At 40.1% G+C, this 67,272-nt stretch overlaps 6 protein-coding genes and 1 long non-coding RNA gene across 10 annotated transcripts in view; 2 read left to right on the top strand and 5 right to left on the bottom strand.

Moving 5' to 3' along the window:
- eif4e1b (eukaryotic translation initiation factor 4E family member 1B) overlaps positions 1 to 3,456 on the bottom strand; it is a 3,925-nt gene extending 469 nt beyond the window's left edge. The window contains exons 1-6 of one of the 2 annotated variants that reach the window (XM_071363182.1): positions 3,263 to 3,456; positions 2,953 to 3,056; positions 2,454 to 2,549; positions 2,234 to 2,255; positions 1,960 to 2,073; positions 324 to 463 (exon numbers count right to left, since the gene is read on the bottom strand). In XM_071363182.1, the coding sequence (XP_071219283.1) occupies positions 324 to 463; positions 1,960 to 2,073; positions 2,234 to 2,255; positions 2,454 to 2,549; positions 2,953 to 3,056; positions 3,263 to 3,289 (503 nt within the window). In that variant the 5' untranslated portion in view covers positions 3,290 to 3,456. Of the gene's footprint in view, positions 1 to 323; positions 464 to 1,959; positions 2,074 to 2,191; positions 2,256 to 2,453; positions 2,550 to 2,952; positions 3,057 to 3,262 lie in introns of both variants that reach the window. The other variant, XM_071363181.1, reaches the window with a different exon arrangement.
- Positions 3,457 to 6,675: 3,219 nt separating this feature from the next.
- Positions 6,676 to 16,274, top strand: LOC139551822 (cationic amino acid transporter 2-like). The gene is made up of 12 exons (XM_071363180.1): positions 6,676 to 6,727; positions 7,369 to 7,739; positions 10,832 to 10,987; positions 13,277 to 13,439; positions 13,563 to 13,699; positions 13,813 to 14,035; positions 14,129 to 14,265; positions 14,407 to 14,509; positions 14,611 to 14,744; positions 14,831 to 14,997; positions 15,074 to 15,182; positions 15,372 to 16,274. Exons 2-12 carry the CDS (start codon positions 7,370 to 7,372, stop codon positions 15,479 to 15,481), a joined length of 1,809 nt encoding a protein of 602 aa, XP_071219281.1. The 5' UTR covers positions 6,676 to 6,727; position 7,369; the 3' UTR covers positions 15,482 to 16,274.
- A 3,567-nt stretch (positions 16,275 to 19,841) lies between these two features.
- On the top strand, positions 19,842 to 30,200 carry LOC139551818 (matrin-3-like). Of its 3 annotated transcripts, XM_071363176.1 has the most exons (22): positions 19,872 to 19,973; positions 20,367 to 20,433; positions 23,152 to 23,693; positions 23,822 to 23,883; positions 24,030 to 24,071; positions 24,175 to 24,275; positions 24,383 to 24,426; positions 24,589 to 24,705; positions 24,834 to 24,959; positions 25,044 to 25,208; positions 25,448 to 25,572; positions 25,680 to 26,241; positions 27,293 to 27,386; positions 27,524 to 27,543; positions 27,671 to 27,799; positions 27,922 to 28,044; positions 28,193 to 28,321; positions 28,415 to 28,545; positions 28,823 to 28,946; positions 29,198 to 29,345; positions 29,451 to 29,572; positions 29,885 to 30,200. In XM_071363176.1, the coding sequence occupies exons 2-22, from the start codon at positions 20,394 to 20,396 to the stop codon at positions 29,921 to 29,923; spliced, it is 2,985 nt and encodes a 994-aa protein (XP_071219277.1). In that variant the 5' UTR covers positions 19,872 to 19,973; positions 20,367 to 20,393; the 3' UTR covers positions 29,924 to 30,200. The 3 variants fall into 3 exon arrangements, with proteins under 3 accessions (XP_071219278.1, XP_071219277.1, XP_071219276.1); XM_071363175.1 differs by lacking the exon at positions 29,885 to 30,200 and having other exon boundaries at positions 29,451 to 29,739; XM_071363177.1 differs by lacking the exons at positions 20,367 to 20,433; positions 29,885 to 30,200 and having other exon boundaries at positions 19,842 to 19,973; positions 29,451 to 29,738.
- A 238-nt stretch (positions 30,201 to 30,438) lies between these two features.
- LOC139551819 (transgelin-3-like) lies at positions 30,439 to 33,968 on the bottom strand. Its single transcript, XM_071363178.1, has 5 exons — positions 33,795 to 33,968; positions 32,725 to 32,936; positions 31,987 to 32,161; positions 31,632 to 31,734; positions 30,439 to 31,373 (listed from the first exon to the last, which is right to left on the bottom strand). The coding sequence occupies exons 2-5, from the start codon at positions 32,902 to 32,904 to the stop codon at positions 31,232 to 31,234; spliced, it is 600 nt and encodes a 199-aa protein (XP_071219279.1). The 5' UTR covers positions 32,905 to 32,936; positions 33,795 to 33,968; the 3' UTR covers positions 30,439 to 31,231.
- Positions 33,969 to 34,562: 594 nt separating this feature from the next.
- On the bottom strand, positions 34,563 to 35,754 carry LOC139551817 (uncharacterized). Its single transcript, XR_011670328.1, has 3 exons — positions 35,621 to 35,754; positions 35,220 to 35,312; positions 34,563 to 35,062 (listed from the first exon to the last, which is right to left on the bottom strand). It is a non-coding gene; the product is annotated as an uncharacterized lncRNA (long non-coding RNA).
- A 167-nt stretch (positions 35,755 to 35,921) lies between these two features.
- Positions 35,922 to 40,799, bottom strand: abhd10a (abhydrolase domain containing 10, depalmitoylase a). Its single transcript, XM_071363174.1, has 5 exons — positions 40,560 to 40,799; positions 39,631 to 39,814; positions 39,407 to 39,518; positions 38,931 to 39,068; positions 35,922 to 38,639 (listed from the first exon to the last, which is right to left on the bottom strand). Exons 1-5 carry the CDS (start codon positions 40,633 to 40,635, stop codon positions 38,298 to 38,300), a joined length of 852 nt encoding a protein of 283 aa, XP_071219275.1. The 5' UTR covers positions 40,636 to 40,799; the 3' UTR covers positions 35,922 to 38,297.
- Positions 40,800 to 63,766: 22,967 nt separating this feature from the next.
- LOC139552637 (GS homeobox 1-like) lies at positions 63,767 to 65,289 on the bottom strand. Its single transcript, XM_071364539.1, has 2 exons — positions 64,781 to 65,289; positions 63,767 to 64,643 (listed from the first exon to the last, which is right to left on the bottom strand). Exons 1-2 carry the CDS (start codon positions 65,154 to 65,156, stop codon positions 64,291 to 64,293), a joined length of 729 nt encoding a protein of 242 aa, XP_071220640.1. The 5' UTR covers positions 65,157 to 65,289; the 3' UTR covers positions 63,767 to 64,290.
- Between the last annotated feature and the right edge of the window lie 1,983 nt (positions 65,290 to 67,272).

Here is a 67,272-nt window from a genome sequence, read left to right as displayed (position 1 = left end):
GCTATATGTAATACTAATATCCTGGGAGCAATGGATTGCACCATTAGGTTTTTCCTTGGTCTAACCATTTTTCATTAGGTTGCTATGCAAATGTCCTCATCCTGAACAATTATAGTTTACAACATGATGGCCAACAGGACACATCTGGCTTCTGTGGGATCTGGCCCAAGCCTGGCTGTAACTGGAGTGAAGCCGGCAGATAAAATCCATAACTGTTCAAGGCAAATATGACTAGTCTGTCGAGACCCCTGTGAATCAGGGCAGACATGACACTACAGAAACGAGTAATTTGGTCCGGCCACACTGCATAATGTCAGACTTACCCAATATAGGTAACTGCTTCGCCATTCTCTGTATCGGTGGTCCAGATGGCGATTTTGTCACCTTTGGCTCGAACATTGATGACAGCACCGCAAACATCCCTGCTGAAGGAGCCAAAGCCCTCTCCAATGAGGCAAAGGAGCTGTTAAAAAAAAAATAATAATAATGAAATGCATAAATTAAAGATTACTTGCATTTGAGGACTACAGTTTGTTTGTTGTTGTGGAGCGCAATCTGAGGGGACAGTATTAATTCAGTGGTCCCACATCATTGGTTTCCTCAGTGTTACAGGGCCCTGGGTATGAACCCCAACAGGCAACTGGGTCCTAGACCTCCTGACAGGCCATCCCTAGGTGGTGAAGGTAGGCAACAACACGTCCACTTCACTGAGCCGCAACACAGGGGCCCCACAAGGATGTGTGTTCAGCCCCCTCCTGTACTCCCATGACTGCGTGGCCACGCACGCTTCCAACTTAATTATCAAGTTTGCGGACGACAGTGGTAGGTAGGCCTGATTACCAACAACGACAGAGCCTACCTGTGGTGAGAGGCCTGGCAAAGTGACAGGAAAATAACCTCTCCCGCAATAAAACAAAGAAGCTGATAGTGGACTTCAGAAAACAGCAGAGGGAGCACTCCCCTATCCACATCGACGGGACCGCAGTGGAGAAGGTGAAAAGCATCAAGTTCCTCAGTGTACACATCACTGACAATCTGAAATGGTCCACACACAGACAGTGTGGTGAAGGCCTCCTCAGGAACAACCTCAGGAAGCGCAAGAAATTCAGCTCAGCCCCTAAAACCCTCAAACTTTTACAGATGCACCATTGAGAGCATCATGTAGGGCTGTATCACCACCTGGTATGGCTACTGCAACACCCGCAGGGCTCTCCAGAGGGTGGTGTGGTCTGCCCAACGCATCACCGGGGAACTGCCTGCCCTCCAAGACATCTACAGCACCGGTGTCACAATGGACTTTAGCCAACTGAGCCACAGCCTGTACACCCCATTATTATCCAGAAAGCGAGGTCAGTACAGGTACATCAAAGCTGGGACAGAGACTGAAAAACAGCTTCTATCTGAAGGCCATCAGACTTAAATAGCCATCACTCCCAGCCTCCAGCCCTGAACTTAGTCACTCACTAGCCAGCTACCACCCGGTTACTCAACCCTAAACCTTGGAGGCTGCTGCCCTATGTACAGAGACATGGAACACTGGTCACTTTAATGTTTACATACTGCTTTACCCATTTCATATGTATACACTATTATAGTCAAGGCCTATCATTTTAATCTATTGCTGTACATATACTATATATTATATCCACCTTGACCATAATGTCTTCACATCACATAGTTATACTCTGTACTCAGACATTGATCGTCCGAGTATTTCTACATTTCTTAATTCCATTATTTTACTTTTAGAATGTGTGTATTGTTAGATTATACTGCACTGTTGGAGCTAGGAACAAGCATTACTACACCCGCAATACCATATGCTAAATACAGTATGTGACCATTAATTTTATTCAGATTTGAATCAGCTTTCTGACATAAATATTAAGCAAACAGTATTTCTGGTTTTCATAGTGATACAAAACTGAAAGTGTTGGGCAGAGTGGACCGACTACTGACTGTCTCCTTCCAGAAGCGGTCGAGTTCAGTGTGCCTCTGCTGCTTCGACAGTGTAATCAGCCAGCGTCCTCCACACTTGTTACGCCTGTCTTCCCACATTGGCTCAATGCCATCCTGGGGGAAGTGACAGTATCACTTTAGTCCAATTAATATAGGAGTACATGTACGAGAAGTATTATGGATAATGTAAATCACAAACTGATGGATACTTTTCTCCAAAAGTCTACATCACCTTGAAAACTGAGTAGTCGCAACCAGATGAAAGCTTGCTCACCAGCTGAATGTTGTTGTACAACCTATTAAAAAAAAAAAAACATTTTCAGTCAAGAAAACAATAAGTGGTGGTGACCTACATCATAGGTTCTCAATATACTTTTGTAGGTTGAATTTACTGAAACTTGCCTAGAAGTTGCAATAGCCACAGTAGGTGTAAAACTGTCAAGGATATCAGCCATTTAGTCTACTGTAAATCAAGGCCAAACTGCAAAACTCACGCCCAGAAGTCTTCCACTGTGTCAAACTTTGTGATGAGCCTCAGATTGTCCTGCCACATTTTGCTCTTATCGTTCTTGTAGAACCAGAGAGCCCATCTGAAACAATGCACAAGTGATTGAATAAAAGGAGGGGTTGGTGGACCTTCATCAAATATTTACATTGTTATCTGAATTGTAATCTGATTCGCAAGTGATTTCACTTCCTGCACATTAAAAGTACATATTGCAACAGAAACCATTTACCGTTAAAGAACCAAACAGAGTAAATTAAAATTAGAGGGACCTACCCAAATTTGTCCAATATATAAATTACCTTTCGTTGCTAAACGTTTTCCGTTGAGTAAACGGTTGGTTGCAAAAACGTTTAGCAGACGAAACGTTTTGCAACAGTCAGCGTAATGAATACACCCAGGTATGAACTATAAATGTTATTTATTGACAAAATAAAAACTTCCAAGTAATTTAAATGTACCAATAATCTCTCAACCGGAAAACACACCTGTTTTGTAGGGGATGCTTCACATGTGGTCCCACAACAACACGCACCACTTTGTTATCAACCCTTTTTTTGGCTCCATCAATCTTTTTTAGGGCTCCTTTGTCCTAAAAAATGGGAGAAGACATTTATGAAAATAGGCATATAGGAAACGCGTAGGGAGACGACTTCGATTTAAAGGCAACGGTATCAAACAAGCAATCATTATTTAAACAAAACTGTTCTAAAAAAAAAAGTTTGTCAAATAGAAAATTGCGAAATCAAGTAATTTAACACTAGAATTCCAGCAAAATATAGTCTAATGAAATCTTACCAAGCGACCTGCAACGCACGCCATCATGAACGTAATTAGTTTGACGAAGCAGGTGTGGCACTTGAGGTGTCACAGATAATTGAAACGGGTTCTTCCGGTGGATTTTTAACGAAATATGGATTAAACCAGAGAGGAAGAGGCAAAGCGAGAGAGTCCTCTCCCGTCATAATCTTTCCACGCGTGAATACAGCGATAAGCAGACCGCCTTGAAGACAGCTGCCTTCCCGCCTTCGGGACGACTCCCATTGTTAGGGCGGAGATAAGACCATCTCGTCATTATATACAGTATCTCTTATTAAACTTCAGTTATGACATGTTGGCCTTTCACCCATGTACTTTAAGCATTTACCACAAGATGGTGCCGTAGGCAACATACGGTAGTTTCCATTATTCTTTAGGCACGTTATGGACATTTGTTGGGAGGAAATCAGATGATTTTTTAAATATAATTAACAAATCAATACAAAAAGTACATGGGGGGAACACAAGTATATTTAAATAATATACAAAGGACATTTGGGCTAGGGGGTACAATATCAAGTTACAGAAGGGTCTGAAGGGGCCTACACACATTTAGAATTCTAGACGCCTTTTTGTTGGTAGAATATTTAATTGTCTTAAAACATAGTTACATTTATTTTTGTAAGGTAAAAAAATGTAGTGTTTTGTTTGTAAATTTACATTTGTGAATATAAAATTTGGCCCAAAAAATTATGAAATGAATTGCATAAAACGGTTTCAACTTATTTCTATCGTAGGTAAAGAATCCAAGCAGTACATCTCTTCATAATAGTGTACCATTTTCATAAATGTGTTAAATTATAAATCTACTGATGTCATGCCAGAAATTCCTTACATGAATACAAGTTTCCATACACTAAGTTGATTGTGCCTTTAAACAGCTTGGAAAATTCCAGAAAATTATGTCATGGCTTTAGAAGCTTCTGATAGGCTAATTGACATCATTTGAGTCAATTGGAGGTGTACCTGTGGATGTATTTCAAGGCCTACCTTCAAACTCAGTGCTTCTTTGCTTGACATCATGGGAAAATCAAAAGAAATCAGCCAAGACCTCAGAAAAATAATTGTAGACCTTTGCAAGTCTGGTTCATACTTGGGAGCAATTTCCAAACGCCTGAAGGTACCATGTTCATCTGTACAAACAATAGTACGCAAGTATAAACACCATGGGACCAAGCAGCCGTCATACTGCTCAGGAAGGAGACACGTTCTGTCTCCTAGAGATGAACGTACTTTGTTGCGAAAAGTGCAAATCAATCCCAGAACAACAGCAAAGGACCTTGTGAAGATGCTGGAGGAAACAGGTATAAAAGTATCCATATCCACAGTAAAACGAGTCCTATATCGACATAACCTGATAGGCCACTCAGTAAGGAAGAAGCCACTGCTCCAAAACTGCCATAAAAAAACAGACTACGGTTTGCAACTGCACATGGGGACAAAGATTGTACTTTTTGGAGAAATGTCCTCTGGTCTGATGAAACAGAAATAGAGCCGTTTTGTCATAATGACCATTGTTTGGAGGAAAAAGGGGGAGGCTTGCAAGCCGAAGAACACCATCCAAACCATGAAGCACAGGGGTGGCAGCATCATGTTGTGGGGGTGCTTTGCTGCAGGAGGGATTGGTACACTTCACAAAATAGATGGCATCACGAGGAGGAAAATTATGTGGATATATTGAAGCAACATCTCAAGACATCAGTCAGGAAGTTAAAGCTTGGTCGCAAATGGCTCTTCCAAATGGACAATGACCCCAGGCATCCTTCCAAAGTTGTGGCAAAATGGCTTAAGGACAACAAAGTCAAGGTATTGGAGTGGCCATCACAAAGCCCTGACCTCAAACCCATATAAAATTTGTTGGGCAGAACTGAAAAAGTGTGTGTGAGCAAGGAGGCCTACAGACCTGACTCAGTTACACCAGCTCTGTCAGGCGGAATGGGCCAAAATTCACCCAACTTGTTGTGGGAAGCTTGAGGAAGGCTACCCAAAACATTGGACCCAAATTAAACCATTTTAAGGCAATGCTACCAAATACTAATTGAGTGTATGTTAACTTCTGACCCACTGGGAATGTGATGAAAGAAATAAAAGCTGGAATAAATCATTCTCTACTATTATTCTGACATTTCACATTCTTAAAATAAAGTGGTGATCCTAACTGACCTAAGACAGGGAATTTTTACTCGGTTTAAATGTCAGGAATTGTGAAACTGAGTATAAATGTATTTGGCTAAGGTGTATGTAAACTTCTGACTTCAACTGTATAATATAAGTGTGGAGAAATATTATGCTTATAAATTAAGGATCAGGAAAAGAAAACCTGCTGATGAAAAGCAGAGAGTTTCACTGGAACTTTGTCAATATTATAATTGCAAACCAACATGAAGTTAAGCCCACCAAAAGTCGAGAAGACATGATGAGGAATACAATTCCACATAGAAGTGGGTCTTCTTAGGTATTGTTTTATCCAATTGATCTTAAAAGTATTATTTAAGGTAGTAAAGTCTGGAAAATTCAGCTCACCATACTCATAAGTGTTCATCACAACAGATTTCTCCACAGAAATCAGAGGATTCCACATGTGCAGTACAGAGCTTCTGGACTGAAGGGAGTAGGCCTACACTCCGTTTTCACAGTGAATTCTAAAGCATATTCATTTTGCACTCTTAGAGCATGTTAATATAGCAAAGCATAATCATTGACATTTTAGAACTCATGAAATTTAGTAGAAGCAATAACGAAAATAAGTATGCAGTGTTTTATTTAATTATAATTTATTGTCATAAATCATACTATATGTTTGTCTATGGTTGTAAAATTTCCAAACACAGTAAATAAGCAATGAACCCAAAACATTTCCTATTAGAGAATAAGATCTATTGAAGTGGGGATTTGATACATCTTCTAGAGGACTGTGATCATCAACTAGTTATGAAATACATGAGTAAATTATGAAATACTGTATGTACCTTATTACCTTTTACGTCATAAGTCACCTAAATGTGCCCTGTTCTGGAATGTTCATATAGGTTTTGCCATGAAGGTGAGCATCAAGCTCAAGTCACTACCATGCATCCCTAAAATAATGAATTCACCACCATACTGTAACCAAAAAACAACAATTAAATAAAACAATAAACAAATAATTTATTAAAACCCCAGTCTATTGGACATATTCTCTAAAACAACCCCTTGAGCTGTTGACATGACCAATTATGGACAGGTTGCGGACCAAGTCCAAGTTCTACAACAAATCAGTCTGGTCCTCTTTTTCAGAAATGGCACAGACATCTGAAATGTAACATAATCTGTCTAAAATGCTTGTACTTCAGAGATGTGAAAGTTAACAGGAGAGAAGCTATAGGATGGGTTTGTGCCCACGAATACCGAGGACAGAATACAGGACAACCCAGAGGGTCCGCACCTTAGCACACGGCCAAGAAGGTAAGATTACCTTAACTTAATACTAATAGTGACATGCACTGTAGCCTTCTGTACTGCAGCCTTGGTCATACGGAGTGGATCTGTATGGTCTCATCTGCTGCTCTACGGGCAGTATGTCTTCCATGCATGAACTGAAAATATCTAATATCAAAACGTATTTATGAAACAGGGAGAAGAAAATCCACTGCTACAGTCTATCACAAATATATTTTCAAAAGAAAAGAGCTAATTGTTTGCTTGATGAAGTTCATATGGGTTAAACATACAGCTGGTCATAGCTTTGTTTGATTTTGACAAATTGTATTTGTCACTCTGATCTTGTTATCAAATTTGTAATGCATGTGGAAGATGATCTAATCCTATTTATGAAATACTAGATACTGAATGTACTGCTTGCAAAGGTTTACAATAGTAGTAGTTTTGTCTGTAGTGTCTTACAAGCAGTATGTACAACAGTTTACAGTAGATCTATAATTAAAATCAACACTGCTTGTCATTGGTTGATAGATAGATTCAGTCTATACATTTGAATTCTGTTTTGATGTAATATATGCCTACCATTACTCAGTGTTCTAAAACAGTTGGTTTTACAAATTATGTGATGAACGGCATTTTGATGGACAGATCTTCTGCTCTTGCAGGATGTCTGGTGCCAGGCTGTTACTGTTCGTACAGAGCCTGTCTCGTAGGAAACCCCTGGAGCCAGAGGGGGAGGTGTCCAACTTTAAACGATGTCTGACTACCCTTGACCTGGTGGCTCTGGGGGTTGGCAGCACACTGGGGGCTGGCGTGTATGTGCTGTCAGGAGAGGTGGCCAGGGCTGTAGCTGGGCCCAGTATAATTATATCTTTCCTTGTGGCAGCAATAGCTTCCATTTTTGCAGGGCTGTGCTATGCTGAATTTGGAGCGCGTGTGCCCAAGACTGGCTCTGCCTACCTGTACAGCTATGTGACAGTGGGGGAGATTTGGGCCTTCATCACTGGCTGGAACTTGCTGCTGTCATATGTCATAGGCGAGTGACATCTGATATGGAATATAGAATATTTGATGCAAAATATGTTTTATTGGAAGCTACTGTCAGAGCTCAAGCCCATAAGGATGGTATAAAGGATGACAAGAATCAATCAACACTAACAATTAGAGCTCACAAACATTTTTTTATATACTCAAAGGACCACTATTAGCTTGTTTTAACCACTCCTATATAAATGATAGATTATCAGACACGCAACAAGAAGGTGTGATATCATTATTACTGAAACAGGACCCAAGTGGTATATATAAAGATCCAGTCCATTTAAAAAATTGGAGACCTCTTACACTTCAGTGTTGTGATGCAAAAATCCTAGCAAAATGCTTGGCGCATAGAATAAAAAAAGTCTTGTCAGATATTATTCATCCTAATCAGACAGGTTTTTTACATGGACGATACATTGGAGATAATATAAGGCAAGTACTGGAAACAATAGAACACTATGAAATATCGGGGACACCAGGCCTGGTTTTCATAGCTGATTTTGAAAAGGCTTTTGATAAAGTACGACTGGAGTTTATATATAAATGCCTAGAATATTTCAATTTTGGGGAATCTCTTATAAAATGGGTAAAAATTATGTATAGTAACCCTAGGTGTAAAATAGTAAATAATGGCTACATCTCAGAAAGTTTTAAACTATCTAGAGGAGTAAAACAAGGTTGTCCACTATCGGCATATCTATTTATTATTGCCATCGAAATGTTAGCTGTTAAAATTAGATCAAACATTAATATTAAGGGATTAGAAATCCAGGGCCTAAAAACTAAGGTGTCATTGTACGCTGATGATTCATGTTTTCTTTTAAAACCACAACTAGAATCTCTCCACGGCCTCTTAGAGGATCTAGATACATTTGCTATCCTCTCTGGATTAAAACCAAATTATGATAAATGTACCATATTACGTATTGGATCACTAAAAAATACACATTTTACATTGCCATGTAGTTTACCAATTAAATGGTCTGACGGTGATGTGGACATACTCGGTATACAAATCCCAAAAGAAAGAAATGATCTCACTCCAATAAATTTTTATAGAAAGTTAGCAAAAATAGATAAGATCTTGCTACCATGGAAAGGAAAATACCTGTCTATTTGTGGGAAAATCACCCTGATTAACTCTTTAATCATATCACAGTTTACCTATTTGCTTATGGTTTTGCCTACACCTAGTGACCTGCTTTTTAAATTATATGAACAAAAAATATTCAATTTTATTTGGAACGGCAAGCCAGATAAAATTAAAAGGGCCTATTTATATAACGAATATGAATTCGGAGGGCAGAAATTATTAAATATTAAAGCATTAGACCTCTCACTAAAGGCATCAGTCATACAAAAGTTATACTTAAATCCAAACTGGTTCTCTAGTAGATTGGTACGAATGTCTCATCCTATGTTCAAGAAGGGCCTTTTTCCCTTTATTCAGATTACACCTGCTCACTTTCGGTTGCTTGAAAAGGAAATAATCTCCAAAATATCTTTATTTTTTAAACAAGCCTTAGAAAGTTGGTTGCAATTTCAGTTTAATCCACCTGAAAGGACGGAACAAATAGTACAACAAATCTTGTGGTTAAATTCAAATATAGTAATTGATAAAAAAACTGTATTTATCGAAGAAATGTTTAAAAAAGGTATAATTTTTGTGAATGATATCATAAATAGGACTGGTGGAGTAATGTCACACATGCAGCTAACACAGACATATGGAAATGTCTGCTCTACCCAAAATTACAACCAATTAATTGCAGCATTACCACAAAAATGGAAGAGGCAGGTGGAAGGGGATAAAAGTAAGGAACTTGTATGTCGGCCTTATATTAAAGAACATAAATGGTTAAAGAAAAGTGTGATAAATAAAAACATATACCAATTTCATTTAAGGACCAAAAAACTTACAGCTGTGCCATATAAATTGCAAAATAGTTGGGAAGAGATTTTCGATGTACCCATTCCATGGCACATGGTTTATGAATTGATACGCAAAACAACGCCGGATTCAAAACTTCGAATTTTTCAATTTAAATTATTGTACAAAATTCTTGCAACTAATAGAATGTTATATATATGGGGGATACAATCTTCTCAGCTCTGTAGATTCTGCTGTGAGGAGGCAGAGTCATTAGACCATTTATTTTGGTATTGTCCGCATGTAGCTCGTTTTTGGTCACAGGTCCAGGAATGGTTGAAGAATTGCAACATTTGCGTAGAACTAACGCTACAGATAGCAATACTGGGGGATTTGAAAAGCCATAGTCAATCAATCAATAATATAATAATTATTTTAGCAAAAATGTTTATTTTTAATTTACAATCCGTGGAAGCTATGAGAATAGGAAGATTCAAATCTTTTGTGAAGCATCACAGCACAGCTGAAAAATATATGGCAAATAAAAATCCGAAATGGATGATGTTGGAAGATAGATGGGAAAGGTTGAGTGGAGCTGAAGGGTGGGACTAATAACAAGATAAACAATGTAGGGCATACGGGATCTGTGAAATGTGTATAGGTGCGGAGCTATTGTGAAATAGCACAGTTACAAGTGGAAATCAAACTGGATGGACAACAGAAATAGAGGAAGGACTAAGAACAAACAAGAGAGAACTATTATAAAGTAGACTGTGTCTGTAAATGTGTATAAGATGTATAAATTGAAGGTAAAAACAGAAATGTTTATCAGTTTACTCCAATTGGGGGATCGGTGGTAGGGTTTGCAGGGAATAATAATAAAGGTATACTCTTTAAAAAAAAGTATGTATGTCTATGTAGGTATGTGTATGTATATATGTGTATATGTATGCATACGTGAATGGATATATATATTTACCCAAAAAAATATGGGGGATTGGAAATGATGCAGACAATTACATTGGAAACAACATTCTTTCCGCAATATTAAGCTGATCCACCCCCCAAAAAAATAAAAGAAAAAAAATTAAAAAAATTAAAAAAAATACAATTAGAGCTCACTGTTGCATTGACAATGTCTCATTGACATATTGTAATGATCCTTCACACATAGCCAACATCACCTCCTTTGGTTTCTTGATTTCTTCTCTGATCAGGAACATCAAGTGTAGCCAGGGCATGGAGTGGGACTTTTGATGACCTCATTGGAAATGCCATTGCCAACTCTTTAGGTCAACATGCAGCAATGGATATGCCAGGCCTCGCTACTTACCCAGACTTCTTTGCTGCTGCTCTCATCATGCTGTTGGCAGGCAAGTGCTATTAACAGAAAGGTTTCATGGTGCAAAATAACTGGTCAATGGTGACAGTAAATAACTATATATACAGTTGAAGTCGGAAGTTTACATAAACCTTAGCCAAATACATTTAAACTCAGTTTTTCACAATTCCTGACATTTAATCCTGGTAAAAATTCCCTGTCTTAGGTCAGTTGGGATCACCACTTTATTTTAAGAATTTGAAATGTCAGAATAATAGTAGAGAGAATTATTTCTTTCAGCTTTTATTTCTTTCATCACATTCCCAGTTGGTCAGAAGTTTACGTACACTCAATTAGTATTTGGTAGCATTGCCTTAAAATGGTTTAACTTGGATCAAACGTTTCCGGTAGCCAACCACAAGCTTCCCACAATAAGTTGGGTGATTTTTGGCCCATTCCTCCTGACAGAGCTGGTGTAACTGAATCAGGTTTGTAGGCCTCCTTGCTCACACACGCTTTTTCAGTTCTGCCAACAAATTTTATATGGGTTTGAGGTTAGGGCTTTGTGATGGCCACTCCAATACCTTGACTTTGTTGTCCTTAAGCCGTTTTGCCACAACTTTGAAATTATGCTTGGGGTCATTGTCCATTTGGAAGACCTATTTGCAACCAAGCTTTACATTTCTGACTGATGTCTTGAGATGTTGCTGCACTATATCCACATAATTTTCCTCCTCATGATGCCATCTATTTTGTGAAGTGCACCAGTCCCTCCTGCAGCAAAGCACCCCCACAACATGATGCAACATATGCTTCACGGGGGTGGCAGTTCTTCGGCTTGCAAGCCTCCCCCTTTTTCCTCCAAACATAACGATGGTCATTATAGCCAAACAGCTCTATTTTTGTTTCATCAGATCAGAGGACATTTCTCCAAAAAATACAATCTTTGTCTCCATGTGCAGTTGCAAACCGTAGTCTAGCTTTTTTATGGCGGTTTTGGAGCAGTGGCTTCTTCCTTGCTAAGCGGCCTATCAGGTTATGTCGATATAGGACTCGTTTTACTGTGGATATGGATACTTTTATACCTGTTTCCTCCAGCATCTTCACAAGGTACTATTGTTCTTACAGATGAACATGGTACTTTCAGACGTTTGGAAATTGCTCCCAAGTATGAACCAGACATGCGGAGGTCTACAATTTTTTTTCTGAGGTCTTGGCTGATTTCTTTTGATTGTCCCATGATGTCAAGCAAAGAGGCACTGAGATTGAAGGTAGGACTTGAAATACATCCACAGGTACACGTCCAATTTACTCAAATGATGTCAATTAGCCTATCAGAAGCTTCTAAAGCCATGATATCATTTTCTGGAATTTTCCAAGCTGTTTAAAGGCACAGTCAACTTAGTGTATGTAAACTTTTGACCCACTGGAATTGTGATACAGTGAATTATAAGTGAAATAATCTGTCTGTAAACAATTGTTGTAAAAATTACTTGTGTCATGCAAAAAGTCCTAACCGACTTGCCAAAACTATAGTTTGTTAACAAGAAATTTGTGGAGTGGTTGAAAAACGAGTTTTAATGACTCCAACCTAAGTGTATGTAAACTTCCGACTTCAACTGTATATATACACTGAGTGTACAAAACATTAAACACACTTTGCTAATATTGAGTTGCACCTCCCACCCCAACTTTTGCCCTCAGAACAGCCTCAATTCGTCGGGCATGGACTCTACAAGGTGTCGAAAGCGTTCCACAGGGATGCTGGCCCATGTTGACTCCAATGCTTCCCACAGTTGTGTCAAGTTGTCTGGGTGTCCTTTGGGTGGTGGACCCTTCTTGATACACACAGGAAACTGTTAAATGTGGGGGGGAAACAGCAGCTTTGCAGTTCTTGACACAAACCGGTGTGCCTAGCACCTACTACCATACCCCGTTAAAAAGCACATAAATATTTTATCTTTCCCATTTACCCTCTGAATGGCACATGTACACAATCCATATTTAATTCGTCTCAAGGCTTAAAAATCCTTCTTTTAACCTGTCTCCTCCCGTTCATCTACACTGATTGATGTGGATTTAACAAGTGACATCAATTTGGGCTCCCGAGTGGCGCAGCGGTGTAGGCCGTCATTGTAAATAAGAATTTGTTCTTAACTGACTTGCCTTGTTAAATAAAATAAAAAAATAAGGGATCTAAGCTTTCGCCTGGATTCACCTGGTCAGTCTACTATGTAATGGAAAGAGCAGGTGTCCTTAATGTTTTGTACACTCAGTGTATATATATAGTATACTGTATAAGGAGCTTACTCTTGGTTCTAATAATTTATCACTTCCATAGGGATCCTTGCATTTGGCGTTAAAGAGTCTGCTATTGTGAATAAGGTTTTTACAGCAGTTAATACAGTGGTCTTGGTGTTTGTTATCATCGCTGGCTTCATCAAAGGTGACATTGACAACTGGTACATTAGTGAGGACACTATCCTGAACATAACAACAAATGAGTATGAACTTTATACATTTTTTTACTTTTAATCCCAGCACTATTATGAAATACGACATAAGTGTTCTAATGAAGTACAGTAAATTGAAATTCAAATAACATGAAGTGTGTCATTCCCCTTCAGAAACTTCACATCGGCACTAAATGAAACCACAAATTACGGTGTTGGTGGCTTCTTCCCCTTTGGTGTTGAGGGAACATTGGCAGGAGCTGCAACCTGTTTTTATGCCTTTGTTGGATTTGACTGCATAGCCACAACAGGTAACTGTTGTATAATGTGCTGAAAACCTTGAGCATTTTAGAATGATCTGAAGTATAATCAATGTGCCTTAGTCTCATCTGTATGTATAACCTCTGTTTGTGTAATCTCCCAGGGGAGGAGGTGCAGAACCCTCAGAAGTCCATCCCTCTGGGCATTGTAGCATCCCTGCTGATCTGTTTCCTGGCTTACTTTGGTGTGTCGGCAGCACTGACCCTCATGATGCCCTACTGCATGCTCAGCGTCAATAGCCCATTACCTGTGGCCTTTACATACATCGGCTGGGGCTCTGCAAAGTATGCTGTGGCTGTAGGCTCCCTCTGTGCACTTTCAACAAGGTATGGTATTATGTATAATTACATAAGTTGTCCCCTGTAGTGTCATTTGTAAAGTTTAAGTGGTGGAATGTAAATGGTGTGTTGGTTTCGCAGTCTTCTAGGATCCATGTTTCCCATGCCCCGGGTCCTCTTTGCGATGGCCAGGGACGGGCTGCTCTTCAAGCCACTCAGTAACATGAGTTCTCAACAAAGTCCTGTGGTAGCCACTCTATCTTCAGGTGTTGTGGCAGGTAACGCTGCTGAACAGCACAAAATCATCAAGCCTAGGTCATCTAACTATGTATTGACATTTACAAAGTCAAATGCAGATGCTGTTCCTTGTTTGGGTTGGTATTCACAATGTACTATGTATCACGTTTTTGTTTTTGCAGCAATCATGGCTCTGTTATTTGACCTGAAGGCACTTGTGGACATGATGTCAATTGGAACACTCTTTGCCTACACTCTTGTAGCAATATGTATTCTTATATTGAGGTATGCTTGATTGATCTGAACAGAGACATTTTACACAATATGATTTAACACCAAAGCATGTATGCATTTTATCTGGTTACTGTGTATGCGTTTTTATTTAGGTACCAACCAGATCTTGGTGAGGAGTCCAGTGATAATACATCTGAATCATTTTCGATGATAGAGGCCCTAAACCCTCCTTCTCAGCCCAATGCTCAAACCTCTAAAAATGTATCCATGTTCACAGTCTTTATCAGTGAGCGATTTTCTTTATATCCTGTTTCCTTTTATATCCAGTGTCATACTGTCTTAGAGGTCTGACACATTTGTTTTGTCCCCCAGTCCTTTTAGAAATTATTCTGAGCGTTGCCCTAACCAAGGCTGTGGATTCCCTGATGAACCAGGAGTGGTGGAGCATTTTAATCATCTCTGTGATCCTTTTGATGCTGGTCCTCACTGTTTTCATCATCTGGAGACAGCCTCAGAATACAACCAAAGCTGCTTTTATGGTAACATTGTGTCAAAGCTTAACTCAGATTTAGTTTTCTCCACAATTTACACCCATTTTGTTTGTTATCTCTGCAGGTTCCTTTTATACCAGCACTTCCTATTGTGAGTACATTTGTCAATGTCTATCTGATGGTTCAGTTGGGAGGAGATACATGGATTCGCTATGCTGTTTGGATGGCAGTGGGTAAGGAACCTAGGACTATTGGGCACACACTGGTTGAATCAACGTTGTTTCCACATCGTTTCAATTAAATTAAGTTGAATCAACGTGGAATAGACGTTGAATTGACTTCTTCAACAACGCATACATTTAATAATAAATTATGTCATGCTATTGTAGCAAAAATATTAGTGACGTTGTATTTTTTCACAGGGTTATTGATCTACTTTTGTTATGGAGTTCATCACAGTGTGCAAAAGCAAAGGCTGGAAAATGCACACAATCAGGTCAACATACAATGTCTTAACACAAATATGGAGTAAAACTTTGTGACGGATGAGGATTCCTGTGGCCCTGATATCTGACCTGGAATTGAAATACAAGATTTCAAAAGAAGAGAAACATCAATACATTGTATTTGATATAATTATAATAATTGTTATTGATATTGCCATATAAAGCTGTTTTGATTTGAAAGGGGCATTCCATAAAATACCCTACTGCTAATCACTCACTTTAACTCTTGAAATATATACCCCTTGAATTTGAACAACAAGGTGAATAGTTTGCATAAAGCAACTCGGGTTATCATGTCAACAATTTAATCTTTGAAGGTGTTGCCCCGACACTTTGTTTAAATAGAAAATCATGTGGATTATGCGATATGTAAAACTACTTGTAATGATGAATTCTAAATAAACTTTTACTTAAATCATGTCACAAGAGGCCAGTAATGTAACCAACATTAACAAATGTTTACCAATATACTTCATTGTAGCCTACAGTACACTGAAAATACCAGTGGTTTTTATTCTGTCGTGCATATCACAATAAAAGTGCTTTTTATGATGTGGCGAGTGGGTGGTATTGGAGTTAGTGCTGCTGCCTTCATCATACATATACCACTGTTGGTAAGGGTTCGAATCTATCTCACCATTTTCCTGACACTCCTCTCTATCATTCCTGTCACTCCAACTATCTGTCCATCAAAATACATTACGAATTTAAAGGGGGAAAGTGCCGTAGATTTTGCGGCATGATGTATCTGTTGTGTTTTATACATTATTATATGTAATACAAATAAAATGTTTACTTTCTGTTGGTCTTCATACTGTATTGAAAGGTCAGTTGGCTCATTTATTGCTACCCTTTAAACAATGAAAGTAATTCATAAATACCACAGTATAATCACAAAGAGAGCTGTTTCTCTATTGAGAGTGATTAGATGTCCACCTTGTGTATACTAGATTGTCAGTTCACACCTAGTCAGAAATACCTGGACCTTGTCACATTGGTGTCAGAAGTTGGATGGATGGCACATGAATTGTGTTTGCTGCAGAAAAACATGAAGTGGCTTAAATGTGTGGTCTGTCTCACAAGTCAGCCTGGTCTCATAGACTTGACGTAACATAGTAAATGTAAATCCATGACACTCAAAGTAGTATGATATGTTACCTTTGGTATGGTTACATAAGACAGAAGGATAATTAAGGCAAAAAACGAAAGTAGGGTGGACGTGAACGTCTAGCAACCCAAAGGTTGTGTGTTTGAATCTCATCATGGACAATTTTAGCTAATTAGCAACTACTTACTACTTGGACAGAAATGTAAACGCAACATGTAAAGTGAGGGTCCCATGTTTCATGAGCTGCAATAAAAGATCCCAAAAACATTCCATACGCACAAAAAGCTTATTTCTCTCAAATTTTGAGCACAAATTTATTTACATCCCTGTTAGTGAGCATTTCTCCTTTGCCAAGATAATCCATCCACCTGACATGTGTGGCATATCAAGAAGCTGATTAAACAGCATGATCATTACACAGGTGCACCTTGTGCTGAGATCAATAAAAGGCCACTCTAAAATGTGCAGTTTTGTCACAATGCCACAGATGTCTCAAGTTTTGAGGGAGCGTGCAATTGGCATGCTGACTGCAGGAATGTCCACCAAAGCTGTTGCCAGAGAATTGAATGTTAATTTCTCTACCATAAGCCACCTCCAACGTTGTTTTAGAGAATTTGGCAGTACAACAAACCGGCCTCACATCCTCAGACCACATGTATGGTGTCGTGTGGGTGAGAGGTTTTCTGATATCAACGTTGTGAACAGAGTGCCCCATGGTGGCGGTGAGGTTATTGTATTGGTAGGCATAAACTAAGGAGAACAAACCAATTGAATTTTATTGATGGCAATTTGAATGCACAGAGATAGAAATACCTGGACGTTGTCTCATTGATGTCAGATTTTTTTAAATATATATCTGTGACCAATAAATGCATATCTCTATTCCTTGTCATGTGAAATCCATAGATTAGGGCCTAATTTATTTATTTCAATTGACTGATTTCCTTATATGAACTATAACTTAGTAAATTCTTTGAAATTGTTGCATGTTGCGTTTACATTTTTTTTTCTGAATATTTACCATATTACATAACCCTTTAACCTAAATCCTAACTTTAACTCTAATCTTAAACACTAACCCCTAGCCTAGTTAATGTTAGCCACCTAGCTAACATTTGCGTTAGCCACCTAGCTCACGTCATCCACAACAAATTGGAATTCATAACATACACTACCGTTCAAAAGTTTGGGGTCACTTAAAAATGTCCTTGTTTTCCATGAAAATATACATGAAATTAGTTGCAAAATGAATAGGAAATATAGTCAAGATGTTGACAAGGTTATAAATAATGATTTTTAATTGAAATCATAATTGTGTCCTTCAAACTTTGCTTTTGTCAAAGAATCCTCTATTTGCAGCAATTACAGCCTTAAAGACCTTTGGCATTCTAGTTGTCAATTTGTTGAGGTAATCTGAAGAGATTTCACCCCATACTTCCTGAAGCACCTCCCACAAGTTGGATTGGCTTGATGGTCTCTTACGTACCATACGGTCAAGCTGCTCCCACAACAGCTCAATAGGGTTGAGATCTGGTGACTGTGCTGGCCACTCCATTATAGACAGAATACCAGCTGACTGCTTCTTCCCTAAATAGTTCTTGCATAGTTTGGAGCTGTGCTTTGGGTCATTGTCCTGTTGTAGGAGGAAATTGGCTCCAATTAAGCGCTGTCCACAGGGTATGGCATGGCATTGCAAAATGGAGTGATAGCCTTCCTTCTTCAAGATCCCTTTTAGACTGTACAAATCTCCCACTTTACCACCACCAAAGCACCCCCAGACCATCACATTGCCTCCACCATGCTTGTCAGATGGCATCAAGCACTCCTCCAGCATCTTTTAATTTTTTCTGCATTTCATGAATGTTCTTCTTTGTGATCCGAACACCTCAAACTTAGAATTGTCTGTTCATAACTTTTTTCCAATCTTCCTCTGTCCAGTGTCTGTGTTATTTTGCCCATCTTAATCTTTTCTTTTTATTGGCCAGTTTGAGATATGGCTTTTTCTTTGCAACTCTGCCTAGAAGGCCAGCATCCCGGAGTCGCCTCTTCACTGTTGACGTTGAGACTGGTGTTTTGCGGGTACTTTTTAATGAACCTGACAGTTGAGGACTTGTGTGGCATCTGTTTCTCAAACTAGACACTAACGTACTTGTCCACTTGCTCAGTTGTGCACCAGGGCATCCCACTCCTCTTTCTATTCTGGTTAGAGACAGTTTGATTTGTTCTGTGAAGGGAGTAGTACACAGCGTTGTACGAGATCTTCAGTTTATTGGAAATTTCTCGCATGGAATAGCCTTCATTTCTCAGAACAAGAATAGACTGATGAGTTTCAGAAGAAAGGTCTTTGTTTCTGGCCATTTTGAACCAGTAATCGAACCCACAAATGCTGATGCTCCAGATACTCAACTAGTCTAAAGAAGGCCAGTTGTATTGCTTCTTTAATCAGAACAGTTTTCAGCTGTGCTAACATAATTGCAAAAGGGTTTTCTAATGATCAATTAGCCTTTTAAAATGATAAACTTGGATTAGCTAACACAGCGTGCCATTGGAACACAGGAGTGATGGTTGCTGATAATGGGCTTCTGTACGCCTATGTAAATATTCCATAAAAGAAATCAGCCGTTTCCAGCTACAATAGTCATTTACAACATTAACAATGTATACACTGTATTTCTGATCAATTTTATGTTATTTTAATGGACCAAAAAATAGCTTTTCTTTCAAAAACAAGGACATTTCTAAGTGACTCCAAAATGTTTAACGATAGTGTATATGTTTTACAAATTTGTAACATATAACATATATGGCAATTCATAGCACATCATACTGATTGTAATTCGTAACATATTGTAATGAAACAGGCAGGGAGCAGGTCTCGAACCCTCGAACTTCTAGCCTGAAGTCCAGTGCGTTATCGACTGTGCTGCAAAAGCATGCTCGTGCGACAGAGTCGATATCCGCGTTTATAAACCTAGGGTCGTTACACTATCATACGAAATGGATGATGGACATCCACAATTTAATGCATATTGTAGCATACGAAACGTTACATATCATGCTTATTGAAGTATTACAGACTTCCGTTTACTATGTTATGTCTACCCCTGAGTTCAGATTGCGCAAGTGTGTGGGCATCCTGAATGAAGGTAATAACAATATTTGTCTGTGTTTCTGAATAGTGAGTCTGACTTGTGACGAAATATTCCACTCTGCCTTCCAAACGACAGAGCGGAAGTTCTCCGTTGACATACATCCTAAACTGACCAATGAAAACGTTTGCTTACCGTCCTGCACACTTTGTGGTGCAGGAAAAAACGATTAGCCAGACTGTAACGTTATAGGACTTAAACTGTGCTGTAGCCACTAGCTAGAACATTTTACGAAATAGCTGAAAGGGGACTTCTTTAAAGGTATGTTTTACAGCAATCACAATTTGAATTCAATGTAGTAGTTGATCTTCATGCTCAAACATTCAGACCAAAAAATCTGATATTGCTTAATTTGCTAGAAAGCTTTGGTAAACTACTTATTGAATGCTAGCGGGCCGCATTCCCAAGTGATGCGTGCAGCTTGCTAGGCTTGGTAACACCAGCGCGAGCTAGTAACTAACAATACAGTAACATAGCGCTTGGTTGATATCTAATATTTTTATCAGGGGGGGTAAGACGATATTGAGCTTCGTTTTGCAGAGTTAAAGATGCGTAGCTAACGTTAACAACAAAGCTCTTGTGTTGAAGGCCTCTCCACCATTGAATGTATTTATCTAGCTTGCAACAATATTCTGGGAAACGTATGTTTTTCAGCAAGGGACATCAAATTGCTCATAGCAAATGAAGACTATCAAGCTAACCATGGAACTAATTGAAGATGGTAGGCATTCAGTCAGTGCTAAGGAGTCTCAATCTGGGCCTATACTTTTTACCCAACCAGCAACTAGCCGAGCTTTTTCTTAACTCTACGATGTACGTGAAATCAATGGAGATGAACGGAGACTACTTTGCGGACTGAACTTCCGACTACATAGAGTCGCTGTCAGCCGATAATTGTAACACTGTAACACTTAAACCTTTGCAGTGTGCCTAGTTACGTTTGATACCGGTGCTCCGGCGGCTAGGCATGCGTCGAAATCGCGAAGTAGTGTGCCTAGTTACGTTTGATACCGGTGCTCCGGCGGCTAGGCATGCGTCGAAATCGCGAAGTAGTGTGCCTAGTTACGTTTGATTCCGGCGGCTAGGCATGCGTCGAAATCGCGAAGTAGTGTGCCTTTAAACAAAAAACTTTCTAATTTTTTTTGGGGGTGGACTTTTTATTTTATTTTTATTAACAACAAATCAATACAGAAAGTACATAAGGGAACACAAGTATATATCGATTATATATAATGGACAATCGAGCTAGGGGGTACAATATCACATTACAATTACACAAGGACCTTAAGGGACATACATACACTTACAATTCTAACAGCTTTTTTGTTAGTAGAGTATATAACTGTCTTAAAATACAGTTCAATTTCTTTTTGTAGGGTAAGAAAATGTTTTTTTGTTAGTAAATTTACATTTGTGTATATGAAATTTGGCCAAAAGAATAATGAAATCTCTCCACAATAGTGTAAAATCTTCATAAATGTGTTCAATTATAAATCCACTGATGTCTTGCCACAGTTTTCTTACATGTATACAATGACAAAAAAGATGCAACATTGTTTCTGGGTGGTCATTACAAAAGGAGCAATTTGAGTTGTTTTCCTTAAACTTCTTCATATAGTGGTTGGCAGGATAATATTTATGAATAATTTTAAAGGAAACTTCCTTAATTCTGTTAACAAGTAGGTATGTGTGTGGCAACATCCAAACTTTTCCCCAACAGATATTATCAATAAATCCATTCCAATAAGGCATGACATAAGGTATAGATAGATATAACATCCTGCTGAAACAAGGTTCGTATCGCTCTGTTGTTGAATGGACCAAAAGAGAAACAAATCTTTCCTACTGATGAGTCTTGACACGTTCCTGAATAACAGAGCAACACCTGAGGGAATGGCGTCTAAAACAATTGCAAAATCTTTAGGTGTTACAGGGTCCTAGTAAAGTGATAAGAATTCCTTATAACTGAGTAAAAGACCCTCTGCATTTACCAGTTGGCTCACCAATAGGATATTATTTCGGAACCAATATTCTAAAAACAAAGAAGGCAAAGTAGTGTGCCTATGTGTGTATCACTTTATCAGAAGAACGTCATCAATGGCGTCCGAAGCTTCGTTTGATCACGTGCTTTTTCAAACCATGAGTTGAGAGATCCAACTGATTTCTACCTGGTTCCGGTGCTTTTTTCGATTCCAAGCTGTTTTCAAACATCGACCTCTACTGGACACCGTACTTAGAAATATAGTTAGGATTGTAAACATAAACTTTTACCTGACAGGTAGTTTAGCAGGTAGAGGAAGGGCTATGGAACATTCAGGGACGTGAGTGTATGAGTTTGAATCTTGTTGGCACACTATTTTGAAAAAAAATTCATTCTGCCCTGTTCAAATAATTGGTTTTATTTATTATAGTATAAGCGTCTGTCTTAAGCGTCATAAATAATGCCGTAGATTTAGTTTTTCAAAAATAGTCAACTTGAAGGCAAAAAAGGGAAGCATGATGTAAGATGCAAACCTGGTATTCCAACTGATTACAGGCTACTAAAGCCAAACACTTACTGCTGCGTGTTAGAATGAAAACAATGGAGAAAAAAATACCTCTTTCTGGTAATCACACGCTGCTATTGCTGACCAGCAGATGTCACTAATGTGTATTGTGAACAAATAATGAAGATCTGTTTTTCTGCACAAAGCTCAGTTTCTCTGTTACCAATTTGGTGAAAGCGCTAAAGCCTTCAGAAAGCCTCAGTTTCCCATCACTACTGAAATCCCAGGTGACTCAACTCCACGGTTTAGGATGATGGAGTTAAGCGGCAACTAGTGTGGACGGACTGGAGCTATGAAGTTTTTATAAAAAACTACTACGGCCGGGATGATACCAGTATCGCAATATTTTTTCCCATGGCAAAAATGATAACATGAAGCAGGCAGACCAAACTCTTTGGACCTTAAAAAACCTGCTGTATGTAAACTATGGTGTGCTATAGTTTGGAAAATAAATACATGTGACTGGATGACAGCATGTTTGTTTGCAACATTATGGTTGTTTTCCTAAAGAAACAGCGTATTTCAGCACCCAAAGAATAGCCCTCATTTAGACAGGACAATGTCCTGTCTAAATGGGGGCTATTCATTCGGCGCTGAAAATTGCGGTTGTTAGGGCTGGGATGATAAAAATATTGATATATCGTGGCAAGGAAACAAAACACAAAGCGGATTTAACTTCACCGCTCAACTTCATCTTAAATTGTGTAGTTTAGTCTGCTACTGAAATCCATACTTTTTAATAAAACTTTAGTCAAATACAACCTGTTTCTTTGTATCGGCTGACAGTGACTTGATGTAGTCGGAAGTGCACTCCGCCCACATTCGTCACAGTTACACTCATTACTTTAGCCATCTGTTGAAATTGCTGAATCGGAACTATTCTCCCATTTCAGAATACACTTCTTTGTGCCCTGGAAATTTGAGGATGGAGGGCAGTGAGGGTCAAAGTTCTGCACGCAAAGGATCTGGTGATGGAGCGTTGAGCGCTATGAATTTATATGCCACTCTGGGGCTCTCTCCAGAAGACGTGGATGCTCTGGCCAAGATTCCAGAGAACGAGATCAGTGTAGAGACACTGCCTTATCTGATAATGCAACTGAAGGCCAGTCGAGCCAAGCAAGAGGAGCAGGGAGAGCCCTCCCCAAAGAGAGACGGACAGGAAGAGGATACAGATGTTAAAGACCGCGGCAGACGGGACAGTCCCCCTGCATTCCGTCGCCAGTCAAGCAGCCATAGTGACACTGACTATAAGAAAGTGGAGGTGCGACCAGAGCAGGCCGAGGCAAGAAAAGATTCCCACCACACTAGGCCCTCAACGGAAAAAACATCAGACAGCCAACCTTCTTCCTATCAATTGGAAGATTTTCAAGGAGTTGTGCCCAATATTTACCCACACACATGCTCGCTATGCTTCTGTATGTTGAATTCTACTAAGGTAAGCTTTGTTATATTTCAATACTCTTGCTGTTGGAGTGTGTCTACAAGTATATGCTTTTAATCAGAACACTCAACCTTTCATAATGACATTCATTTTTGTTTAATATGAGTTTGCTTTTTTCACAGCAATGGAAGGATCATCTCAATGGATTACGCCATGCAGAGGGCTGTCGAGAACTCTTGCGTCTGTAAGTGTTTCAATGCAAAGTAAAACATTTAGAAAATAAACTGAGGCAGATCACAAAATCAATCAGCAGAGGTATTTCCTATTACCTGGTTTTATTCTAATTAGAATTGTTTTTGTCTTCTTATTTTTTTTTATTTTTTTTTACAGATATCCAGATTGGGAAAAACAAGATGTCCAAGGGAAGAAAATGTGAGGGCCATGAAATAAAGCTTCATGGTGAAAACAAGCATGTCATGATGTAAAACAATTAGCCATCCTGTTCTTTCTTAGCACTGTTTATGTTATCTTCCAGACCAATTTCCATCCCAAGTAGAGATGCTAATTCACCGCCCAGAAGAGCGCCACGTCCTGCTATGCCTTACAAGAGACAACATAGCTCAGACCGCGTAGGAGGTGATAACCTCATGTCCTATCCTAATGTCAAGTTTGATCCAGACCAAATAAGGCCCAATGGCAAACCACTTGAAAATGTAAACTTTTTTTCATGTTTTCATCTTTAGGTGAAGTCTGGTCTGCACCAGAAAGACACCATTTGAAGCCCAAGGTAATGCCCCTTCTGTGTCATTGTGTTGTCTAATAAATAGAGCATTTTTCCCATTCACTTCTTATAATGTAGTTTATTTGCTTAAATCTACATGCTAAATAAATAAAGGTTAAATAAAAATAAAATGCATGCTTGAATGTGTGATCTTATCTTTTGCACCAGGCTGGCACAAAGGTGGTGGTTGCTAAATATCCCCGTGGGTCTGTTGCTGTTGAAGACTTGGTGACTTTGGCTAAGCCATTCGGCACAGTTGTAAAACATCTGGTGTTCCCCTGCAAGGTAAGTTACACAAATTGATAAGAACCTTAAGTTTAAACACTCAACTCTTAACGTTCTCTCTTTTTTAAAAACATTTTATGTTGTGTAGTTTGTCTATTGGCGGATTCATTGTTGTTTTTTTGTTCCAGGGCTTTGTGGAGTTGGGTTCGCACAAAGAGGCAGTCAATATGGTGGATCACTACAGTGATAGCAAAGCTATTGTGAAGGGAAATGGTTTGACTCTGTACCTGTCACCTGTAGTGTGCAGTATTTATGTAAGTGCACCTGCCTCTTAAAATTTTGAGATTCTGTTTTCTTAATCACAGATATCCCAGCATGAGCTTGTTTTTTTCCTATAGACGCCAAGGTCGGATGAACCACCAGGAAAACGCCCCAACAAACAAGTTAGCAATACAGTAGTTTGTTTTTCCCGCGTATCTCCTGGGAAAGAAAGAGAATCTGAGATTCTCGATCTTGCCAAGATGTTTGGGGATGTGAGACATTCGTCATTTTTAAGTGATCAGGTAAGGTTTGAGCAATATGGAATTGAATCAATTCCATATTGCTTGTGATCAATCAAATCTTCAAAATATCTCTTTCAAATAGAAAAACATTATTAAAACAATGGAACAATGCAGTGTATCTATTTTAAATTCCGAATAGCATGGAATTGTATGACTGGAGTAGATCAATCAACACACACCGCCATTATTAACCACCACCTCTAGCTTTCTCTTACACATTCTTCCTTATCCATCTGCAGGCCCTGATTGAGATGGTAGATTGGAAGGATGCTGACATTATGGTGAAGTACTACCACTCCAACCCCCTCAAGATCAATGGAAAGAGTGTCAAAGTCAGCTTGTCATCGTCACTGAAGCATCTGAGGTAAGTAAGAGTCCACCTGGGGCAATGGCGGCCAGACCAATTTTCCTGTGGGCCTCGTCGGGAAGTTTGTGTCAGGGAAGTTTACCTCAATGGTTTTTGCCTTGTAGAGAAAGTCCTGACTCCACCACATCCAGAAGAGCAGATTCCAGTAAAAGCCAAAGCAGCAGACAGAAGAGCGAGGAGACCAGCAAGAACTCAAACTCCACAAACAAAGAGGGACCCAGTACAGGCAAACAACCTGCTGAGAAAGTGGTGGAACAAGGAAAAGGTCAACAAAGCTCCTCAGAGGAGGTTAAGGAAGAGGTAAAGCAGGACATCAAGGACGAGGAGATCAAGGAAAAGATCGAGGAGGTGGTCAAGAATGAGAGAAAGGGGGAGGACATTAATTTGGAAAACAAAGATCCAGACAAAGAGAGCGTCCAGGTTGAAGATGACCAAAGCTCGTTAGATAAGTTTGGAGCTGGTGTTGATACTAACGACTCTGCTCCTTCCAAAAGTGCCTCTCTGGTGGCTGACTCTAAAGATAAGGGGGAACCTGAAAGCACAGAATTGTTGGCAGACAATACCTTGGAGGATTCTGACCTAAAGGCTGCCGATGATCCAGCTCTGTGTGATGCTGACGTCACAATGGAGGACATGATGGAACAGGAGAGCTTTCACGAACATGGTGTAAGGAATTATTGTCATTCATATGTGTGACCTGAACCAACAAAGGCATTGTTCGCAGAATTGAACATACGTTTTTGTCGAGTAAACAAGATGTTGGTTCCCAGCAATGGGTTCTTAAAGCAGCTTGGTTGAAGTTCTGTGTGCATTCCAGTGAATGTAGTTTGGTTGAGATCCTCCATTGATCAGTTGAAACAGATGTGGGCATCTTATGCGTAGAACCACTGAAATGGTTTCAGTGGCAAATCAAATCCATCTGACACTTGTGATTGAAGCTCAGATTGAACCTCGTCAACGCAGACAAACAGTCGAGATGTTTTCTGTGACTCATGTCGGCATTGCCCGGTTTCAGTCATGGATTGTTGGAATACTGAGTTTGCTTGGTAGCATAACATGCAATGTATCTAGGCTTAATGACATGGCTTATCTATCTCTATGTAGGCTTAATGACATGGCTTATCTCTATGTAGGCTTAATGACATGCTCATGGTTTATTTATTCCATCAGTTAAATGATGGAGATCAGCTCTGAAGGGTTTCTCTTTACCTTCCATGGTTGAATATCAAAGGTGATCGAATCATCTCTGTACAAGTTCTAGAAAACATAGCCTGTCGGTAGTAATCCAAAACAGGTGCTTACCTATGAAAGCTCCCATAGTAGGACTGAGTTCAAGTGACACAGCGTTGAAGCACAGCGAGTCAGCCAGACATTTTAAATGTATGGATGAGTAGCTGTTCAGCCTTAACTGGTTTGATCAACATGTTGATCTGACCAACAGGTTTTAATACGATTGAAGCTGTCTATCGTTTTGTTATAGTGCAGCCACAGGATTCACGTCCTAGCTTTAAGAGACATGGACCTTCATCATAGTTCAAGATCATTGAATACAGTTTTGCATACTTATATCTTCAGTGTTTGAGCAGCTTTTGACAGTTTCCCATAACAACCTCACAAATATTTGTCATGAGATTCGATGTGGTTCTGTTGCAGCACTTTGGAACTTGAAACACTCTTAATTATTTAACTTATTGATGTTCTGTACTTATTCCAACAGGACGATATGGATGACATGGATTTCCCTGATAACATGGATGATTTTGTTACATTGGATGAACTCGACAACGATATTGGAGAGGATGCGTCAATGGGTAAGCAATGAATGAGGAAAAACATTCTTACTTGGCAGCAAAGGACATAATTATTACTGTTCTGCCCGTGTGGATAACAAATTAAAGACAATCTGCAGATCATAATTTATACAAATTACGTTTCTTTTTATTTGCAGAGTCAAAGGATTCTTCATGGGTTGGTATTTTACATGGTTCGCTAGACTACATGTTTCATTTAGAAACGTGTAGTTGGAATGTGTCAAAAGTGTTGTTTTATCCAACATTATTGCTAGTATGTTGCTCAGTAAAACTGTTTTCTACAGGATGGAAAAGTTGTCCATATTAGCCCAATCAGAAAGGGCTATAGAGACGTAGAGGTGGCCATCTTGAAACTGGCAGAGCGAGCAAATGTGAAAGTTGTAAACCGTACCATATCCTTCTTCAGACAGGAGGTAGGTTCATAATTATGTTGCTTGCCCATATGTTATTTGGGGATCAGTTATCTAGTTTGTTTATGTGATGGAATTAATGTTATCATAGTTTGTATGCCGTTGTGCTTTTTATATATTTGCAGGGATGGTTAGAGCTTGATACTACCGATGAAGCGCATAAGTTGGTGAAATTCTACAAAGGCAAAGCACAGTTGTTGGGGAAACCTGTCGATATTAGAATGTGCTATTCACAGAAAAAGTTGGAGGTTGGTTTGGTGTAGTACCTATGGTTTGCACGTTATGCATTTGATGAATGAATTGAAATAAGCTAAGCTACACACCTAGCATATAGTCAATATTTGTAACACAAAGATTAGTATTATGTGTAATGTGACTTTGTTTCTGTCATTGTAGAGTCCCAGTGGGAGATCCATCTACATTTGTTTGCTTCCACGGCAGAAGTACTCGGACGTCTCTCTGTTACGGCTTGCCCAACCTTTTGGAAAAATCACTGGCTATCATTTGAACTGGGTTCATAGAAAGGTAAGGTTTCACCAGCCCATTTTTTTTTAGGGAGGACTTAATGTGTTTTTCTATTGGTAAAGGAATCACTTTTTTCTTCTTTCACCTCTCCAGTGTTATATCCAGTTTGAGAGTGTGGAAGCCGCTCAGAAAATGGTGAAGAAGTGCTTCCAACGTCCTCCCAGATTTTACGGCACCCTGATAAGGGTCAGTTTGTGCAAAAAGGGAGACTCACTGATATCCTGGTAAGTAATTTTCAATAACCCCTAAGAATATACAGTGGAAGTGTGCAGCAGAGTAGATGATGGAAATTAGTTAAAGTTGAATTTGAAGAATGCTGATATCCTATCCAGCCAACGTCCACTGCTAGTTCAGTTGATTACTTCATTCTTCCAATTGATATCAATCTCAGATACAATAATTTTTTAAGTCATTTAGCAATAATATTGTGTTATATGCTTAAACTGGACTGTATGAGTTCTAGTACTGGGTTGACATTGTATTCTGTTTCTTTGGATACAGGAAGCCTCCAGTCAAGTATGAGCTGTGGTTGGCCAGTCAGAACAACAGAAGAACAAGAGATCGCCATGGAGATGAGACTAATGGCCAGTCAGCCAAAAGCCACTCTCCAGTGGTGAAAGAGAAGGTTATTTGCTATAATTTTGTTTCCCCAATTTAAATGAGGTGAGAGATTACCTTGTTTAGTGAAATGCTTGCTGAAATATTTAGGTATTTAGGCATTTCTGTGAACATTACTTTTATAGTTGCCCAGTTAGTCAATATGTAATCAGTTAATACGCTTCACAGAGAATAGTGAAATTATTTATTGGTGTTGGTCTCGCAATCTCAGGCTGAATAGAATGAATGTGATAGACATGATTGTGGTTGTATGGCCAGGATGTCCAGCGACCTGTGTCTGATAGTGAGGGGGTCTGTGTGGACCCTGAGGGTGAGGAGACCAGTGGTGTGGAAGCTGTCCCAGAGGGAGAGAAGAAGAAGAAGCAGCAGGAGCCTCTGGGTCCTTATCAACCTGACAACCCTGTTGGTAAGAGACTAGAGATACTGACTTCTGTTTCAGTTTGGCTGTATTTTTTATGATCAGGGGTGATGGGGATATCAGCCAAGTTTTTTTCTGTCCTTTTATTTGCAGGGTTAGACTATCTGGTGCCAAGGACCGGATTCTTCTGCAAGCTGTGCAACATCTTCTACACTAATGAGAAAACAGCCAACTCAGTCCACTGTAGCAGTGAGGAACATTACCTAAACCTGAAGGTAATTTTCAACTGTAACAAGTCACTTCTTACTTTGTGGTGTATTGGTAAGGAAATGTAGTTGACCTTGGAGCCCACAATACATTCTCAACATTCTTCAGGTTTCACTGTCAAATGTTAATTCTTAACAATAAATATCTTGAATAATCATCACCTTCATAGGGAAACCTTGTTGATTTAAGCGAGTTTTACCTATGCTTGTGGAATCTTGACCAAATGGAAAGATATGAGACTTTAGGGGATCTGTTTTAGCTGGTGTTCTTGGTATTGAGTTAATACCCCCATTTGAATATCCCACTGATTTTCTTTTCAGAGAAAGATGGATGAAGATAAACAGCCCTTAGCTGATTGAGAGGGTTGCTGTCCACCTGTAGTCTTCCCAGAGGAAGATTGGCCGTTTTTAGTATAAACGTTTCTGTCCAGTTTTAACATTCCAGTATTTTCTGTTACTGTTGACAGCATTGTTATCCATTTGAAATTAATTAATGCAGCCTATTACAAAATGTAGTCCCATTATGTGGTTAATAATAGTACCTGGATATAGTTTCCTCTTATTGAATAAACAAAAATGTTTGCTTGATGTATTCTTTGACTTCTGGAATTAAATTTGTAACTTCTGTTATGGCTAACATTTACTCTGAACCTTATTTGACAGGTCTATTGTTAATGTTTTTCAATGGTTAACTGTCATCAATGACCAGGACATGTGCACAGGATTGGCTGGAACTACAGAATTTGCCATAACCCAGACAAAGAACCATCTGGTGCTTGACTGTGACAGCAGAGCTGGCTAAGATTCACCTACCCTGTCGCAAGGGGCAGCAATTCGCTTGAAAGGACAAATGGGGGAGATTGTTCAGTCCAAACCATCATGAAGGATTTAATCCATACAGGCCTAGATGATTTTGAAACCAATTGGGGGAAAATTCTGTAAATATATTCCATAACATGATACATTTCACACAGTACTCGTACATTAAGTAATATAAATTAAACCAGAAAAAACATTCAATACTGAACATTAGCATGCAACAAAGTTATGTGAAAGAAAATTGCTGTATAGCGTTCACATTCCACACTGTAGTAAAAAATAAGACTAGTCGTGCTGTAAATTACCTGAATAAAGAATACTGTAATGTAAAACTATTGTGACTATCATTACAATGACATTTCTAAATAACCAAAAATGTCTTGGACAATGGCACAGTTCCATGCTGTCGTGTCACAACTGTGTTGACAGAAACCTTGGAACACCAGTCTGATGCACAGACAACATATATCCGCACTGATCGAAATGACACACCTGACCATGAGTGAAGGCTGTTTACACAGGCAGCCCAATTCTTATCTTTTCCCCCCCCACTAATTGGTCTTTTGACCAATTGGATCATCTCTGGAAAAAGATCTGTGATTGGTCAAAATACCAATTAGTGGAAAAAATATCAGAGTTGGGCTACCTGTGTAAATGCAGCTGTAGAGCCACTGTGCGCATAAAAGTTTTTTTTGAAGGATGTCTGTAATGCTCCATTAGAGCGCTCAGATTTTCAGTATGAAGTGACATCTAGGGCCCCTATAGAGAGATCATCAGGGAAACTTCACGCTGCCCCTGAGCTAATGAGAGAGCAACTTTGGATCCGTATAGGGGAGCCAAGTGACATTTTTACATTATCTGGCGTGGCATGCCGTACCCTGTCATGCCAGACTGAGACGCCCCTGAGTTGCCGCCCATCTGCATGCCAATCAGACTACGGCCTTGACGCAGCTGCTCCTCAGAAAACTCCCGCCGGTTTCCCTGAGCTTTCCTGAAAGCACAGGAGAGACACAACTGGTCAGTTACCTGCAGTGATAGATGTTTGTACAAGAGAGATTCAAATTTATGTCAGATAGGAAGGCCTACACCTAGAGTAATAACATGGATGCATGAACAAACATCAGAGGTAGTGGGGATTAGGTAATGAGACTCATTGTAAATAGTTAATTTTAGAGTGGTATGTAATAAAGAAATTGACAAATCATTTTTGCTGTTTTGTAGAACTCATTACAGATGATTAGTTTCTTACTTATGAAACCAATCAGGTTCACCACGATATTGACCATCATCCTTTGTGAGTGCCATACTGCCTAGAGCCGACAAGGTCCTTTGCACGGCAGCCATATCCTTCCCTGTAGTCACACAAAATACCAGACAGATATTTCAATATCATATTTGGCTTTAGTTGGTCCTCATTGGTTATAATGCAAATTTGTTTTTGTAGAAGAAAATGTATGATTTGACAAAGTAATCCATTCCAGAAAGTTATATTATATTGAACCGATATATTTACATACCTGAAGTTATCTAACATAACAACTAACAGTTTGCTGCATGTGAGTTTATGCTGGAGTGGAATCACCACTGTATTAGGAGAGCTGTACCTTCCCACAGGTCCACAGTCTGGAAAAGGTCCCCAGTGATCAGCCCATAAGCTTCAGCTGCATGCAGGAACTGGGAGATCTTTTCCATCTGCTTGAAGACCATTTTTGTCTCTGGGATCTTCTTTATGGGCTCTTGACCAGGGGGATATAGGCTGTTAATGAGCCTACAAAGAATCTGTAACGAGATATGAAATGTTGTAATGACAGGATACAACTGGCCTACACCCACCCAGCCTCATCAGGGGTGGCAGTGGTTGGTTGCTTGGAGGAGAAACCCCATAAAACCTAAGGCTATCAAATATGGCACATTATGACCATTGTGGATTAGAATCTGAGATTATCTGTATATGTGTGTTTTAAAGTGTTGCTCCATAATTTGTGTATAATTTCAGCCAGTAGTTTTGAAAGTGGTGCTCACGAGTCAAAATGGGTCTCCGTTTTTTCTGCACTACTCATCCATTTCATATGATATGTTACCCCCCCCAGTTTGCAGTTTGTATGATATGTTAAGAATCCAATTTCTACAATATGTAACAAATTTGTTGTGCAAAAGATCCCAGACTGCATCTTTAAGAGTTAGGTTTAGAATACAGTAAAGGCATGAGGTTATGTTTACATTTTAGTCCTTTAGCAGACACTTTTATCCATAGTGACTTGCAGGAGCAATTAGCGCTATGTGCCTTCCTCTCTAGGCTACCTGCTGCCCTACGTCAACCAGAGTTTGGCTCAGAGACTCACTGTTCCATCTTTGAGCCAGCTCTGGAAGTTCAGTCTCCCAGGCTCTGGTCGCTCTATGTTCCCCCCAACCTGCAAGATGATCCAGTCCACCAGTCTGGCCTCCAGGTCCAGAATATACTTCTGGTCTATCTTCTCCTGAACCTCCCTACTCAGTCCGTAGCTGGGTCCTCTGTTAGCCATGGCTGCCAGTTAGAGACCTTCCAACAGAGGGACTGCAAGGAAAGGGTTCAATTTAATCAATTATTGTGGGCCAATACATAACAATTGAACTGCCATCTAGTTTGAGGATGTGTCAGATGTGTAGGCCTATGCTGCTGGAACCATACACAATGGCTGTGTTTACACACACAGACAGCCCAATTCTGATGTTTTTTCCCACTAATTGGTCTGTTGACCAATCAGATCAGCTCCTTTGCCAACAATCGGGTAAAATATCAGAATTGGGCTGCCTGTGTAAATTTCACTGCTACCTGTGTAGTCTTTGTATTTATAAATAATGTACTCTATGCAGCTCACACAGAATCCCGCCCTGCGCTTTCATTTCTGATGTCATATGTAGGCTATATATAGCTAGATGCGGGCATGCGTAAGCCTCTGACTTCAAGGAGATGCAGATAACGTAGTTGTAAAGTTCAGCAATTTTCTTCATATTCGGACACCTCTAGTTTCATATTGAGAAATGTATAATTTAACCGTGTGAGTGATACTTCTCTCGAAAACAAATTCGAGGAAAATATGATAGAAATGTAATATACGTAGTGGTCCCGTGATGCGCGCGGTGTCACTCGCCACTGGAGAGCATATCCAAGGCAGGATTTATGAAACGCCATAATGCACTTGCATAGATAGGCAAAAGGCAAATGGATCCCCCCCAAAATAAAGTTCCTCTCGGACATTCGAGCTATGTAAATAACTTAGGCAAAACGGTCTGGATACACTCCCGCTAAGGGAAAATACTGCAAGTGCAAGCAAAATGTATTAATTTATTATAGCGTGCGCAATACATCTAGGCCCATTCGGAATGTCATTCGTCTCAGCACATTATTTTTCCATTTCATTCGTTTACTTACTAATTTTAAATGAATGTATGGTCCGCTTCGCTCTGGTCCTGGTCGTTAGTCCCGCTCTGCAGTCACATTCTGTTCAAACTGTACATCTTTGAGGGGTGCAGTACCAAGCTCAGCATCCCTACTCAGCAACCGTTCTCGGACTCGCCACAGCTTTCAGAGCCACGCGAGTTAAGTGATGCCTCAGCGCCTCTGACAGGGGATTTAAGGAATGAATTCATGGCCAAACGGGAGAAACGTCACAACATCCAGTGAAAATGTCCAGGAATGGTTTTAGGACCACATTACCCTTCAATAATTTACTGGGAGTTCATTCCAATTATTTCATTAATATATTGTAGGCCATCAATGATTCAATTTGCATGATTTGTATATAATCTTTACCAGTTAATTTTACTACCATGGTTTATGTGTATGTGCTTTCTCTATGTTGATCAAAACATTGATATGTTTGTTGTACGTTTACATTTTAGTCATTTAGCAGACGCTCTTATCCAGAAAGACTTACAGTTAGTGCATTCATCTTAAGATAGCTAGGTGGGACAACCACATATCACAGGCATAGAAAGGAGGGATTATTTAAGATACTGTTTGATTCAAAAGTAATTCGAATCAAGGCATATTTGCCTTCATCTCGACGAAACCACGTGTTTATAATTCCTATAAAATAGTTTATATTCATATACTTACTTAAATGCATGTCACAGAAATACAGTAGCTTATGCTATATGAAAAACGTCCATGGAGAAACTAAACATACATACGAAAAAATTGCATTTTCCTTTAAATGTTTATTTTGACAGAATAAACAGGACAATAGGCTACATACAGTAAATGCATTCTGCAAGCTATACACTCTTACGTCAAGGACAGCGCGGTAGAGAAAGCACATTTAGCGCAGTGATTGTATTCATCCACCCTCACGGAGGAGATGCTACTGTCCATAACACTGTGTCTGCTCAGCATCTCCACAACACATCTACTGTCGACCTGTCAAGGTGAGTACAAGCATTACCCAGCATCTCCATAAAGAGGAGCCTGTTGTTTTCCCTGGAAGACATAAATGCAATCTGACTATTTAAAAACGCATGCCAACAGCAGAGTTACACATTATATGAATGTGTAAGGCGTGTTCTAAATAGGACATGTTTGGGGTCTCGTTACGGTTATCTATGGGCGACTTAAGTAGCCTTAGAGTGGTCGAACATCAGGTGTCCCATATCCATGTAATACTTGGCATCTTTTCGGAGTTGTGTCCAGTGCTCATTGGCCTTGGGTAGAGAGAGCAATATATCATGGCAATGCAAACATACACCCATACATATTTACACAGGTGGAAAGCTTGAACTAATCAAAGGCAATACAAAATCCATTCACATAATACAATGAAAATCTATACACACAATACAATGGTAGATGTGGAGGCACCTGTTCTTGAACAGTGTAAGCCCACTGGTTCTGGTTGGGATCCCAGTATCCTGAGGATCTCATCAGTCTGATGAATCACGTAGCTTCCTCTTCCTTTAGGAATGAAGCAGCAAAAACCGGTGTTAAAAAATATTGCTATTGCACATTTCTGTTTAGTAATTGATAAAACATCTTATTTTGAGATTGCTTCTGACGTGAAAAAATAAAATCTTAATCCAGTTGTGTAAATGACCAAAACAAAATGTATTTTGACAATATATGACACTAACATAATATGCCTACATTGCCCCAAAAACCTTAATAAATCAGACTGCTGCAACATCTCATAGCTTTCAACCATCAACCTGTTAAAGGTATTTAAGGGAGTTCTGGAAAAGGTAGCAGAAATAAGTTAGATTTACCTGAAGCTGGAGACGTGAACTGTTGCTCTGTGGCATGTGAGAGTCTCTGGCCTGGAATCTCACAAACGGATGTGAAGGGAACAGAACTCTCTTTCACAGGGAATGGAGAAATCCCTAAGGAATGAATACCAGCAAGCGTGCAAGTTAGCAACCTGTTTCTGTGTCAGAGCTCAGATATAGAAATAGGCCTTTCACACAAAGTCGTCTGGCTAGGCTGGTCCTTTCAAGCTCTTAAAAACAAGTCTAGCACTGAGGATCACATAGTAGAGACCCTGTACAGACACTTGGTTTCCACTCCGACTTAACAAATATTTAGGTTTATTTACTGTAAAGGATAAGCATATCTCATTCTTAATAAAAGCTCAATGTTGACCAATTTAAGGAAAGCAGTGTGTATGTATAATATATATCAGAAACAAGACACTATACATGTTTGGAAATGGCTCATTTAAAAAAGAAAAAAAAGAGGCCTATCTGATGTACAGTATGAGAGAAATAAACAAGTGAAAATGTGCAAACGAATGTGTTAGGCCCATCCTAAAACGTTCATCCATAAGTTCTGGTACTTTGCTTATCGGCGTCAGCTTCAGATGCATTGTTAGCATCACTGTACAGTGAGCTAGCCCATCAATTCTGCAACATAGTACTATCACCTAGAAACATTTAACTGTGATATAGAACATGTCGAAAACAAACTTAGTTCACAAGATGAAACATTTCGGATAGAGATTGTGATACTTTTGTATATATAGTGTATGAGGACACCACTTCAAATTTGTGGATTCGGCTATTTCAGCCACAACCGTTGCAGACAGGTGCATAAAAATTGTGCACACAGCCATGCAATCTCCATAAACAAACGTTGGCAGTAGAATGGCCTTACTGAAGAGCTCAGTGACTTTCAACGTGGCACCGTCATAGGAAGCCACCTTTACAAGTCAGTTCGTCAAATTTCTTCCCTGGTAGAGCTGCCCCGGTCAACTGCAGGTGATGTTATTGTGAAGTGGAAATGTCTAGGAGCAACAACGGCTCAGCTGCGAATTGGTAGGCCACACAAGTTTACAGAATAGGACCGCCGAGTGCTGAAGCGCATAAAAATAATCTGTCCTCGGTTGCAACACTCATTAACGAGTTCCAAACTGCCTCTGGAAGGAACATCAGCAGAAGAACTGTTAGTCGGGAGCTTCGTGAAATGGGTTTCTATGGCCAAGCAGCCGCATACAAGCCTAAGATCACCATGTGCAATGCCAAGCGTCGGCTAGAGTGGTGTAAAGCTCGCCGCCATTGGATTCTGGAGCAGTGGAAACGTGTTCTCTGGAGTGATGAATCACACTTCACCACTGGCAGTTTGGGGAAAGGCCCTTCCTGTTTCAGCATGAATTAATGTCCATGATTTTTGAATGAGATGTTCGACAACCAGGTGTCCACATACTTTCGGTCATGTAGTGCATGTTGGAAACCAACGACATCAAGTCCTAACCACTTTTAGCTGACAATGTACTAGGCAGTGTATCTGGGATCACATTACACTAATGACAGCTTACCATCACTGTATGACAGTAGCCACACATGGCATTTTATCCAATTAAATCAGAAAGTTGACTATACTAAAACATGAGCTGCCTACACGGCAATGCTTTTCACTTAATTACCTGTGCTTCTTAGGCCAGTCAAACATACCAGGCCATCTCATGCTACTTACTGTTCAATCATTATTTGAAATCTGTCATTTTGGAATGGGCAATACTTGCAACAAAACCAACATGAACTGGGCCAACATTGAAAAGTTACCCAGAGTGACAGTTGAAATTACATTTAAAAAAGTTATCATTCTGGACTGCACTAAAATCACACCATAATATATATTCTACACTAAAATGTTAAAATATATTAAAATGTAACACAATGCTCAGTTCTACATGAGTTGTCATGCAGTCAATATTCTGTTCTGACCTTGTGTGCAAAATTAAATGGCATGGACAAAGCAATACAAACATAGATATGTTGTGTCAGCAATGGAACCAAACAGCAAATACAGACAGCATAAGAAATGGGCAACGCATGGACATCAGCATTAGAATCAAACATTACAGTTGAGTAAAGTCCTTTTTCAACTGATTGTTCCAGCTGGACACCAGGATGAGTAGCTGCAGCAGCTAATGGGGTTTCATAATAATAGAAATACATAGTGAAGTGCCTAAAATACTGTGCTGATATTTGCTGCCTCCTATTGGTCTTTAAGGGCACATGCATAAATATAACAAAGGCACATCACACTTGTTTGAATAAAATTGACAGTGGATAAAATAAATGTCTCACAAATGGACATAATGCATCTGTACCTGATGGGCTACTGTAATAGGAGTGATCCCTACTCATTGAAGGTTTAACGGAATATCAGACCACATTGTGGGAATAAATCAAAACTGTTCACAGCAGGCCCAAGAAGTTTGGTAGTCGTGGGAACAAAGTGTCATGGCAATGGTAAATACAAATCCTAATAAAAAGGCATGGAGAGAGCCGGGAGAAAACACAAGAGCTCATTTTCTTCACAGTGTGTGTTTGGTACAATAGCACCTTCGATACTGTAACGCATTGGGAACCGAACGGCCTGAGTGCGGAAAAGTTGGGGTCGGGGTGGTAGGAGTCACCCACAGCATTGTCCTGATTTGGCCACTCAAACCAACGTGGTCAGCTTGTCTATGAGGTCATCGATGGTGTAGACTATGAGCTTGATGTCCTCCTTTTCTGCCATGCGGTGCTGGCCATGCTTGCGCAAGATGACGTCAACGTCGTTGCTAAGCACACGCTCAGCTAGCTGCATGGAGACGTGCCAAGGCACATCCTGGTCCTTCATCCCATGGATGAGCCTCACCGGGCAAGTCACTGGAATGGGGCTCTGCAGAACGCAGTGCTGCTCTGCCTCCTTCAGGAACTCTGTGGTGAACGTGATGGAGCCCTCCTCATTGTGTTTGGTAGGAACCACCCACTGCCCCTTCTCTTCAATCTCCTTCCTCACCTACAATGACAAAATGATACCATTTTATTTTGGGGGTAAAGACATTATCTAAGATGGCAGCCATTTAAAAAATGTGCTTAGTATAGATGTTTCAATTGTAATTCCATCCAAATGTTGTTCTTGCAATTTCAAGATTAAACGCATGTCCCTTTCCTTTGAACCACCTTCAGTGTATTGATATGACTCATTTAATCAAGCGTCTGTCATTAGGGGAAATGTGCATTGGTCTGTATACAGAGCCTGTTAAGGTTATTGAAAACTCCAGATGGTTTATTCTGAATGCTGACTCACCTCAATAGGAAGTGTATTGTAGACCGTTACAAAGTGGTCAGCTGCTGTAGAGATGCCAACCATGGCCGCAGTTCTTTCTGGACGAGCTATAGCTGCCAGGCACATCAGCCAGCCGCCCATACTGGAGCCAACCAGAATCTGCAACATCAGAACAATTAGCTAGATCAGAAATGATCTTCTAAATGACAGCACTGATATCTCTAGTGTCAATTACGCATGCCGGAGGATCCAAAGGCTTATTATACAACTGCAGGCCAAGTCGAGGTATATTAACCCTAAAATCCTCCAGAGGTTTATTATTAACTCAGTGGACAATTCACACTGAAATCTGTAACAGTTTTACATCAACTACCATCCCAAATGGTTATACAATATTATACATGAGTCTGTGCAGGTCTATTTCAGCTAACAATACTTTGGATTACACTGGCTGATTAGAATTCGTCTCATCATAGAAACGGAGAGGAACTACTTACTTGTGGCCCCTCCACAAGCTCGTCCAATACATATAGAACATCCCTCTTCCAAGTGCCAACAGTGCCATCTACTATTTCACCTTCAGAAGACCCACAGCCTGTATAGTCAAACCTGGAAAGACCACATAGATCTGCAAAGATTGGTTTTCCTGACTAATTGAACTGACATACTGGCATGCATGCAACTTTTTTTTTTATCACTGAAAATACTATAGCTAACTTACCGTAGGTAAGAGTGGCCTAGTGACTGGCAGAACTCCTCAAGGGCTTCTGCTTTCTTCCCACCCATGTTTGAGGCAAACCCCGGCAAGAACACTACCCCTGGGCTCTTCCCCTTCACTTTTCTATAAGCCAGTTTCGGCTGGTCTGGGCGTGTAGCATAATGCACTGTAGACTTATGTCTCACTCCTGTAAAACAGAAACATTACATACTTCCCCAACCCATTAGCTAGGTCAATCATGCAATACATGATTTCATGAGATTACAATGATAGCCATGTGGCGCAGGGGTTATTTACAACGGTTTTGTTTGTGGCTCCAATTTGGATTTGTTTCTTGTTCGACACCTCTGACCAATCATGCTCTGTTCTGACTGATGTAGATATTACGTAGCTGGTTAACCCTCATTAGTTAGCCAATACTGACAAATAACTGTCGGCGAGTTAGCTCCAGGTTCGCGTTAACAGGGTAACGTTACTTTCCCGTAACTACCTAGTTAGCTATCTATTTAGGGTTGTGCAGCAAAAGACGATATAGCCAAGCCATACATTATATCAAATTAGCCAACTACTGTAGTTCGCTAGCTGGGCTAGTTGGCCTTGCTTGGCTGGGTTAGCGTTACAGTTAGTTAACGTTAGCTAGTTATCTAACTAACGTTAACGCAACTAACGCTAACCGACTTGGTTTTTGAAGCAATGATTTCGTAGAAAGAACATTCGTTTGAAAATCTGTCTAGTTACCTAGCCAGTAGACGTTTTTCGTTAAGGATTTAGCTATTGGTTAATTAGCTAGCTAGTTAACTCATTGTATCGTTAATTTCCTATTGTGGTGTAGCGACACACCCCCTGACGTTATTGTTTTTATGGAAGTAAGTCTGCATTACGCAAAGTTTAATAGTTGGGACATGAATTAAACACTTTTAGCTAGTACTCACCCGAAAACATAATATCTTGTCTTTGGACATTTAATTGGAAAACCCTGCTGAAACGCCTTACTAAAATATACGCCATCGCCAATCTGACAAGGATCCGACCTTATTGAACTAGCTGGTGCATTTGAATGACACCGACTGATTAGCTAGCCAGCCAGCCTTCCAGTTCCGGGTCCTACCAACCCCTGCGCTGGATGAACAAAACAAATACAAATACAGATACAGAAATATACAAACAAGAGTACATTAACCTAACAGACAGGGGTATTACATATCAAAATACATTTTTAATTTGTCAAAAAGTTTTATGGTCCGTATTGCTTTTTGTTTTTTACATTTACTGATAATTTCAAAATAATATTTCAATTCTATCTTAAATAATGTGAAGAGGGGTTTGTTCTCTGCCCACTTCATTTTATGGCTAAATAATCTTCCATGAAAAATAAACAAATTAACAAATGAAAGTTAAATCAGGGTCCATATAATTTGGATCAAAATAAAACATAATATCAGGGTCTCTCAAATTAAAATTAATAGTCGTTTCTTTTCAAATAAAGTCTTCCAACTCACTCCAAACTCTTCTGACATAAGAACAGTCTCAAAATAAATGGTCAAGAGTTTCTGGTTCACAACCACAAAATACGCATTTGTTATCAATAGCTATTTTGAATCTGTGTATAATAAAGGTCTTTACAGGGTAGATTCTATGAATGAGTTTGTATGATACTTCACCTTATTAGATTTACGGTATTTGACTGAGGTAAAGACAGTTTCAAGTTGGATATTCGACGGATATTTGCCTGTAGTTTTCCTTACGTCCACCAACAGCAGTTAGGGACCATCAACATAGTGACAAATCTAATTTTTCAAATTTCAATAGCTCTTTAACCATTACTCCTAAAACGTTCAAAACTGGTTGTAGCTAACCCGATGGCATAGACACACATTGCACACACTTTTATTTTGTCGATTTACATCTCACACTATTTTAAATTATTTATTTACAATTTTGAATTTCAATAGCTCTTTGGTCATATGACCTACTGACTTCAAACAAGGTTCAGAATGTACCCTCAGTGGGCCTATATATTGCACACCCTTTAGTTTGTCCATTTTCATCTCACACGTTTTTACATGAATTTTTCAAACGTTCAAATTTCAGTAGTTCCTTGGTCATGTGACCTACTGACTTCAAACAAGGTTCAGAATGTACCCTCAGTGGGCCTACACATTGCACACCCTTTAGTTTGTCCATTTTCATCATCATCATTTTGAAGTCAGTAGGTCACATGACCAAGGAGCTATTGAAATTTGAAAGTTTGACAAATTCATGTAAAATTGAGTGAGATGAAAAGGGACAAACTAAAGGGTGTGCAATGTGTAGGCCTACTGAATGTACATTCTGAACCTTGTTTGAAGTCAGTTTTTCACATGCCCAAGGAGCTATTGAAATTTGAATGTTTGACAAATTCATGTAAAATTGAGTGAGATGAAAATGGACAAACTAAAGGGTGTGCAATATAGAAGAGTATTCAGTCGACATTTTGAACCTTGTTTGAGTCAAGGTCACATGACCAAGGAGCTATTGACATTCAAATGTAAAACAAGTTTGTACCTAGTTTACGCTCCCTAACTAATTCAACTAGGAATAGAAAATGCTGCTCACATTTTCACATGTTTATTAGCTTTGGAAAGTAAATTAATGTCCAAATCGTGAAAATAAGACCTGTGCAATGATGTGCGCAATTTTTCCAACATCATGACACTTATTTGGAATCTGTGGCTCAAGTGGTTAAAAAGCTATTGAGGTTTGAAAGCACGAATATCCGTTGAATATCCAACTTGAAACTGTCTTTACCTTGGTCAATATTTGCCAGACAACAAGACTTTGTTCCAGTTCAATTGTCCTAGTGCTTTATTCCAGTACTATTTAGCAGAGGGAATAGTACCATCTTGACAGTTTTCTTATATACATGTTATTACATTTATAGTTTAAAATATAAATTCCTTCTAGATGTATTGAGGTTACAAAATCCTCAACAGTTGCACTTGGAGTATTGTTATATTCTCCTAAACGAAGAATAGCACCTCTAGGGATAGCTCTAACAATTATTTGAAACTCCTCAGGAGTGAATGTAACATTGTGTGTTCTCATGAATTTTGGATAATCATATAGTTGTCCATCATTATTCAATAATTGTTAAACCCAGATAATGCTGTTGTCAAACCAGTTCTGGAAAAACATGTATTTTATGTATTTATTATTCCAGATTGTATATCTATGTGGGGAAAAATACATCAGGTTCCAAGTTAAAATACTTGTTTATGAAAGTTAGCAAGCTTATTAAAAGGGATCTTACCCACATCAAAGTTTCATTTGAGTAAGAATTCTAGACCACCAATCTGTTGGAAAATGAAATTAGGGATTATATTCTAAATGCAATCATAATTTCTTGAATCGTTTTGTATCCATTTGATCTTAAAGATTAGGTTTTAAAATCCAGAGCATTCAACCCTCCCTAACGTTGGGTGCTACATATTACCGCTTTTCTTAAATAATGAGGTTTATTCCTCCATATGAAGTTAAATAATTTAGTATCAAGCATTGTAGTTAGAGGAACATCCAATGCAAGGGAGGTATAATGTAACGATCGTCGTATCGATGAGAAGGAGAAGCCCAAGGTGCAGCGTGGTAAGTACTCATAATTACTTTTAATGAATACTAATAAAAACGATAACGAACAGTTCTGCCAGGTGAACATACACTAAACAGAAAACAACCACCCACAACACACAATGGAAAATAGGCTACCTAAGTATAGCTCCCAATCAGAGACAACGATAGACAGCTGCCTCTGATTGGGAACCACACCAGGTCAAACACAGAAATAGACAACCTAGACATACAACATAGATTGCCCACCCACATCACACCCTGACCAAACAAAACATAGAAACATACAAAGCAATCTATGGTCAGGGCGTGACATATAAACTAATCTGGACAGACCTTCAGAATTTTACAAAAGTACACATACAGATAAAGAAAGATCTCTTAATAACCAGGAGTTAAATATCTTTCCAATTTTCTCTACAATAGGAGAAATATAAGTTGGCCCTTTCTTTCTGATCTTTGCTAACTTTAATACCAATATACGTGATCACGTATTTTACAGGGATATTACATACTGAATTTAAGTCACATCTTTTCAACGCAAATAATTCACATTTCCTAATATTCAGAGATTAACCAGATACAAGTGAGAAGGCATTAATACACCCAATAGCTGTCCTGACTTCATTATTATCTTCTTTTTTAAATGTTGGTGTCGTCAGCCAATTATGAACATTGTATCTCTTTATCTTGTATCTGAATACCCCTAAAACTATCCTTATTGATATAAAGTGCCGTATCTTGTGTGACCAATAAAAATAAGAAAGGAGAAACTGGGCATCCTTTTTTAATTCCACGTCTAATGTCGAATTTCTGTGAAGTTCCATGGGATAATTTAACAGAAGTGTTACTATTATTGTAAAGTGTCTTAATTACTGTAACAAGTGCAAAAGGAGTCGGGAAGCAAGTTCAGGGAGTGCATCATTTAATAAACAAAACAAGAACCACGAACAACGCACAGACAGGAAACTGAAACAATAACACCTGGGGAAGGAACCAAAGGGAGTGACATATATAGGGAAGGTAATCAGGGAAGTGATGGAGTCCAGGTGAGTGACGCACAGGTGCGCGTAACGATGGGCACAGGTGTGTGCCATAATGAGCAGCCTGGTGACCTAGAGGCCGGAGAGGGAGCACATGTGACAATTACACTTACAACCAAAAAAATCGAAGTCTCAAAAAGAAAATAATGCCTTGTAAAAGTCTACAAATAAAATAAACCTTTCTTCCATAATGTGCTCATTGTAGTCTATCAAGTCCAATACTAGTCGAATATTATTACATATACAGTATGTCTTCCCTTCATAAAACCATCAATGATTTGGTCAAGACCTTTTTTAAGTCTTTCTGCAACTAGCTTTCCATCATTGTTCATTAATGTGATTGGTCTCCAATTTTCTAACATCATAGGATCTTTGTTTTGTTTGGGGATTACATAAATGAGGCCCTATGTCATAGAAACAGGCAGGACCCCTAAATCAATTGCCTCCTTAAAATCATTAAATATAAATTCAACAATATCTTCCTGAAAATATTTATAGAACTCACTAATAAGGCCATCATTTCCTGGAGATGTGTTCTCTTTTAACTTGCTGATAATTAATTAATTTCCTTAATAGAAATATATTCATCACAAGACATTTGGAAGTCTTCATCTATGAATTTTGCATATTCTTTGACAGAGTCTTGAAAGGCAGATATGTCACTAGTTGTCACTAGTTGTAACGATTCTCGTCTGGTGAAGGAGAAGAGGACCAAAATGCAGCGTGGTAAGTGTTCATCATATTTTTCATAAAAACTGAACACTACACAAAATAACGAGAAAACGAAACAGTTCTGCAAGATGAACAGACACTAAACAGAAAATAAACATCCACAACCAAAATGGGGAAAACAGGCTACCTAAGTATGATTCTCAATCAGAGACAACGATCGACAGCTGCCTCTGATTGAGAACCATACCAGGCCAAACACAGAAATACAACAACATAGAAAAAAGAACATAGACTACCCACCCCAACTCACGCCCTGACCAACCTAACACAAAGACATAAAAAAGGAACTAAGGTCAGAACGTGACACTAGTAGGACAGGCATTACTGGTGTAAAGATTACCATAGAATTCTGAAACATATTTTGAAATATCTTTGGGGTTTTCATTTTCTTTGCTATCTAAACTCAGCAAAAAAAGAAATTTCCCTTTTTCGGGACGCTGTCTTTCAAAAATAATTAGTAAAAATCCAAATAACTTCACAGATCTTCATTGTAAAGGGTTTAAACACTGTTTCCCATGCTTGTTCAATGAACCATAAACAATTAATGAACATGCACCTGTGGAACGCTCGTTAAGACACTAACAGCGTACAGACGGTAGGCAATTAAGGTCACAGTTATGAAAACTTAGGACACTAAAGAGACTTTTCTACTGACTCTGAAAAACACCAAAAGAAAGATGCCCAGGGTCCCTGCTCTTCTGCGTGAACATGCCTTAGGCATGCTGCAAGGAGGCATGGCGACTTCAGATGTGCCCAGGGCAATAAATTGCAATGTCCATACTGTGAGACGCCTAAGACAGCGCTACAGGGAGACAGGACGGACAGCTGATCGTCCTCGCAGTGGCAGACCATGTGTAACAACACCTGCACAGGATCGGTATATCCGAACATCACACCTGCGGGACAGGTACAGGATGGCAACAACAACTGCCTGAGTTACTCCAGGAACGCACAATCCCTTCATCAGTGCTCAGACTGTCCGCAATAGGCTGAGAGAGGCTGGACTGAGGGCTTGTAGGCCTGTTGTAAGGCATGTCCTCACCAGACATCACCGGCAACAACGTTGCCTATGGGCACACCGTCGCTGGACCAGACAGGACTAGCAAAAAGTGCTCTTCACTGATGAGTCGCGGTTTTGTCTCATCAGGGGGGATGGTCGGATTTGCGTTTATCGTTGAAGGAATGAGCGTTACACCGAGGCCTGTACTCTGGAGCGGGATCGATTTGGAGGTGGAGGGTCCGTCATGGTCTGGGGCGGTGTGTCACAGCATCATCGGACTGAGCTTGTTGTCATTTCAGGCAATCTCAACGCTGTGCATTACAGGGAAGACATCCTCCTTCCTCTTGTGGTACCCTTCCTGCAGGCTCATCCTGACATGACCCTCCAGCATGACAATGCCACCAGCCATACTGCTCGTTCTGTGCGTGATTTCCTGCAAGACAGGAATGTCAGTGTTCTGCCATGGCCAGCGAAGAGCCCGGATCTCAATCCCATTGAGCACATCTGGGACCTGTTGGATCGGAGGGTGAGGGCTAGGGCTAGGGCTAGGGCCATTCCCCCCAGAAATGTCCGGGACCTTGCAGGTGCCTTGGTGGAAGAGTGGGGTAACATCTCACAGCAAGAACTGGCACATCTGGTGCAGTCCATGAGGAGGAGATGCACTGCAGTACTTAATGCAGCTGGTGGCCACACCAGATACTGACTGCTGTTTTTGATTTTGGCCTCCCCTTTGTTCAGGGACACATTATTCAATTTCTGTTAGTCACATGTCTGTGGAACTTGTTCAGTTTATGTCTCAGTTGTTGAATCTTGTTATGTTCATACAAATATTTACAGATGTTATGTTTGCTGAAAATAAACGCAGTTGAGTGTGAGAGAACGTTTCATTTTTTGCTGAGTTTATATTAAGCTTATGAACAGAGGTAAATTCAGAATGTTTTTTTTCCCCCTTCCTCCAACCATTTCCTTCTTGATCTTACAAATGCCCCTTTTGCTCTCTCTTCATACATGCGGTCCATTTCTAGTTGTAAAGAAAATAGTTCACCTTCCCTCAATCTTTTAAGTTCAGCAATTTCTTTACCTCTCTTCATGGCTGTTTGTCTTATTTCACACTTCATTAATTCCCAATATTTCCCATAAGACCCAACAAATAGTTGTGCTTTCCCCCAATTTTCTTGTATAATATCTTTGACATTCATCTTGAAATTATCATTTTCCAACAGCCTACTGTTGAGTATCCAATAACTCCGATTCGGTTTATTAGATCCATTAATATTTAAAGATAAGGATATAACTTTATGATCAGTAAGAGTTGATGGTTCAATGGATACCTTGACTACAGTGTTATATAATGAATTAGAAATCAACCAGAAGTCAATTCTTGACTGTCTTTACATTTTATTTTTATTTTATTTATTTCACCTTTATTTAACCAGGTAGGCTAGTTGAGAACAAGTTCTCATTTGCAACTGCGACCTGGCCAAGGTAAAGCAAAGCAGTTTGACACATACAACAACACAGAGTTACACATGGAATAAACAAACGTATAATCAATGATACAGTAGAAAAATCTATATACAGCATGTGCAAATGAGGTAGGATAATAGAGATAAGGCAATAAATAGGCTATGGTGGCAAATTAGTTACAATATAGCAATTATACACTGGAATGGTAGGATGTGCAGAAGATGAATGTGCAAGTTGAGATACTGGGGTGCAAAGGAGCAAGATAAATAAATAAATAAATACAGTATGGGGATGAGGTAGATTGGATGGGCTATTTACAGATGAGCTATGTACAGGTGCAGTGATCTGTGAGCTGCTCTGACAGCTGGTACTTAAAGCTAGTCAGGGAGGTAAGAGTCTCCAGCTTCAGAGATTTTTTGCAGTTCGTTCCAGTCATTGGCAGCAGAGAACTGGAAGGAGAGGCGGCCAAAGGAAGAATTGGCTTTGGGGGTGATCATACCTGCTGGAGCGCGTGCTACGGTGGGTGCTGCTATGGTGACCAGTGAGCCGAGATAAGGCAGGACTTTACCTAGCAGAGACTTGTAGATGACCTGGAGCCAGTGGGTTTGGCGACGAGTATGAAGCGAGGGCCAGCCAACGAGAGCATACAGGTCGCAGTGGTGGGTACTATATGGGTCTTTGGTGACAAAAACATGTCCTTGTTACTCCAAGTGAAGTCCTTTTTACCAGGATATTTAGATCTCCAAGACCAATAAATAGATTATTAAACAATGCTGGATCTGTTAGGATGGGGATATCTGTCAATCATCACATTAGATACAGAATTAAAATCTACACCTAAGATGAGTTTGATATCCTGAAATACACCTAGACTCTGTTAATCTCTTCTTCAAATTCTTGTTGTTTTGTTTGTTGTTGGATACATAAATACAGTTGAAGTCGGAAGTTTACATACACATTCGCCAAATACATTTAAACTCAGATTTTCACAATTCGATTTTCACAATTCAATTTTCACAATACATTTAATCCTAGTAAAAATTCCCTGTCTTAGGTTAGTTAGGATCATCACTTTATTTTAAGAATGTGAAATGTCAGAATAATAGTAGAGAGAATGATTTATTTCAGCTTTTATTTCTTTCATCACATTCCTAGTGGGTCAAAAGTTTACATACACTCAATTAGTATTTGGTAGCATTGCCTTAAACTTGTTTAACTTGGGTCAAATGTTTTGGGTAGCCTTCCTCAAGCTTCCCACAACAAGTTGGGTGAATTTTGGCCCATTCCCCCTTACAGAGATGGTGTAACTGAGTCAGGTTTGTAGGCCTCCTTGCTCGTACACACTTTTTCAGTTCTGCCCAAACATTTTCTATAGGATTGAGGTCAGGGCTTTGTGATGGCCACTCCAATACCTTGACTTTGTTGTCCTTAAGCCATTTTAACACAACTTTGGAAGTATACTTGGGGTCATCGTCCATTTGGAAGACCAAGCTTTAACTTCCTGACTGATGTCTTGAGATGTTGCTCCAATATATCCACATAATTTTCCTCCTCATGATGCCATCTATTTTGTGAATTGCACCAGTCCCTCCTGCAGTAAAGCATCCCCACAACATGATGCTGCCACCCCCATGCTTCATGGTTGGGAGGGTGTTCTTTGGCTTGCAAGCCTCACCCTTTTCCCTCCAAACATAACGATGGTCATTATGGCCAAACAGTTCTATTTTTGTTTCATCAGACCAGAGGACATTTCTCCAAAAAGTACGATCTTTGTCCCCATGTGCAGTTGGAAACCGTAGTCTGGCTTTTTTATGGCGGTTTTGGAGCAGTGGCTTCTTCCTTGCTGTGTGGCCTTTCAGGTTATGTCGATATAAGACTCGTTTTACTGTGGATATAGATACTTTTCTACCTGTTTTCTCCAGCATCTTCACAAGGTAATTTGCTGTTCTTCTGGGATTGATTTACACTTTTCGCAACAATGTACGTTCATCTCTAGGAGACAGAATGCGTCTCGTTCCTGAGCGGTATGACGGCTGCGTGGTCTCATGGTGTTTATACTTGTGTACTATTGTTTGTACAGATGAACGTGGTACCTTCAGGCATTTGGAAATTGCTCCCAAGAATGAACCAGACTTGGTGGAGGTCTACAATTATTTTTCTGAGGTCTTGGCTGATTTATTTAGATTTTCCCATGATGTCAAGCAAAAGGCCTCCCGGGTGGCGCAGTGGTCTAGGGCACTGCATCGCAGCGCTAGCTGTGCCACCAGAGATCCTGGGTTCGCGCCCAGGCTCTGTCGCAGCCGGCCGCGACTGGGAGACCCGTGGGGCGGCGCACAATTGGTCCAGCGTCGTCCGGGTTATGGGAGGGTTTGGCCGGCAGGGATGTTCTTGTCCCATCGCGCACTAGTGACTCCTGTGGCGGGCCGGGCACAATGCATGCTGACATGGTTGCCAGGTGTACAGTGTTTCCTCCAACACATTGGTGCGGCTGACTTCCGGGTTAAGTGGGCATTGTGTCAAGAAGCAGTGCTGCGTGGCTGGGTTGTGCTTCAGAGGACGCAGGGCTCTCGACCTTTGCCTCTCCCGAGTCCGTATGGGAGTTGCAGCGATGGGACAAGACTGTAACTACCAATTGGATACCATGAAATGGAAAAGTAAAAAAAATATATATATATTTCCCTTCACTGGAACTAAGGGGTCTAGCCCAAGCAATGAAAATTATTATTCATCCTACACCAAAATGTACAGTTGGCACTATGCATTGGGTCAGGTAGCATTCTCCTGGCATCCGCCAAACCCAGATTTGTCGGCCTGGACTGCCAGATGATGAAGCGTGATTCATCACTCCAGAGAACGCGTTTCCACTGCTGCGGAGTCCAATAGCAGCGAGCTTTACACCATCCCAGCCGACTCTTGGCATTGCGCATGGTGATCTTAGGCTTGTGTGCAGCTACTCGGCCATGGAAACCCATTTCATGAAGATCCTGACGAACAGTTCTTGTGCTGACGTTGCTTCCAGAGGCAGTTTGGAACTCAGTAGTGAGTGTTGCAACCGAAGACAGACATTTTTAAGCACTACGCGCTTCAGCACTCGGGGATCCCCTTCTGTGAGCTTGTGTGGCTTACCACTTCGCGGCTGAGCCGTTGTTGCTCCTAGATGTTTCCACTTCAGAATAACAGCACTTACAGTTGACCGTGGCATCCTGTGATGGTGCCACGTTAAAGATCACTGAGCTCTTCAGTAAGGCCGTTCTACTGCCATTGTTTGTCTATGGAGATTGCATGGCGGTGTGCTCGATTTTATACACCTGTCAGCAATGTGTGTGGCTGAAATAGCCGAATCCACTAATTTAAAGGGGGGTCCACATACGGACAGTCTGTATATTAGTCGTATACAATTGAGTCTGTTCCATATATCTGACCATACTGGTATGTCTAGTAAAATTATTATTAGTTGCATACCTTAGAGTATGTAGGGAAGGGATAAATGGTACTCTGGTACCAGAGGTGGGACCAAGTCATTGTTTTATAAGTCACAAGTAAGTCTCAGGTCTTAGCACTCAAGTCCCAAGTCAAGTCCCAAGTCAAGACAGGCAAGTATCAAGTCAAGTCTCAAGTCCTAAACTTTGAGTTTCGACTCCTAAACAAGTCATAATATGCTCTTCACCAAATGTAATACCATTTCATATTTTTAACAAGAGTAATAGTTAGTATATTACATTTACGCAAATCATGAATGCTTATAAAAATATCTATATATTTATTACTTTTCAAATAAATGTTACATTTCCATGGAAATACATGGGTAGCCATGAGAAAGACCCCCCCCCACCCCCAATATTGATTGACTACCGAGGATCGCTATGGGGCACAATCGGGTGATGTAGGTTTGTACACAATCGCCCAACCTTAACACACACACACACACTCTGTGTGTGGTTACAGTAGGCTAACGTATGTCAATGGTTTTAGGAACAGCAGTAACATCAGGCAGGATTTAGGCTACCAACTGCCTAGCCAGTTGTAGCTCAATCTTGGGTGCAATGATCACGTTCCCGCACTGACTGACTGTGTGGAGGCTCATTGGTTTAACGTTACGTTAGCCTACATGCTACACTAGCAAAGTTATAAATTATATAGCTGTCGGCTATATTAGCCACGACTTACCGTTCTTTGTGCAGCTTCAAATGTCGAACATAGTTGGAAATTGTTGCGCCTCCGTCTGTAATTTTCTTCCCGCATGTTTTGCAAGTTGCAATCCATTTTTTGTTGATACAGCGTCGTCTTTATATCTGAAAATAATAATTTTGGGTATCATCTCTGCAAGGGCTCGATCTGAATTCACCCGCCGACGTTCCTCTGCACTGCGACGCACAACTTTTTCTCAGCTGGCACAATTTGATTGGCTGCAGTCCGATTCAAACTGTAATCCGTTAACTTCTTATGGCTGGGGGACAGTATTGAGTAGCTTGGATAAGTAAGGTGCCCAGAGTAAACTGCCTGCTACTCAGGTCCAGAAGCTAAGATATGCATAATATTGTGGATTTGGATAGAAAACACTCAAGTTTCTAAAACTGTTTGAATGATGTCTGTGAGTATAACATAACTCATATGGCAGGTAAAAACCTGAGAAAAAATCCAACCAGGAAGTGGGAAATCTGAGGTTTGTAGTTTTTCAACTCTTTGTCTATCCAAGATACAGTGTAAATTTGGTCCGATTGCACTTCCCAAGGCTTCCATTAGATGTCAGAATTCTTTAAAACCTTGTTTCAGGCTTCTACTGTGAAGGAAGAGGGAATGAGAGCTATTTCAACCAGGTGTCTGGCGCTCCCCCGTGAGAGTTAGCTGCGTTCCATTGCATTTCTAAAGACAAAGGAATTCTCCGGTTGAAACATTATTGAAGATTTATGTTAAAAACATCCTAAAGATGATTCTATACATCGTTTGACATGTTTCTACAAACTGTAGCGGAACTTTTTTACTTTTCGTCTGAACCTAGTGCTCGCGCCTCATGAGTTTGGATTTGTGTACGAAGCGCGGGAACAAAAAGGAGGTATTTGGACATAAATTACGGACTTTATCGAACAAAACAAACATTTATTGTGGAACTGGGATTCCTGGGAGTGCATTCTGATGAAGATCATCAAAGGTAAGTGAATATTTATAATGCTATTTCTGACTTCTGTTGACTCCATAACATGGCGGGTACCGCCGTACTCAGATTATTGCATGGTGTGCTTTTTCCGTAAAGTTGTTTTGAAATCTGACACAGCGGTTGCATTAAGGAGAAGTGGATCTATAATTCCATGTATAACACTTGTATTTTCATGAACATTTATGATGAGTATTTCTGTTAATTGATGTGGCTCTCTGCAAAATCACTGGATATTTTGGAAGCAAAACATTACTGACCATAATGCGCCAATGTAAACTGAGATATTTGGATATAAATATGAACTTTATCGAACAAAAGATACATGTATTGTGTAACATGAAGTCCTATGACTGTCATCTGATGAAGATCATCAAAGGTTAGTGATTAATTTTATCTCTATTTCTGCTTTTTGTGACTCCTCTCTTTGGCTGGAATAATGGCTGTTTTTCTGTGACTAGTTGCTGACCTAACATAATCGTTTGGTGTGCTTTCGTCGTAAAGCTTTTTTTAAATCGAACACTGTGGTGGGATTAACAACAAGTTTATCTTTAAAATGGTGTAAAATACTTGTATGTTTGAGGAATTTTAATTATGAGATTTCTGTTGTTTGAATTTGGCGCCCTGCACTTCGGCCCTGCACATATATATCCCGTTAGCGGGATTTCAGCAGTAAGAAGTTAAATGAAGAGTTGATGCGCTGCACACTTTTTTTAATAGCATCATTTTTTATATTTCGGCTTGGGGAGGATATCAAGTCAGGTCGAGTCAAAAGGCTCAAGTCCAAGTTAAGTCACGAGTCACTGGTGTTAAAATCAAAGTCGAGTTGCAAGTCATCATATTTGTGACTCGAGTTCAAGTCATGTGACTCGAGTCCACACCTCTGGCCCGGTACACCTGTGTTCAATCTGTTTACCCATCGCTGGGTTTTCTAGACAGGCTCCCAAACTACCCCCAAAGTATGGTGCTTCTGCTGCAAAATTGAGCGGCATTATCTGTTTTGTTTTCCACCGGTAATCTTCCAGGCGTGCAGTCTCGTTCTGTGTTTCACTGAGAGTAGCAAAATAAAAAACTTGACTAATCTCATAGATCTAATTAAGTTACCTGTAAAAGGTATACCAATCATCAGAAGATCCTTTGGGCATCGATCACTACAGATTCAGTTTCCTAATATATATTTTTCTGACCGATAAGGGGCAGAGTTGTGAAAGGTCTTAAAGATAATGGATTGAGACCTACAGAGACTTAGTGCTGTCTGCCGTTTTGGGCAACTCTCTTTAAAAAAGTTATAGACACAACTCAGTAAAACTACACTGAGGACAGTCAAATGAATCCCAGAACATATGGCCAGTGAGCACAGATGTAGATCACCACAGTCAATATTATTAGTCTTCAGATGTGAATCCGATTGAAGTCCAAACATCCTAGGCAGTATAGGTAGTATAGACCAGGGTTTCCCAAACTCGGTCCAGTGGCCCCCCCTGGGTGCACGGTTTGGTTTTTACCCTAGCACTACACAGCTGATTCAAATAATCACAGCTTGATGATGAGTTGGTTATTTGAATCAGCTGGGTAGTGCTCGGGCAAAAACCAAAACATGCACTCAGGATGGGCCCCAGGACCGAGTTTGGGAAACCCTGGTATAGACTACCGTTTCTTTATTGCATCTTACTTGAACAGACAACTGAAAATGTGGATCTTAGTTGTGAAGCTAACATGATAGGTTATCAATTTGTAGTGAAATGTATCTTGAATATCATTAGTGTTAGGCCTAGGCCATTCTTAAAGCATAACTTATACTACAATAGGCCTACATTTCTACTGCAATTACGCATTTGAGGTAACATTTTTTAAATTATATATACACCAGTCAAAAGTTGACACAGCTACTCATTCAAAGGTTTTGCTTTATTTGTACTATTTTCTACATTGTAGAATAATAGTGAAGACAACAAAACTATGAAATAGCACATATGGAATCATGTAGTAACCAAAAAGTGTTAAACAAATCTAAATATATTTTATATTTGAGATTCTTCAAAGTAGCCACCCTATGCTTTGATGACAGCTTTGCACACTCTTGGCATTCTCTCAACCAGCTTCACCTGAAATGCTTTTCCAACGGTCTTGAAGGAGTTCCCACATATGCTGAGCACTTGTTGGCTGCTTTTCCTTCAATCTGCGGTCCAAACCATATCAATTGGGTTGAGCTCAGGTGATTGTTGAGGCCAGGTCATCTGATGCAGCACTTCATCATCAGTAGTTTCATCATTGTGCTTGATGTTTTTTGCGACTGCACTTTAAGAAACTTTCAAAGTTCTTGAAATGTTCCGCATTGACTGACATTCATGTCTTAACGTAATGATAGATTGTCGTTTCTCTTTGCTTATTTGAGATGTTCTTGCCATAATATGGACCTGGTCTTTTACCAAATAGGGCTATCTTCTGTATACCACCCCTACCTTGTCACAACTCAACTGATTGGCTCAGACTCATTAAGAAGGGAAGAAATTCCACAAATTGTAACGATCGTCTTGAGGAGAGAGATTGGACCAAGACGCAACGGGTAATGAAGACATGATGAATTCATTGAACAAGACGAAAACGAACTACACTTGATAATTAACAAAATAACAAAACGACGTAGACAGACCTGAACTGGAAAAACTTACATAAACACGCAGAACAGGAATAGACTACACAAACCGAAAGTCCCGTGTGGCGCGACAAACACAGACACGGAAGACAATCACCCACAAACAAACAGTGAGAACATCCTACCTTAATATGGTTCTCAATCAGAGGAAATGAATTACACCTGCCTCTAATTGAGAACCATATCAAGTAACCCATTAACCAACATAGATACACATAACATAGAATGCCCACCCCAACTCACGCCCTGACCGACTAAACACATACAAAAACAACAGAAAACAGGTCAGGAACGTGACACAAATTAACTTTTTACAAGGCACACCTGTTAATTGAAATGTATTCCAGGTGACTACCTCATGAAGCTGGTTGTATTTGTATGTGTATTTATTATGGATCCCCATTAGCTACTCTTCCTGGGGTCCAGCAAAATTAAGGCAGTTTATCCAGTTTTTAAACATTACAATACATTCACAGATTTCACAACACACTGTGTGCCCTCAGGCCCCTACTCCACCACTACCACATATCTACAGTACTAAATCCATGTGTATGTATAGTGCTTATGTTATCGTGTGTGTGTGTGTGTGTGTGTGTGTGTGTGTGTGTGTGTGTGTGTGTGTGTGTGTGTGTGTGTGTGCATGTGTGCATGTGTCTGTGCAAATGTTTGTGTTGCTTCACAGTCACCACTGTTCCATAAGGTGTTTTTTTAATCTGTTTTTAAAAACTAATTTTACTACTTGCGTCAGTTACTTGATGTGGAATAGAGTTCCATGTAGTCATGGCTCTATGTAGTACTGTGCACCTCCCATAGTCTGTTCTGGGGACTGTAGAGACCTCTTGTGGCATGTCTTGTGGGGTATGCATGGGTGTCCGAGCTGTGTGCCAGTAGTTTAGACAGACAGCTCGGTGCATTCAACTTGTCAATACCTCTCATAAATAAAAGTAGTGATGAAGTCAATCTCTCCTCCACTTTCAGGCAGGAGAGATTGACATGCATATTATTAATATTAGCTCTCTGTGTACATCTAAGGGCCAGCCATGCTGCCCTGTTCTGAGCCAATTGCAATTTTCCTAAGTCCTTTTTTTGTGGCACCTGACCACATGACTGAACAGTAGTCCAGGTGCAACAAAACTAGGGCCTGTAGGACCTGCCTTGTTGATAGTATTGTTAAGAAGGCAGAGCATCACTTTATTATAGACAGACTTCTCCCCATCTTAGCTACTACTGCATCAATATGATTTGACCATGACAGTTTACAATCTAGTGTTACTCCAAGCAGTTTAGTGATCTCAACTTGCTCAATTTCCACATTATTTATTACAAGATTTAGTTGAGGTTTAGGGTTTAGTAAGTGTTTTGGTACAAATATGGTGCTTTTAGTTAAAAAAATATTTAGAGATAACTTATTCCTTGCCACCCACTCTGCCAAGAGTGTGCAAAGCTATCATCAAGGCAAAGGGTGACTACTTTGAAGAATCTCAAATATAAAATATATTTTGATTTGTTTAACACTTTTTTGGTTACTACATGATTCCATATGTGTTATTTCATAGTTTTGATGTCTCCACTATTATTATATAATGTAGAAAAATAAAGGAAAACCCTTGAATGAGTACGTTTGTTTAAACTTTTGACTTGTACTGTATATACATACACACATTTTTACTCCCTTGTTTCAGCCTTAACCATTTTTATTTAAAAGAAAATCTACCTCCATATCGCCACTAGATGATGCTCCTACTCCATCCAGTCTCTGAGCAGCACGATTTCTTTACTATTTGAGCAATAAGAAGTTAGGAAAATGTCGGCCTACAATGACGATGAGCTGAGACCCAGAGACTTGTGCGTTTGTGGAATGGCAAAAGGTAAATGTTATAATCCAGCAATGTCTGTGTTTTGCCATTAGTATTTGTCGTGGGTCCAGGCTACTGTTAATGTGTAGGTTATCAAATGTCATGTATTGTGATTAAATAAAGGCTTGTTGCTCGTCACAATCTACCCGTTCTCCACATTGTCTCTTATCTTTCCATTCTCTAGCCCTGCTACCGCCGCCAGATGGCGCTATTATTCCTTAAATCGTTTGTCATTGAATAATAGCGCCACCAAGCGGCAGCAGGGCTATCTCTTATTTCGTATGCATTTCTTCAAAAGATTTGCATATCAACATTTGGTCATGTCACAAAATTCTAAAATGTCACAAATTCGATCCATATCATGTTTTAGGCTATATGTCAGGTTAGGTATCATAGGCTGGAAAGTTTTAGGTAGACCACAAAAGGTTGATGAGTGAGTAACTGCAACAAGATCATGGGAAGCTAAGTTAGCCTATTCTCTTGTGGTAGCTATCATTCCTTGGCTGCATGCGCGCGTTCTCGTTCCCAGATCACTTTCTTGTTATGACATCCCGGTAAAAGACTGAAAATTGGAGGTCTCTCACCTCGACAATACATTCAAAATGAATGCAGTAACCCCCGTTCTCCACGGTGAAAAGATTCCAACAATTTAACTTCTTCTGCAGCTTGTGTCAAGCCTCATGACTAATTCTCATATTTAAATGTGAACAGGCGAAACAGGCCCATTTGACAGCAGCCAAGCGCGCTTCATCCGGTCAGAAAGATATCAATAGCAGAGGTAGTGTTGAATTGTTTAGCTGTGCAAAATTCTACCAAAAAGATAAATGTTGAAATGAACATTTCGGCGTGGCCTTCTCTCGAGGTACATGCGGGCGGAAACAGGAGCGAAACATTCTTTTTGCACCCCGGTGGTATTGTTCTCGTGTCTCTTTATATCGCTTACAAAGGTTAACACTTGAAAGCTCAGTTCCAAGTCAGCGCAGTTCATTATTTCACGACCCTTGACATTGCAGGTGCAGACTCAAATAGCTGCAGATTCTCGTTCCGTACACTGAACAACAGTAGAACGACATTTTGAAGATTTAAACGTATTAAATACATACATTAACTGATTTCACTATTTAATGCTTGGCCAACTAAATAAAATAAAATGCTATTCGTCACGTACACAGTTTACAGAATGTATAAAAGTTGCAGTGCTGAGTTACGTGCTATCCCCCTCAACATTGCAGTACAGTAATCAATATCAATAATAAAAAAGTAAAGGAATTACAAGGTAGTATGCAAGTAATAAACTGATATATACACAATAATATATACAGTATAGATTATGAATGTGCTATGTCAAGTATAACTGTATTTACAAATATAAAATGGAAAGTGTCATGGTCGCACAGTTAAATAACTAGTATATAATAGAACACCAGCATTGACTGTGTGTGTGTGTGTAGCCTATGTGTATGTATGTGTGTATGTGTCTGTGTGTGTGAGAGAGAGAGCAGGGCAAGCCCTAAGCTTTTGGGGGCCCTAAGCAAGATTTGGTTGGGGGCTCCCCCCACCTCTTGGCAAAATCTTTTAGTGTCCTCCCTCTTGACAGCGGAGAGAACCTGCAATTCTACACATTTTGCCATGTGGTGGAGATACATTTTTTCAGTTTTAAAGCTAATGACCTACATGTCTACACATTTTGCCATGGCAGCCTATTCCATGTTAATATGATATCTGAATGAAAATGGCGGCCCCCTTGAGGTCAGGGCCCCTGGGAACGTGCCAGTCTGTTTTTGGCCATGATTACAAGTTTAGATAGCTGGCTAGACTAACTACAAAATCTAAAAATGGTTAGTTTACATGGCTAATTGAGTGACTGTCAAATTTCGAAATTGCGCCTTGTCTATTCTACTATTCTTACACTCAATAGCAAGTTGAGACCCTGACTGAGTTCCTAAAAAAATCAACTAGGAGCCCTAAGCACTGGAGAGTCTCTAGGTGTAGGTCTGAGCAAGTAGACAGCTAGGGTTAGCTGTTCAGCAGTCTGATGGCAGAAATGTTTTACCAGGTAAGTTGATTGAGAATACATTCTCATTTTCAGCAACTACCTGGGGAATAGTTACAGGGGAGAGGGGATGAATGAGCCAATTGTAAACTGGGGATGATTAGGTGACCGTGATGGTATGAGGGCCAGATTGGGAATTTAGCCAGGACACCGGGGTTAACACACCTACTCTTATGATACGTGCCATGGGATCTTTAGTGACCACAGAGAGTCAGGATACCCGTTTAACAAAAGATGGCACCCTACACTGTCCCAGGATATATTTTTTAAGACTAGAGGGAAGGGTGCTTCCTACTGGCCCACCTACACCACTCCCAGCAGCATCTCGTCTCCCATCCAGGGACTGACCAGGATCAACCCTGGTTAGCTTCAGAAGCAAGCCGGCAGTGGGATGCAGGGTGGTATGCTGCGGGCTGCATGTTGAAGCCTGTTGGTCCAGGACCTGATGCTCTGATATTGTTGAAAGATGCTAACAGAGAATTATAACCAGGATATTATTAAAGGAAAAGTATTGTGTCATTTCTCGCACAGACACACACACACACACACACACACACACACACACACACACACACACACACACACACACACACACACACACACACACACACACACACACACACACACACACACACACACACACACACACACACACACACACGCACACTTCTCTGTGATTGTGGAAGTAGGGTGTCTATCCTTAGTTAAAGGCTATTGGGCTTGTGGCTATAACTTCCAAGGAAAGGCTGACGGTCAAATGGGATTGAGTTTACAAGGTCATGATCGATGACTACTGCCCTGTCGGGATCGATCACCTGACTGGGTGCGTCGCCACAATCAGAACATAGCTGCTGACCCTGCTTTGTAGATGGCCCCAACCAACGGCCCCCTATACCCACGAGGCATTTTAATCAACAATTAGCGAAATGGAAAAAGATCTCATTACACAGTTGCAATCTGAACCAGGCTTCCCACAGCTTGAATTACTGGCACAGAAACCATCATTACCACAGCCCGGTGCAAATCGCTTAAAAACTAACAAAAACATACCATATAACAGCCCTAGTGAAATACTATTTATCCTGTCTCCCATGAATCTCACTTGCTGTTTTATCTAAAGCAGGCTATATAAAGAAATATATTCGCTTACACGTCTAAATATGTCTTAAGGTAATTGGTTTTAAATATATTAGGACAAAGTAAGATGGAATTAGATAACTGTTATAACAGCCTATCAAAATTTTAACTTTTGCAGTAGGCTAAGATTTTTTTCACATGGATGCTTTCTCATATCCAACTGCACCATTGTTCAAATAAGGGCTCCATTGCTTGAGGAGAAAACAACAAATGATTCACTAAATATTTTGTTGGTGTAAAAGGCAAGAAAACATGTAACTCCTTTTTAGAAAGGAAGTGGTAAAGATGCAGCATAGATCCAGTTATTCACAACAATTGTCTACAAGGCTGAGGATAAAAAGAAGACAATGTGTCTATGGTTTCCCTTTACAATTCCATGTAAATAACATGTTTTGTTTAAGATAAAAATATATATAATATCTTCAAATGTGTTAGGAAAATTATGTTACATAGTATTTATATGTTTATTTTATTAAATATAATGTTTAAACTTGATCTGAATGTGTAGTGCCGCTGCGAGCCACGCGAGTCCAAAGGAGCGCTCATTGAGAAGCCACGTGTCCGTTTCCAAAGCCTCTCCAACTTAACCACCTCCATTGTAAGACTAACCCACATCGGCAGCGTCCCTCCACATAAAGGGATTTGCAATTTCAAGATATCCCAGCTTAAATGTTTTTGACAGTTCCCTCGCTTTTGCTTCGGCTTGGTTATTTTAACTGTGCCAAATGGGTCACCTTGGGTAGCTGTCTGCGCGCAAAGGGCTTTTGCGCGCATTCAGTCTGAATTTTTTCCAACTTTCCTTGACGTGGAAACCAGCTGCTGGTCGTGAAAAGACGGCTTATTAATTGTCCTTTGTCATGTAGAATTGCTTGATTTCTAAAGAAACGTACAAAGGCTCTTTTTCAGGATTCAAGTATTTTGTTTCGTGCGCATTTTCAAACCATCGAATCAGCTGCAGCGCCGCACCGTCTACCAGACTCAGGTACTGACGGCTTGCTCCCTTTGTCCGCGACTCCGCGCATAATGCTCTTGTAAACCGGGCAGACTGATTTGTTACAAGCTGCTCTTTTAATCTGATAGATAAGAGACATGTCTAAGAAAAGCCGTAAATGAAAAATTTGTTGGAATAAAGACAAGGGAAAGTCTGCTAGATGGGCGCCTGTTGACTCAAGCGGCCCTCGAGCGTCGGGTAGCGCTCTCAGCAGCCCCGTCAATGTCACGTCAACAATTCGCTTTTCTTCTCTTAAAAAGACACTGTAGCCTTTTTGCTTCAATGAATTGATCAGCACAAAATTAAGAATAAATAAATGTAGCATTTGGAGCACCGGGCTTATAAAGTCCCCCAGGGCGCATACCCCCGGGCTATTGAATGGATAAAGGGCGCTTTACAGAGGACGCAGTGAGCAAAATGGGTCTCTATGGTGCAATTAACAAAATGGTCTAATCCCATATCTTAACAAATGCAAATATTGGAGTTTTGTTAAAATGTTTAAGTGAACAATTAAATCAAAGTTTACAAGTGCAACTTCTCGCCCAAAGGCACAATAACGTGAATAATGTAGTAAATGTGCAGTCCTAGAAGAGTCTTTGTTGTCACCGAGGGCTGATGATACGTTTCCAGATAAGTAAATAGCATTTAAATCCTATTTTAATAAATGTAATATAGTTTTGAGAAGCCAGTAATGAACAAGGAGAGCATGTAGCGCGAGTAGGCTACATGGCAGGCTTATTTACAGTCTTGGTCCCGTTGTCACCCAATAGTCTCCCAAACTACGAACCTTTGAGAAATGTTTTCATACTTGATATGCGTTCTCTCTATATTAAGTGTTTTTTTCCATCATGATTGCTTTTTGACAGATAGGCTACTAATTGAAGGGCCTTTCCAAAACAACCTATGCTTTGGGTTGTTTGTCCCTTAATTTGAGCAGCAACGTGGAGTATAGGCTAGCTATATTTGAAAATGGTCTAATCATTCCAATTAAAATACATTACATTGAAGTACATTTGAATGTATTTCTAGAATGAAGAATGTAGCCTAACACATAGGCATAGATATAGCCTGTAGTTGTCTTCAGAATTGAGTTCAGAAATAAAAACAACCTTGGAGATCAACGACGTCACCAACAGAATTACAGATCAACAGGAATGATATGGATAGCATATGAGCCTTTGTTTTTGTCTGTTTAAATAGCCGACACAGTGATGAATGTATTAATTTGCTCACTTTCATTCACTCGTTAATACACCCCGTAGTGGTTATTAACTCCCTGGCACGAGACGGATCAGGACATTGGGATGAAGCGGATTTCTGATATGACAAGAGCGAGAGCCGCAATGTGGAGCTCCGAGGGCCCCTGCATGCTAACGCGGGCTTTGAGAGCTCTCCCCAGGGAAAGCATGAATGTCTGGCTGTTAAGACTTCTTGACAGAGATTACCGTCCCCATAGCACTTGTCTTGAGAGAGGGGAACCTTTCTTTTGAAACACTTTTCTTGAGAGAGGGGAACCGTTCTTTTGAAACACTTTAGCACAATAACTGGCTTCAAACGGGCATCTAAAATTTAGAGCTGCACCATTTTCATGTGGCAAGGAAAAGCATGCATTACCAAGTGTCTTTGTGCGTAATACTCAGTACTACCTACGGAAAAGCCTAGATTTTTCCCTGGACAGAAAAACGTTTCAGCTGCCTGCTTTTTCTCTTCTGTCCACTCTTGAAAGCAAACAGACCGTGCGCGTAAATGATGCACATGAGATATCTGATATATACCATCTCCTTTGGATTCATAAATGAATGTATAGGATAATGTATAGACTTGATGTATAGGCTATGTGAACATGCACACACAAATAAATGTGGAATGGACATCACAAACACAACACGCATTCTGAAGGTTGCACAGTATCACCAGTAAACTGACCCAAATGCCATATCCAACTCTGCATAAAGTAGTTGGTAACATATTTTGAACTTAACATATCCACGGTGAGTCGTTTTTCATTGTATTTTATTAATGATGTCTTAAGTTAATATCCTGTTAACGTTTCCACACGGTGCTGTGCCGTTGATAGGACGAATGAAGTCAGTGCGCAACGGCTCTGTCTGTGCGAATCCAGTGTCTGTGTTTGCGCTCCTAGTGTCTGTGTTTGCGCTCCTAGTGTCTGTGTTTGCGCTCCCAGTGTCTGTGTTTGCGCTCCTAGTGTCTGTGTTTGCGCTCCTAGTGTCTGTGTTTGCGCTCCCAGTGTCTGTGTTTGCGCTCCCAGTGTTTGTGTTTGCGCTCCCAGTGTCTGTGTTTGCGCTCCCAGTGTCTGTGTTTGCGCTCCCAGTGTCTGTGTTTGCGCTCCCAGTGTCTGTGTTTGCGCTCCCAGTGTCTGTGTTTGCGCTCCCAGTGTTTGCGCTCCCAGTGGTGCGCAAGTGTAAACAATTTTACACAGAGTCATGAGTATATCACTAAGAAATATTCTTTATTTAAGTATTCACATTTTTAAATAAATAAATATTTTCAAATACACTGAAGATATAATAACAGTTTGATAGGCTATTAGTGATGTGACATTGTGAGAGAAAAAAATTCTCCATCACATTTCCATCCAAATAATGTGCTTAAAGCTAGCCAGTATTCACCATTATACAAAATACAGCTATTGTTTTACAAAAATAATACTAACAAATGTTGCTATTCATTTGGGTATATCATAAAACCAATATCGACCTGTCTAGCTGTAATATAATCCATTGGCAACAACGAATGGACCGTTATCAGAAAAAAACTACATATAAAACGAACAACATGTATACAATTATACAACATTCCAGAGAAATTCCCTGTTTATATATTTTATTCTCTTCCTATGTACAGGTGACTGAACACGATAAGAACAGTCGACTTTTTGGCTGCATTCAGAATTCCACAGGTGCTATGAGGACCAATTGTCTCTGTTGAGGATCGGGGAAGATCAGGGGAAGTTCAGGGAGAGACGGACAGGTCTCCATCATCCTCTTTCCCTGATGAGGAAGGAGACATGGGCATGTCCTCTTCCTCCTCCGAGCACCGTGCAGATGACAGGGACGAGCACTTGCAACTGTGGGAGCCGGATCTGTGCGCGCCGCTCTTCCCCTCCTTCTTGTGTTTGACTCTGCGGTTCTGGAACCAGATCTTGACCTGCTTCTCTGACAGGTTTAGATATGTGGCGATCTCAATGCGTCGAAGTCTGGAGAGGTACATGTTGGAAGTGAACTCTCTCTCCAACTCCAAAAGTTGCGTGCTGGTAAAGGCTGTGCGCATGCGCTTGCTGCTCTGAAGTTGGCTGTTGTTGTTTTCTGTAAAAGCAAAGAAATATACACATTTAATTAAGTTATCCAAAATGCTAAATAAAACACCGGAATAAATGTTCATTCAGCTGATGAAGCTCATTCTGTGTAAAAGTATCAATTGTGTATTCAATACGTTTACTCACCGATGGAGATGCAGTGGAACTGTCGTGGGTCTGGAACCGAATAGGTTGCTTGATATATCCCCGGACCGTGGTTGAGGTTGACGCCGGTGGAGGACGTGTGGTGCCTCGATAGTGCAGAATGGCAGTACTGGGAGCCGAAGGTAGGGAAGGATGCCTTGAGGAGTGGCAAGGTCGGTGGGGATGGGTGGAGCTGGGATACGCATAGCGGACAGAAGCATAGCAAGCCAGCCTTCCGTGAGTGGCAAGAGCCTGCGGACAGCCCATGGAGTGGGTGAGACGGGTGCATAGCGTAAGGAAATAAAGGTGGATTGTTTTCCCTCCCTTTATCATTTGCCTCCCTCAAAATCAAGGAATCCACAAGAAAGGACCTCGGCATCTTTGCAAACTTGCTGCTCAGTACTTGGTAAACTTTTTCAGTCAGCGCGTTGTTTCGTTCTGAACTGCTTGCTTGGCGGGTGGACAGCGGAGTGGTGCTGAAAGGACACTGACGCTCTTTAAATAGTTGTAGTCCCGGTCCGGCCATGTGACGGTTACGCCGTGAGCGTCTAAGAGCTCTCAATAGGGTTTTGTGCCTTTTCTCTTGGCATTCACACTGCACGCTTCCCCATTATTTCACTTGTTAACTAAATGAACTGCATAATGTGGTCTATTCTTGTCAGCCCCACCCACGCCGCAAGAGGCGGCACTACCCCTTCTACTTGTTAGCTTCGCTCTTATTTATTATACTACGTTTTAATATCTATAATTTGAGAAATAAACATTTAGCCAATGTACTGGGGTAGCCATTTCTACTGGTCTGTCTGTTTTCAGAAAATCTACTCATTTATGGAACACCATCAGCACTTATCCAACTAAGCCTACACTTTCCGCATAACATAACAGAGAATGTGTTTAACTTGATCAATCATGAGTAACAGTTGGGGAGTTGAGTGGTATTTGCTCTGTAATGTTTACGTTAAATAAGCTGTAAGTTAATATTTTCTGGAATCCAAGCACATATGCATGCCACACAAAAGATGCAGGACACACAATAGCCTCGTAGTCTCGAAATACAATAAAACGTTTGCATTTCGTTCTAATTTATGCTGGAGAGGACCTTCCTTAATTGGCATCGTTAAGGCTTCTATGTTGAACTTGCAAGTATGTCGTAATATTTGTGAACACATGACATATAGCCCTATAGGACATATTAGGACCTTTATGTCTATACAAGTGAAAATATAGGCTATATTATATATATATATATATTATTGATTGCTGCTAAAGGTAGGATTATCTGCAAACAAATAAGTGTTTAATTTAAAACGTGTGAATGTACTTGTCCATTTTGAGGCCAATGTATCATTTCTAGACACAGAAAGGACAAGTCACAGCCTGAAGGCAATGCGGTTCAAACCAGTGATTAATTCCTGTGCCCGGGCCCCCGCCGAGTCCGGGAAAGAATATATAAAAATAACCAGGTTTTCACTCGCCGGCCCTTATTGAATGTCATTGTGGAGTGTTTTCAATGCAAGAGAAAGAGACTCGAATTAAAGTGTGTGACAGCGGCGGATAGACGCACACAAAGGCGACTCTGTCACAGAGAGGCCAAATGCGTGCGCGTGAAAGCCCCCGCCTCGCTCTGATTGAATTAAGTAATAGGAAAACATTTTCTTTCACTTTAGGTCTTCTAAACAACACCTTCAAAGGGATGGGAACCATTAATGTTTGAGTAAACAGTGAAATGTCGTTTATATTCCTCCCAGCCGTATTGCGTTTCTTTTATTTTTTGTTTTTGAATTGTCCCTAAAAAGCTTCCCTATTTTATTCACATTAGAAACTTAGACGACGCAAATGTAAATATTCTTTCAAAATTCAAACAGTGCTTTCCCAGAAGAAGAGAGAGAAAATAAGATGGGTAATTGGTTATAATGCTTATAAACATATATCAGATAGCAACTGGATAAAACCATAACATGAATAGACCTATAAGGTTTTGTCACCAGTTTGGGCTACGACTGGAGTTTCCAAATGTATTATATCTAAAATCTTATATTTTACATGCATGCTTTCTACCCAGGTTGCTAGTGTGCTTTCTGCAACAAGTGCGCTACGGAAGGATGTCTAGAACTTTCTAATTCCCATGGGCAAGGAATCTTTCCCACGAATGACAATACTAACTCTTAGGCTAAGGAAATATGTTGCAATGGGCTGTGTATAAATTAAATCTTATTATTAGAGTCTGTTAATTTTGCAAGGTGCAAAAAAATCCACAACTTCTCATGTGTGCCTGACCACATAGCACACTGGACACCTTTCTGGCTGCGACGTTGCAGAGTAAAATGTTGGTGTCTCTGGTGGTCGTTGACAAGCGTGACAATTACCTGTCTGCTCACCGCTCATGCTTTTCAGTTCAGAACCGAGCTGCTCACATAATGGCTTTTCAGTCTAGAAGCAAGCCCGCCCATATGCAGCATACAAACCTATTTGTTTTATCTCCTGTAAAATGACCA

The sequence above is a fragment of the Salvelinus alpinus genome, chromosome 24 (assembly GCF_045679555.1).
Source record: "Salvelinus alpinus chromosome 24, SLU_Salpinus.1, whole genome shotgun sequence".
Lineage (NCBI taxonomy): Eukaryota > Metazoa > Chordata > Actinopteri > Salmoniformes > Salmonidae > Salvelinus > Salvelinus alpinus.
The sequence above is the reverse complement of the archived record's forward strand: the minus strand, read 5'-3'. Positions and strand labels throughout refer to the sequence as shown.

Coding starts and splice junctions, on each gene's coding strand:
- LOC139551822 (XM_071363180.1), top strand. CDS start 7,370: ATGTCTGGTGCCAGGCTGTTACTGTTCGTACAGAGCCTGTCTCGTAGG. Junction 10,988..13,276: donor TCTCATCATGCTGTTGGCAG/GCAAGTGCTATT, acceptor TCACTTCCATAG/GGATCCTTGCATTTGGCGTT. Junction 14,266..14,406: donor ATCTTCAGGTGTTGTGGCAG/GTAACGCTGCTG, acceptor TTGTTTTTGCAG/CAATCATGGCTCTGTTATTT.
- LOC139552637 (XM_071364539.1), bottom strand. CDS start 65,156: ATGCCGAGGTCCTTTCTTGTGGATTCCTTGATTTTGAGGGAGGCAAAT. Junction 64,644..64,780: donor GTTCCACTGCATCTCCATCG/GTGAGTAAACGT, acceptor TTGCTTTTACAG/AAAACAACAACAGCCAACTT.
- LOC139551819 (XM_071363178.1), bottom strand. CDS start 32,904: ATGGCTAACAGAGGACCCAGCTACGGACTGAGTAGGGAGGTTCAGGAG. Junction 31,735..31,986: donor GACTGTGGACCTGTGGGAAG/GTACAGCTCTCC, acceptor GTGTGACTACAG/GGAAGGATATGGCTGCCGTG. Junction 31,374..31,631: donor GAACCTGATTGGTTTCATAA/GTAAGAAACTAA, acceptor CTGTGCTTTCAG/GAAAGCTCAGGGAAACCGGC.
- abhd10a (XM_071363174.1), bottom strand. CDS start 40,635: ATGGCGTATATTTTAGTAAGGCGTTTCAGCAGGGTTTTCCAATTAAAT. Junction 39,519..39,630: donor CTAGGCCACTCTTACCTACG/GTAAGTTAGCTA, acceptor TGGTCTTTCCAG/GTTTGACTATACAGGCTGTG. Junction 38,640..38,930: donor ACAATACACTTCCTATTGAG/GTGAGTCAGCAT, acceptor TTGTCATTGTAG/GTGAGGAAGGAGATTGAAGA.
- LOC139551818 (XM_071363175.1), top strand. CDS start 20,394: ATGAAGACTATCAAGCTAACCATGGAACTAATTGAAGATG. Junction 24,960..25,043: donor CTGTAGTGTGCAGTATTTAT/GTAAGTGCACCT, acceptor TTTTTCCTATAG/ACGCCAAGGTCGGATGAACC. Junction 28,045..28,192: donor ATTCACAGAAAAAGTTGGAG/GTTGGTTTGGTG, acceptor CTGTCATTGTAG/AGTCCCAGTGGGAGATCCAT.